Below are 72,089 nucleotides of genomic sequence, written 5' to 3'. Positions count from 1 at the left end.
CCACTCCTACAAGGAGAGGGCTTGCAATAACTTAACTGTATGCAGAAGAGACTGAGAACCATATACATATATCACTGAAATAAAAACTAAATGTATCCCCAACCCAACTGCTGATTAGTCAAATTATAAAAATGCCTAGAGCTACTCAAACACACCCGACACAGCTGGAAGTCCAATGGCGGGGAAAGTGGGGTTAAAAAAATAACACTCTTAGTAATTATGATTAAAATTCTTATTTTGGCAAATTTTACAAACACACACTGACCATGTGAACATATTGTTAGGATTCCTCCTGGAGCCTTGGAAGGAGTTTGTGCAGATGAGTAACTCTGAAACTTAAGCCTCATTAGCTTTGTGGTAAATGCAGCTCACCTAACTGGTCAAGCGATTGTTTATTAGGTGAATTCCACTTTGGGCCATTTTTTTTGGGCAAAGATGTATATTCCAAAAACATGCTATTGCTTACTTGGGCTATTTTTCTTCCTAAGAGAATTCTGGCTTTGGCAGGTAGTGGTGCGTAATGATGACTTGCTTACTTGTCTCCCTGGTGAGACTTTATGATTAGATGTGATAAACCTAATCATAACTTTAATAAGAAACTGCTCTCACTTTATTCTTTGCTCAAGCCGTGTGTGGGATTCTATTGGTTGTAAACTGTGTTTACTAATTCCTCAGGTTCATGAACAAGAGGCCCTGGCCTCTTTGGAAAGCTTTCTGGCCTAGTGGGTTCTGGGCAGACCAACTACTATGTTGATCCAAAGACTCAAAAGGGAGGTGTTAGCTGAGGGACAACACTGAGTGGGGCTTCCCTGGCAAAATTAAGAGACTTGTTGCTTCTCATCAAAGTCAGCCTTATTAATTGTGCCCTAAGAATTTTTCTCCCTACTTCCACCCCACCCCTTCATTTGTTATAATGGGTCCCTTTCTTGCCTTGGGTGAATTAGCCAAGGTCAGAGATGGTGTAATCGAGGACAACTCAGTAAAGGGAGTTTTTGCATAGGCATAGGCAATGTTAAAGGAAACCAACATGGGATGGTAACACTCCTCCTGTTGTAGCAATAACCAGCCACCACATCTGTAAGCTTGAAGAGTCTACAGGAGGGAGCCATAGCTGTAGAGGAAGATCGTCTAGCAGAATCTGTGACATCTAGAAGAACACTGCCAATCTATAGCCTGGCAGCAATGACTCAGTGAAATAAACACCCCCACCTTCTTCTGCTGACCTTTGATGTTCCACATGTAATTCTTATTGGCTGAACCCAACAGGAAATCAAAGGGCAAGAAAACTCATTGATACAATCAATAAAGGTCAGCTTCCTGGGGCACAGGTGTAGAGGAGAGGGTGGAGAGTGTTTTTAGAGGGGCAAAGAGAAAAATACCCAGCACAGAGGCTACTTACTTACATTGGAGTCTTAGCTTTACCTTAGAAGTTAAGCTTGCATTTCTGCCTTTCTGCATCCAGAACTTCTCTTTTTTCAAAGAAGGAGGGAGTGATGATGTCCAATAGTCTCAAGGTGTCAGATCCTTCAGGGTTTGTCTCAGCCGCCAAGAGCTGTTTTTCCCGAGCTCAAGTCATCCTTTCTGGGGTAGGCTTAAGTTGAATAGAATTAAATAGTTCAAAACCCTCTTTGCATATCTATTACAAAGTATGCCCTATTAAATATTGTCTTAACCTTCACCACTTTTCATTACAGGAAAACTTGTTCCAGGAATATGATATTGAACCTTTCTTTTGGATATTTTTACTGGAGCAAGTGTTTCCTCATTTCAGTGGCTATAATAAAATGAATTTTTCAAATGCTGAAATTATCTTTTTCAGTATTTTTGTGAGTGATATTTAAAAAATTTTATATACTCTAGACATTACTTCTTTAGTTCCTTGAGCTGGAAGAAATATGCCAATGTTTATCTTGGTGAGAAATTCTAATGAACAAGTTTGTGTATTCTTAATATTGAAATGTACTGAAATGCTTTCATATCCATTCTTTAATGCTTCCTGTGACTTAGAAAAAATCCAACTTGATCATGGTTTAATCTGGTCACTGAATACTTATTATCAGTCACTTTATGATCTTCAGTGCACACCATCATCTTGTGGCATGGGATTTATAAGCTAATGAGGATTGTTTTGTGTTATCAACTCTTCCATTAGTTTTTAGTATTTTAGCCTTTTTCATCTCCCGTAGGGAATTTATACATTTTCTAATTGATGACTTTTTAAAAAAGTTTTCTGAATGCTTTAAAGTCACACATTTCTCTAGGCCCTGTCATGTACTGATAATGAATCTAAATTTCTTTCATAGTGTTTTTTACTTTTTAAAATGGATTCTTTGAATTTCCATTTTTTTTTTTTTTTTTTTAGCCTAAGCTTTTTCTTTATTCATGCTATTGGTAAATAAACATAGAACTGCCTAGAAAACTGGTAGAACCACTGAAAATATAAAAAATTAACATCTTAATGCAAAGGACACATTTATTATGTTAGAGAAAATTTTGCTGTGTTATATGAAATTAGAGGGACAGTCAGTGAAAATAATTTCTTAAAAAGAGCTCTTTATAAGATTCAAATATTAAGCCAAACAGTAATCATAATAACATTATATAAAATTGTTAAAAGTGCAAGTGATATTCTATTTGACACACATATAAAGATATATGTACAAAATGTAGTAAATGTATAAAGACATACATGGATTATGATAAACATTGAATTCAGAAATAGTTACTTTTAGAATGGGGAGAGTAATAGAATTGTGAATGGATGCACAAAGAGCTTCGGTTGTATTTGTATTTTTCATCTTATTCTGTCAAGCATCAATATGGCTATTTCCTTTTCATGTTTATTCTAGTTTACTAATCCTCTCTATAGCTATGTCTAATTAGCTCTTGAACCTATTTATTGAGTTCTCAGTTTCAGGTGCCCTATTTTCAGTTCTAAGATTTCCATTTTTATGTTTCCAGCTTTTTGCTGAAATTCTCTAGCTGTCTAATTTCTGTTAAGAACTTGGAAGGGTCTAAGATTTTACCCTGTTTGCAAGCTAGCAAAGTAGCATGTCATACTTTCATGGGTCCTGAAAGAAGATACAAGCCTCCTGGGTAAGAGAAATATGACACTATTACACATAGCGCAGCAACATGTGTGTGCTTCATGATTGCATTGGTTTCCCTTGCTCAAGTCCCACTAAGATGATAATGAACATTTTTTTTTTTCTTTTCTTATTTAAATTTTTTTTTACTTTTTCAATTACAATTGATGTACAATATTATATTAGTTGCAGGTGTACAACATAGTGATCAGACACATTTATATAACTTACAAAGTGATCACCCTGAATTATCTTGAACAGTTTAGCTGGATATTGCACATGCAGTGGGTTTATGTCATAGCCAAGGACCTCCAACTTGGGAAACCCATATATTGTATAATGGGCTGTAAGCAAATTTTTCCCCTTTCCCTGGAGGGAGACATTATCTTTAGTATACAGCATAGTAAGCAAACCTTCCTGCAGCTTCAGAGGGAGAACTATTACTCTCCTCCAAGGCAATTTCTACATAAATGTCTTTTAAAAGATAGTTCAGAACAAAATCTGTCAGTACTTTTCTTGAAAGATGGGTAGAAACTCAAGAGACCCATAAAAAACTGTATTCCAACAATTTCTTGAACTAAATCACATAGTTTAAGTATCTGCCTTTTCCATGTCTATCTTTTTATACTTTTCCCCCCCTTGATTATTAGCCCGTACATAGCCAGTCAGCAGTGGTCATAGACTATGATTAAGAAGCACTTTTTTTTTTTTTTTTTTTATCTTTATTGTTGAAGGAAGCACAATTTTTGATGTTTAATATCACTAAGGTTAATTATTATTATTACAGCATAGTCTGGCCTATTCTGACTGATTTGGAATATTATTTTGATTGCTGTTCCTGCACACACTTAGTGAGTTTTTCCAGAAACAAAATGGAAGGATGAATTCTAATAGTGGTGTCCACATGCTTCCCATGAGCAACACTTCTAGCCCTACTCTTTACCTTTCACTTACCCCTTCTCCAGGAAGTTGAGGCATATTTGATTGGTGACATCAGGTAAGTGCTCAATAAACTTTCATCCCAGGTCCCTTCCCTCCTTTCAGAGCATCCTGATTTCAGGACACACGTTTTCCTTTTCTTACGGCCAATAAGTTGCTGAGAGCAAAGGCCTCGTCTGTGACTGGGTAGGTGTGCGTAATTCTAGGAGGAAAACAGTGGGAAGCCTAAATGTGGCAACAGGCTAAATCACATTCTCTAATCCAGTTTACTGGCACCATAATATATTTTGATATTTCATCTGCTTATGCCTCTGTTTTTCAATTGGTTACACATGATGGTGTAAAGTGTGCAATTGTCCAGCCCCCATCCCAACATTGAGGTGCACGAAGGTCCAGATTTGTAAATCTATCATTTGCTTATAGTTCCACCACGTTTGGGAGGGGGCATTTGCATATTGCTTCATGGGCATTAATGCAAACAAAAAAAGGAGCAGAGAATAGTGAAGTCACATGGAGAAGTAGTTACTGATTCAGTCATTAACTGACTCATTTCTGCAAACCCTCCCACCAACCCCCAGCTTTATTCATACTGGGGTTTCAGCAAAGCAACCACCCCAAATCAAAGGCCTTTGGAAGTTGCTTGGGAATGATCAACAATACAAATGTTGAACCCACCAATGCCAAGGGTCATCTGTGTGCGTGTGCTGGCGTGTGTTCGACCGGTGCAGAAATAACATGAGTTTTGTGATCCCCTTAATGTGCTAATTGGAAGTGGGAGGAATTCAGGCTGGCACATGGGGTTTACTCTTTTTTTTTTGCCAGAGGGCATTTCTCTTCAGAGTTTTTCTTTTTCAAGAACCACAGACATTTATTTTATTGCTACTGTATTCTGCTGCACAGCTTTTCCTTGGGCTAAGAATTGGAATTACTAACACTGCTTGTTCCATAGTCTGAAAACTGCAGTCAGGTGTGAATTAAATGTTTTATTTGAAGAGTTGAGCTCCTTCTCATCAGTCACAAAGGGAATTTTTATGGAATAATACTCATTCGTACTGATATGATTCTTTTCATCTTAGACTCTCTAAGTGCTTTGTAAATGTCCTCTTTCTGATATCTACCTTTCAGTGACTCCTATCACCCTCCATCCAGGATCACTGACAAGAAGCTTCATACTAACTCTCTCAACTCTCTCAAAGCTGCTGACATTCAATGTAAGTGGCAAACACTTGAATAATTGTTTCTGAGTCCCTGGAGAAAGGAATGGGACAAGTCTGATGATCTTCTGGCATATTGTAAATTCAGAATTTAGTAGGAGTGGTAAGGGCAACATGTGTCCCCTGGAGCTGATAGGGTGGAGAGAAAAGATAATACTAAAGCAGATTCAAAACAAGGAAGCAACCTACAACCCTCCTCTCTCCAAACCCACCAAAACTTGTCTTGATCTTAAAAAGATTACAACATGGGCCTTTATTCCACATTCCATTTGGGTGTTCAAGTCATAACTATCTTTAAGTCATTTATAGTTATAACGCATTTGCGTTAAAAGGAACGGTAAACACCATTCATAACTATTAACAGTGCAAGTAGATTGTTTTATAGATGAAGCATCTATAAAGATCTCCTGATTTACTCAAGATCAAGCACAGGGCTAATTGGTGCAAAGCTGGCTCCTTGGATTTCTCACTGCTCCTCACTCCTGTAACCTACCTCATACTGACCTCTATGGTCTATACCCTTTCCTTTCTTTTCTCTTTTTCTTCATTTTCTGTCTTCCTCCTAGAATGGGCCATATTTTGAAATAAGAACTTCAGGGAGAATGCTTTCCGAGTATGATTGGAAGCAGCCATGGAACACACACTCATCATGCGTGGTCACCCTCACCTTTTATGCACTTTCAGCCTTTAGCTTCTTAGCTTCAGGCCACCTCTTACAGTTTGTATTAAAAATGCTTTTATTTTTAAAATCATGTGCAAGAAGTAGTATTAGATGTTGGCACCTAAGAAGGCAATAAGCCAAAACAAAACAAAACAAAAACCTGTTGGCTAACATTTTGAAGGAGATCTGGGAAGTATGCTTCTCACTGCTTTTCCTTAGCGGTTCCTTCTCACACCTGTGTGATTTACATCACCCTCAGTTACTGGGTAGCACCTGTCCAATGCAATCATACAGTGTTAGATCCAGCAAGAGACTAAAAGGCCCAAACCCGTCATTTCATTGATGAGATTCAGAAGGGTGAAATGACGAATCCAAGGTCACCTTGTAATTCTTCAATTTGATTTACTTTGGCTATGAAGGTAGACTGTTTCTTTACCTTCTGGAAAGATGGAATTTCAATATAGGAAAGATCTTTACGGCAATTTGGCCCTGGAGTGTTTAAATGAGGCAGGAAATTGCAAATTATGATTCCCACAATCATTTTCACTTGGCCACAGTCGCATGCTCATTTAGGTAGAGTCTTTGAGATGACTACATTAGTGCATTTTTTTCAGCTTTAAAAAATTTTTAAATTGAATTTTATGGTATGTGTATGCTAGGTGGCTGCATTCATTTGGGGAAGAAATTTTCTCTCAACCAAACACACTGCCCTAGGAGAAAACCAGAGAGGGTGAAAGTGAAATTTACCTCTGGAGAGTCAGGGTTGTTTAAACAAAGACCTTCTCTGGATGTGGGATGCCCAGAGTTGAGGCCAGGCAGAGCACCACTGAGCTGCCTTGCTCAGCTCATTAAATTCTCTCTTGACTACCACAATCACCAGCATGTTAAGAGGGTGTTTTGTAGTTCCTATCTCTCTTGGGCATCAGGGTTTTAGGAATTTACCTCTTCTAAAGTGACAGCCTTGTCTGCCAAACTTGTGCTAAAGTTTGGCTTTTTTTTTTTTTTTTTTATGGCTGTATAGCACTCTCAGAGATTGTTGCAAATAGCTCCAGAAGTTTGGCAGAGAGTTAAAGCTTTAAAAGTCCTTATAAAATCAATTTGAACATAGTTAAATGAAAATGTACTGCTTCCCACAACAAAATGATGGCTTAGATTTTTAACTTCCATTCTTTTTCTAAAATCAAGTAAGAGTTCCCTTAGTCATCATTTCTCCCCACCCCCTCAATTTACGCACATGGAAACAGGCGTAGAGGGTAGGCGCCTTGACAAGATCAATCGTTGCTGAGAAAAACAATAGAACTGGAAACCTATAATCTAGCGTCTAACACAATACTTGAAAATGAAATTGATTTGTTGAAGAATGAATGGATTCTCAATTATTTTTCATTACACCATGGTTCCTTGCCCATCAGTTGGCTCATTCCAATCCCTCATCTCCCCCCTGCAGATGACCCTGCGGAAGGTGATTCTGGCTGACCTGCCTTCAGGTTGGGACCCCTGAACCTCCTTCACCGAGGCTGCCCCAAGGTCGGTGTCTTCCCACATGGCTTGAACAGACCAGACGCTTCAATCGGTAAGTCAATCGGGATTGCTGAGAGCACAACTCCCTATCTTCTTGTTTCTTTTGACATGGGCATTTTTAATCAGGCGCCTAATTTGGTCCTGGGGGACCTCACTCTGCTTCAATACTACATGTGACAAAATTTACCTCTTTGCTTTTGAACTTGTTAATTATGGAGTGCATTTCAAATGAGCGATTGCGGCCAAGAAAACATCCCCTTTGGATGCTTACGTATTTTAATGCTGGAAAGAAGTAATAATCAAGGAAGGGTTATGAAACACCTCTCCATATGCACGGTGGTGCTTTGAGGGAAACCAAACAGCGTGGTCATGAAGGCTTTTTGGTGATGGGTTTATATCGAGTTGTGTGTCGGATTGTGTTACAGACTCTACGTAACCCAGAGGGCTTAAACCTGCCTTCAAAGTAGGTGGAAGAAGAGCAGATGTAGGCCAGTGTGGGCCAAGGCATTACACTCCTTAACTAAGGAGAGTCAGTTGCGTCAGGGGAAGACAGGTTTTTTGTGTGCCTTCTACAGGATAGCCAATGGCAGATTGCCCCAGGCTTCTGGTGATCTTTGTGGTATGTTCTCAGTCTCACACGTGTTGTGAATTCTTATGGTCACTAAAGCAATTACTTCTTACTTAATAAATTGGCTGTAGGTTTCAGTGAAATTTGTTACAGGTCCTCCGATCTTCAAACATACACATGCACTTTAAATACCGACGCAGTTAAAGAGATGTGAAGCATCATTTAAATGACTATGCCTTATGAGCAGCAGAACCCAGCCAAACCCTCTGCATGTTAGCCTCACAAGATGGCTTTTAGTGGCTTAGTTCTAGAGCTTCCTCCATTATTTTTCCATTACCTGAAATGATCACTGTGCTTTGCAAATACAAAACTTGGGTGCCATACAATATATTTACTTTAACTTTTTTTGGAACAATGTCCTAGAAAATATGATTGCTCAGAAGTTGAAGATTGGAGTAGGTCTTCATGAGGTGGACGTTTTGTGTAATCTACCCAAAGGCATGCTTAGTCCTATACCAGAAGCAAGATAGAGGACAGAGCTCGGAACAGCTTTCCACTTTGTTTTATGAGAAAAGCCAGGGATTTTGTTCCTTTTTACAAATCAAAGACTGAGCCCAGGCATTACAAAGCCTTTGGGAAACAGCCTGGGTGGACCAGTGCAATAGGATGGTGTCTTTGGACCCATCAGTACCCAACAAGTATGTTAGCTTTTAAACACATGGGTGACGTTCATTTTCCTTCTGGAAACTGACCTAATAAGAGAAATGTTGCCAGTAGAAAGTAGGTATTTTGCCAAGTAATATGGTTGTGATAGAAAAAGAGTGAAATCTGATTATTCTTGGGTTAGACGAGGAAGAGTGAGAGCCCTCGCAGTTTCTCCAAACTGCAGTGACTGTGCGTGGCTCTGTGTGAGGGTGAGTCACTTCACATCTTGGTACCGGTTTCCTCCGTATTAAATAAATGAGAAGTTGGGAGAAGACGATGGCAAAGGGCTCTTCCACTTTGAATCTTTGGATGGTCCCGAGGGTGGGCTGCAGCACAGAATAACAGAGGGGCCGTGGCTCAGGGTCCCAGGAATTTGTTCTCAGGCAAATGTTGGGATGTCCTCCTCAGCCAAAGCGAGCTTTACAGATTTTCACACAACTTTCGAGGAGCCTACAGCAGAGTTGTGTGTTAGACCAGTCATAAAAAAGTCTTATGTTCTTTCCTAGATTTTTTTTTCTACAAAATTGCATAAGACCTTAACTCTGATCTCAAGTAGCTCAGTCGTGCAAGAGGCAAATATACCCATAGTAATTATAAAACAATTTAATTAGCAAGGCAGTAGAGCTAGGATTGAGATTACAGGAATAAAGGGCTCCCAAGCTATCCTGCCTTGGGAGGGGAAGAGCAATCAGAGGCGGTTTCCAGGGACGTGCCAGGTGATTTGCCGAAGGCCACACCACTAATTAGTAGCAGCCCGAGCACTAGAATTCTGCATTGTCTTTCCTGAGTGTCTAAAGTCTTCCCACTTTAAAAAACGGAAATAGAAGAATCTTAGCTGATCCAGTATTCTTTCCTCTATCCTATCTAACCTCCCTAACTATACTTCATAGTTGCCTGCTGGTGGTAGGAGAAGTAGAAATATCTCCAGGACAGTGATTTCTCTGTTCTCCTATTGTCAAATCTTTTCTCTCTTTTGTTAAATTGCTGAATGTTTATTGATTTGGGGTTATCCAGATGTCTTCTTCAGAGCACTGCTATGTCTTAGTCTTAAGGAATATATTATACCTCTTTGTTCTCTCACACTTAATATACTAGGTGTGACAACCTGAAGGGAAAGGGTAAAAGGCAAAGTGTAATTATTTGCTGTTAAAAACAATCACAATCAGAGCACTTTAGCTTATTTTATTACTAGCTCATTCAAAAGCATATTCAGGAAGGTAAGCCGTTTTAATCAAGGCGTTCAAAGTCAAGTAACCAACTTGTTTCCTTTTCACTGTCTAGTCTGAACCATTCTTTTTTCACTCTCAGCATAGACAATCTATCAGGTTCTCAAGGGCAAAGGTAATTTTTTACTCACTTTTTTCACCTCTCCAGAGAACCTGGCATATAAAAGAAACACACTATATTTGTGCTGATTGTATGAATTAGCAAATGAATGAACCAAGAAATAAATTTAGAGTTCACTGTGTTCATGACTTCATTTGGAACTAAGTATAATAGAATCTCCCTTGACTTCCACTTAATAGATTCCCTGGATTAAACACTGCTTTGTCACTCTGTCACACATTGTCGTTATTGGCCCCGATTCTTTCCCTGTTGTAGAATTATACATTTACACTCTGGACATGGCCTCATGATAAATGGAGTGTACTTTCCCAGCCCATGACTTTGGACTTGAACATATGACTTGCTTTGGCCAATGGGATATTGGTAGATATGACATAAGAAGAGACTTGAAATATGTTTGTGTGGTTTAGTTTGGCCCTCTTGTCCTTCCTCTGTCACCACGAGAACAATTCCCAGGTAGGGTCCCAGGTCCCCTTTCAGTCTGGGTTGCAGAGCATGTCTTATCTTAACCTGCAGCCTGGAGCCCAGTTAGGCTGAACCCCAAACGACTCAGAAACTTGTGAGTGAGAAATGTAAATATTTGTTGTGAGACACTATGGTTATTTGTGTATTTGTTATTGAAGCATTATTATGGCAATAGCTAACATATATGAACATGTGACCTCTGCTCTTGTGTACTTAGCATTCCTGAGTTAGCACACTAGTTGCTCCCACCCATTGAGTTATATACTTACCAAGGGGCAGTAGTCTTTGTTTCCATAGGAATATGTCAGTTGTGCCCATTTTTCTAATTGTATAACTTATATCATTTATATTAGCTAATGAATCATATTAGAGAACAAACTTCTTTCTATAAATCAAAGCTGAATGCTTTTGAAAGACTTGATAAAAGCAAATTGTTAAATTGAAGTAAAATTAGGTGTTGGTGAGAGATTTTTAGAGACTGGACAAAAATAAATATCTAGAGCAGTCTTGCATTCAGATTGCTTTTTAATTGCTTAAGTTCTGCTTTTTTCTTTAAAGAAATTAGAACAGGGGATTTTGGATGATGGAATACATGTAGTTTAATGCAAGAAAGGTGAGTTAAAATTTCAATTAGAAACAGCCTCAAAGAAAAGGCCCTGCCCTTCAACAAAATATTGCTAAGCGAATATTTATTTATTTCTGTATTTAATCTATGTTTGTATTAGTTTTTATAATTTTTTAAAAAAATATTTGTTTAACTAAACAAAAATTATCTAAATCCCATTTTCATTAACAATGTCGTAAATTTAATGCCACACTGAAAATCCTCCCTTCCTTCCTTCCTTCCTTCCTTCCTTCCTTCCTTCCTTCCTTCCTTCCTTCCTTCCTTCCTTCCTTCCTTCCTTCCTTCCTTCCTTCCTTCCTTCCTTCCTTCCTTCCTTCTTCTAAAGTTATTAGTATAAACTACAAGTAGCAATGTTAGAACAGCCCTTTCTTCACAATGAATATGTAAAGAGTAAATGTTCTTTTCAGCTGCTGTTCCTCTTTTCCTACTTAGATCCTAGTCTGGTTTAAAGATCTGCAGTTTGGTTAATAACTTCTATAGGAGGACACCCCTTAGTTCAGATCACAGTTTCCCAGTTTTGTTTTGTTTTAATAGCTTCCTTTTTATAGAAATTGTTGAGTTTCAGGAATGCTGGGTACTTCTTGTTATTTGAACATTTTTTGTTCCAACAAAATCATACCCCAGAATCATCTGGATTTGAACAAATCCGTGAAAGGGAAAAGTCAGCCACAGCTTTCTTGTCTTCACCTGACTTTTTGGTTGCAACCAAATGAAATGACCATATACATTATTTACCTGAAAACCTAAATCTTTGCAAAGTATGCATAAAACAGAGTCAATTATGGGAGAAAAAAAATCACCAACATTTTCCTTGCATCTGGACTTGGCTTGAAGTTTGGGAAAACTTGGCTTCATTTCAGAGTTTTAAAGAAAATACTGCATATATTGATTGATGAAACATGCTGCTTTCTGGTAATGGTTTCTGAGATGCTGATGGTCACCCCTTGGAGCAGTTCTGAAATGAATGCTTTGTGGCATATTAGGATCAAAAATCCATCTATAGGTGATGACATTCGGTCACCACTGACAAAGGTTGGAATTGAAAAGAAGAACTCCAATTGGAAAAGCAAGTTTCACACCACATTACCCATAAGCCTATTGCTCAGAGTGCAGGGACCAACTACTTAAAGAAACCCCAGGGCCGCTCGGCACCAGCTCACTCACAGTTTGGAGCACGTGTGAATAGTTTGTAAGGAAAGGGAGTTCTGCTCAGACATTGGGTTATTCCAGTTCCAAGAGTGTCAGTTCTCACCTGGATGGGACAGGTGGACAAGAGGGGCTTGACTTTAGTAAAGTACACAGATTCTAGACCAGTTTTAATATAATCAGGTGATCACAGGCCCATAAACCAGCCTAACCAAAGACACTGAGCCATGGCTCAGTCAGTGGCTTTCAGGGTAACGGAAAATGCTCTTCCACTTTGGAATATTAGTTTTTCATTAGGGTTTCTCCAGATTTTGAGAGAATGGGGGAATTGAACTAATTTGTTTCACGCAGCTATGAAGAAATGCTTTGCTTGATGGTATGAAAAATTCACACGAAATCGAGAGACTGTGGGTACCCTGTATCGGCATTTACAAGCATGCGTGGGCCAATTCAAAAACAGCAGGCAGATCCAGAACCTGGAGGACAATAAACCAATGCCAGAAACTATATCCAGAAGGTAGTTTTAATATTACTGATAGAAGCTATGTGAATGTAGGGAAGGAAAACATTCCTTTTTCCTTGACCCACCTTAGGTTCACTGGCTGGGGCTATGCCAGTCGGACTGACAAAAGGCAGGGCAACGGGAGGAAAACAGTTTATTAATGTGTGTGGCTCACATCACAGGGGAGCAGCCTCAGCGATGAGGAGCTCAGTGAGGTGGTTAGAACTTGGGCTTTTCAGTATCTTAACAAAGAACAATATGTTTGTGAAGAATTAACAAGATAAAGCCAAAAGGCTTTAGGCTTCCAAGGGCAGCAAACTGTGGGAAATGAAATCTATGGGGGCAACTAATGTAAGTTAAGGGCTAATTAGTCAAGTTTATAACGTAGATTCGTCTGGTTCCACGGCTGGGCTGAGAAGGGTCTAGAGTGGTCTCCAACAATTAATTTCTGTCCTTCCTAATAAAAAGGGGAGGTGGGGGCACCTTTACAAATTTATGTCTTGTTTGGCTCATAGATACACAGAACAAGCTGAGGGCTGCCAGATGGGAGGGGCTTAGGGGGCTGGGTGTAAAAGATGAAAGGATTAAGAAATACAGATTAATAATTACAAAATAGTCACAGGCATGTTAAGTACAGCACATGGAATATAATCAATGATACTGTAACAACTACGTCTGAGACCAGGTGGGTACTAGAATTATTGAGGGAATCACTTCATGAGTTATGTAATTGTCTAACCACTATGCTGTACACCTGGAACTAATACACAATGATACTGACTGTCAACTATAATTAAAAAATTAAACAATAAAATAAAATAAATGAAGAAGTTAGAATTAAAAACAATTATATCCTGTTTTAGGCAAGCAGGAGGAAGGCAAAGAACTTTTCTTGTATCTGCTTTTTCCCAGTTGCCTTCAGCTCTAAATAATTCGTATGTGGAAGAGGCAGATTTTGGGGTGGCATAATCTTCCACCCTTCATCAAGCATAACTGTGTAAAGAAGTTCATGTAACAATAAAAACAACCGAGAGGAGGGAGCTCTGGTACAGTGGAAGAGTTGCTGCAATGGGTATGAAAACACTCACGTTGGAGTCCAGGCCCACCTCTTAGTCTTGAGACCTTTGAGAAAATATTTGGGGCACTGTGTTGTTATCTGAAAACTTTTTTTTATATCTTTATTGAGAGAGAGGAAGGGAGAGGGAGAGAGAGAGAAAAACATCAATAATGAACGAGTCATTGATCGGCTGCCTCCTGCACACCCCACGCTGGGGATGGAGCCCGCAACCCGGGCATGTGCTGGGAATCGAGCGGTGATCTCCTGGATCATAAGTTGATGCTCAACCGCTGAGCCACACCCGGCCGGGCTGAAAACTCTTCATGCAATACAGGCTGTCCATGTAACTATCAGTACGAAGCTGTCGATGTAACTCACTGAGTTACTGAGATGCCACGATACAGTGCGCGGAAGCAGTCTGTGTCCTCATAGTACCTTCCATTCGATTAGCACCTTACCGTCAGTTAAATGGTGCAAATGTTGACTTATTGGGATATTCATTTAGCATTTAGACACCTCGGTGTCTCCAGTTGCTTGGCAGAATTATTTGCTTTAATGACAGGGGTGTTCGGTGTCCTGTGGACGGCCCCGAAGCTGTGGCGCTGAACTTCGTGGGGAGGGAGGCCTGTGAAGGAGCCTCACGGAGCTCGGGCCAAGCCACCTGTGCACAGGGCTCGGCGACCCACAGCCCCTGCAGCTGATAAGCACTCTTGGGAAGAAATGGCTTTATTAAGTGCTCTGTTTACAGGCTGCCCTCATGATCTGAGCAGATGGCAGCCACTGGTGTCTTTTCCCTTTCTCTCTCACCGGCTCGATAGTTTTTATGCCTAGGGAAAGCAAAGTGAATAATATATAGCTATTGGTAACGGAAAAATACCAACTCCAGCCTTTTTCGATTTTAATTGGACCCTCGAGCAGGGGAACAGGAAGAGAGTGGCAGCTATAGCACTCAGCTTCGGATGCCTAATGCTTTGTCTTCTGCATATGGAAACAAAGAGCCCTTGACTCGGTTCTCAGCACAGTTCCTTTCCAAACAGGAATGGGTGGGAGCTGTTGGTACAGACAGACTCCATCCTAGCCTGATTTCGTTTCATCACATCACGTTTTCTTTCTTCCACATTAATTCTCCCCTTGGTGTTCGTATCTCAGAAGTGTTTGTAGCTGCTTTCCCTTAACGGATACATTCTCTTAACTGATGATAAGGCAAACTCTACATATTTAATTATTTTTGGTTTTCTCCTTTTAGTATGTTTTAGCTCAGTGGTTTGGCAAAGGCACATTGGATCTGACCGATTAGTTTTCCTCATTTATTTTGGGATGTACTACTTAACATGGGGACATACTTCTCAAGGCTCTGATACCTCAATTGAGGAAATGGGGAAAATCATAGGACTGTTCTCAGAGGAATGTGGGCTCGTTAAATGAGACCGTTCTAACACGATCACGCAGTCCCAGATAATGCACTCAAATGCTCAGGAGAAGTTAAATAAAAATATTTCAATTTCTTATCACTGAAATGCCTAAAATTTCTCAATTTCAGGCAAAATTGTGGCTTCAGTAATTTATATATAGCCATATACAGAAGGAGACATTGACTTTCACACTGATTGATTTCATCAAAGTGGGTAGTCACTCTCAGTCCAAGAGATTGAGAAAATTGTCTTTTTTATTTTTTGCTAGGGAAAATCACAGCTTCTAAATTATAAGAGAAAATAACTAACTGTGGTGGAGTCTTCTCTTAAGGCTGCATCAGAAAAACACGGAGTTAGTGAACTTTCCAGCTCTTACTCCCACAGCTCGAGAAAGTTCTGTGGATGTGCACTCGACGAAGGCGAAGTTTTGAGATGATCTATCTGCTAAAATATGCCTGCGTCATCCCCTAAACCTGTTCCTCGGCGGGGTATCTGCACAATTGATGAGAGAACCAGCAATCTTGCTGATTTTCATTTGGAGTGAAATGCATTTTCTTGGTAAATTCCAGCATTCAGATTTTTGTCTTTTTAAAATAAAGTTGGGTTGAAGCAGAGACGGGAAAGGGTGATGTCAAAAAGGAAAAACAAACAGCCCTGTATCGCGCTCGCTGCGTCTGCTCTCTGCGGCCAACATCAGCGTAAATTCCTGACAGGAAGACAATTTTCCTTTGCCTTGCCAATTCCCTCTTTCTTTTGTGCTCCACCTGCCAGGATGCACTCGGCAGGGGTGCGTAGGCTTATGGGACAATGAGCTGCATTCATCTCTGAGTTTTCAGCATCTCATATTCTACAACCCAAATCGGCCTCTCAATCTGGCGGAGCACCTGGTGGGCCCCAGTGTTCGTGGCTGGAGAGTGAATGGGGCGGAGGCCTGGCTGGTTCTCCTTCATTTAACTCAAAGGTCAGCGTGACTTTTGAAATTAATAATTTCATCAGTCACACAGCCCTGACAGAATATTGAGGAAGCAGCTGGGCGTGAGGAGGGTAGTGGGGTCATTTCACTATTGGGGCAAAGCCAATGTCGGGCTGGCTCTTTAATCCCTTTATTTTCTGTGACGGACCTTCGTACACGATGGGGGAACAGAGTGACTCTCCCCAAGGATTTTTTTTTTTTTTTTTTTGATGGACTGGATTAAAAAAAACAACAACAAAAAAGATGGCCATTTGGGCAGTTTTATAAGCTAAGGCTCTGAAAGCTGTAATTTAAAAACCTACATGGGTGGCAATGTTGTTTAAGAGAAAAAAGAAGAGATAATTATGGGGGGAAAAAACCCGGACACACAAATCAGGAGATGCTAATTACATAAGATGGTTAATTTAAGAAATAATAGCTGAATTGGGGCCAAATCTCATATGACTCAGATCTTAAAGCAGCAGCAAAATAACCCCAGACCATGAGAAAGTCTGGCACATGTTTTGGAGGGATGCAAACGGTAACATTAGTAATAGCTGATATTTACTGAGTGCTTGCTATGCGCCATATATTGTGCTTTTAAAAATGTTTTATCCTATTTATTCATCAAAATGAACCCTTAAGGTAGTAATTGTCATCTTTTCCCCATGTACCAGACAAGATGACTGAGGTATGGAACCGTTATTCAGGTGGCAGGACTGGAACCCAGGTCTTTCCAACCACAAGGCCTCAAACAGGGGTGGGCAAAAGTAGGTTTACAGCTGTTCATATGGAAAAAGACATGCAGGTTATGATTATTACAGTAGCTTTAGGAGCTCGAAAGAATATCACAGTGGCACAGCAAACCTGCCTTTTGGCCACCCCTGTGTGGAGCAAGAGCTCCTTCTCAGAGAGTATCACTAACATCTGCAACTGAGAGGGATTCTCCAGGGAGCCTGGATTCAAAAGCAAAAAAGAGGCAGAAAGGAAACTGTACTGATACTTGCTTTTGGATAATATCTTTAATTTTCGTTCTTAACTATTCTGGGGACTGTTATTACTGTTAACCAACTTATGAACACCTAAAGGTATTCTTTAAAAGCATTATTTAAAAAGCAATAAAGAAGTTACTCCTTAACACACATTTAATGCAGTACCTTTTATGGAGAGAAGAAATTGAGATTAAATCTATCTTTGAGATGCTCAATTTAAAGCAGTGTCCACAAGTAATATGGAAGAAATTTGCCCCAGGAAGAGGGTAAGGACATTAATACCTTGGGTCTCTTTTAGACTCTAACGCCAGTCCCATTCTTACCCGTTTTCCCTCCTCCCCCTTATCTGAAGAAGGTTGGAACTGTAGTGAGAGACGTGGAAACCCTCATCTCTACACCGAGCCTCCTTCCTCATGCTGAGACCAACCCCATTTCGCCTCTTCAAACATGTACTCACAGGTTTCAGCACAATGATTTCATTTTTTTTTTAGTTATCTCAAATATTTATACCAATTTGTCAGCGGCAAATATCAGTGACAAGTGGAGATCAAGTATTATTTATGTTGAGATATCCAATTTTTACTTGTTTGACTGCCTTCTTGAACGATGGTGCTTTGGGAAATAAAATGCAATGTTTGTCATTGTTGGGTGACTATGGGTGGCGGGTTTACTCTCTTCTCTGGAATCCACTTAGTTCACACAGCAGAGTCTAAACCCCCCCCCCCCTTTCTTTTTCAGGTCACATTTATCCAGCCAACCATCCAATTTTTATACAGCTACTTTAGTCTTATGGGAGGGGCTCTCAGATTGTTTCATATGCCACTTCCCTTTTTAAACAACAGATAAAAAACTAAGATACATATATATATTTGAACTGATGTATCTTTACTAATATATTTATATATGGAGATTTCCATATGTATTATGGAGACCGTTCTGGTAGATGACAGATGGGTCTTGTCCTAAAAAACTCAACATATTCTAACAAAAATGGCATTAAAATATTTCAATCTTTAAGGTAATATTAAAAAGGAAGAATAAATAGAAACTGTTTTATGAAGCCTCGTGGTATAGTAGAACATACAGAATTGGAAAAAACCTGATGCCCCAGTGAAAACAGAAATATAGATTGGAATATATTTTAAAACGTGCATATAGTCCCTATATTGAACAGACTTTGAAAATGAACATAGGATCCTGCACAGTCGTTACCCTTTTCAACAGATTCCCCAAGCTTTAAAAAGACATTTACAGTGAATATGTTGGAAGAAGACTTATGAGTATGACATGATTATTTCCCCAAATCCTCTTAATAGTGATGATTATGAGGCTAAGAAAGTAAGTGCTTTGAAATATCACACACTTACACATATCACCTGTTGACGTTCAGGAGCAAGGGGTCCTTTCTCTGTTTCTATTTATCCTCATGTTCTCTCCCAAGAACATACCTTCCAATTTCCCCTGAGTCTTCATATGCGACCAGATCACAAATGTTGCTCACAAAACAAATTATGTGTGTCCAAAGGAAATGAGCGGAGCATAGTCATGTAAAATCTCCACATACATCCCTTCCTTCAGACGTCTCGGCCTTAGAGGGCCATTGCAGCGCCTCTCAGACTGGGTGATAGCTGGGCTGGAACTGGGATATGCTCTGCTCCCCACCTAGACTAGATCGGTGCAGAAGTTCTCTGATTTGGGAGGCTGGCTGTCTGTCCTGGCGACGCCATCTCCCCTCCTTGCCATGGTCTTCCTTGAGGCACAAAAAATAAGCTGCTAATTTCTCAGTGAGGTCATTCTGGGTAGTTCCCCCCCTCATAGCACAGATTCAGAGCTGTTACTGTCAGGCGAAGTCAGCAGCGGTTACGTTACGAGGGGAACAACAGCTGGCCTTCACTGGGAGCTTACACGTGTCAGATATTTTGCACGGAAGTTTATGCGCGTCACTGCATTACACGGTCAGGCCAGCACCCCGGGAAGTGTGCCCTGGGTGAGAGATGAGCAGTGGCACCCTGAAGTGTGACGGCTCCCCATCTTCTGTGTCAGGAGAACGATGTTTGGAGGGGTTGTGTAACTTGCCTGAAGTTCCAGGCGGCTGCTAATTATTGATGAGAAAACAAAGTATTGATGAGTAACAAAATATTGTGTGACTCCCCCTCAGCGGTGGGCTTTGCCAGAGTGGAAATGAATTCAGACGGGTTCAGAATTACTGTGATTGGAGGCAGGAGGGGAGAGTGGTATCTTACGGGTGGAACCCAGAGATTACGGGAGAGGGTTGCTAGTAAATGTTCTTCAGCACAAGTTACATATGGTTCTGTGACTGGCTGTAGAAATTCCTCTCCACACAGGTTTTCTTTCCTAATTAAAAGAATGTTTCCCCCAACCCCCAGCTTTGAGTTCTCTCACCTTTTCAGGGCATCCGGGAGCACTCAGTGCTCCTCCACCACTGGCCAGTAGATGGCAGCAAACGTCCACCCCAGGCCCCTGGAATTTCGCCTCCAGGCTCCTACCTGGAGCAGGCGGCCTTTAAAAACACAGTCATCCAGGCTCCTCACCTTGCACGTTGGAGGGGCTGGTTTTCCAGGTCACACGTCTTATTACTCTGGAAAATAATGTGGAAAGGCTTTCATTGTGCTTGCTACTACATATCTGCACAGTGGTGGCTGTCGAGCCAAAATCAAACTAATAGCACGGAGGGAGAAAAAAAAATGAGGCTGACCCGAGAAGTGCAAATAATTTCCGTTAAGAGTGTTCCTCGGGAGTTTTCAAAAAGACGTCTTCATCGCCCAATCTGATCAGGGAAGCAGCCTTGTTCATAAATTATTTATCAGTGTCCCTTCTCTCTCTCAGGGTTCACACCATCGAAACAGGCAAAATCCATCTGTGGGTGAATTCCCTTTTAAGAAAATCTAGGAACATTTCTTACCACCCCCTCCAGTGTCAGAAGTAAAGCACAACCATTATGCAAACAGCAAACACCAAAAGGAATATTTTTCTTTTAAGTAGAATTTTCTTTTCAGGGGCTGCCACCCTTGGCACGTTTTTGTCTTGGTGTTCCTTTCATTTTCAGCCTGTCCTGGGTTCATTCTCCGGGCCTTACGCTGTGGATTTTGTGGACGGTGGGCTGCGATTGGTCTGAATTCGAAACAAATCGCTTCCCTGACCAGAGAGAGAGAGAGAGACAGAGAGAGGGCCCAGTATAGGCACAATGTTGCTACTGCTTAGCTACTTGGCAAGCAAATAGCACCTCTGAGTTCTGTTTCATTTTCTCTAAAATGAAGATTTTACAGGATCATTGTAAGGATTATATGAAATTAAATGAATCAATGTAATGAAACCCCTAGCTTAGTACGTGTTAAAAATTCACCGTTAGCTGAACGTGAATTGGGAGGTGGAGGCTGGTGGACCCTAAGGTTTCTTCCAGTTTTAAGTGTCTGTGACTCTGATTAGCTTCTTTCCGCTCACCCTCAGCCTCGGAGTTCCAGACAGACCCGTCCTAGGAAGGCGTCACTGGACAGATGCTGGGAGGAGGGCCCAGAGGGTGAGGGGTCCATTCACCAAGGAGGAGGCTGGTCTTATTTTTACTGCTAAGAGGTGGCATAGATTCATCCTCTAACAACGAGAATAAATAGACAAAAGCAGAGAAAAATGATACCCTGAGGAAATGGTGGAAATAAAAAAAACAAGGCTCTGAGGGACCAGAAAGGGTCCCGTCCTCAGCGCCGGCACTTGGTCACCATGGAGAATATGCTCCAGTATCTGAAACCAAAGAAAATGCTGTTTCGAGAGCCCTTCAAGAACTAGGTCATTACAAGTGTGATAATCGAGACTCCCATCCTGGAGTCTCCTGTTTTAATGTTGGCATTTATTTTGGAATTGAGTCCTGCATTGGGAGATGCCCTCATCCCTCGCCAGCCCCCTGGACACCCGCGTGCACGGGCCTGGCGCTCCTCTTGGCGTTCGGGGCAGTGCCGCGTCGCTGCGTCACAGCCCTTCACAAGCGCGATCTCGCTGCGTCTTCGCGTCACTCGGGCGAGCAGGTGTTCCAGCCCCGTTTTGCTGAGGAGCAGAGATGGAGAGATGGAGCCACCAAAGGCTGCCTGCCTCCAGGGTTGGGACGGGGCAGCAGAGACCTGTGAGCTTCCCTTCTCACCTCTGCTGACACGGCTACTAACTCAACGAAGGAACAGTGGCGAGGCATGAGTTTTGTAAAATCTGGCTTTCAGTTACAGTTGGCACACAATATCACATTGGCTACTGGCAGACAACGGTGATGAGACGTTTGTATACCTTAGGAAGGGCCACCCCCGCAAGCCTGGCGTCCACCCGCTGCCACCCCAGTCGTTACAATATTATTGACTCTACGGCCCGAGCCCGAGGCCCCTGACGGTGGAGTGGCTGCTGGGGCCCCGGCCGCGGGCTCTTTCCAGGCTGTTGACTGCGGTTACGCCGCCTGTCGGGGACGATGGACGTCGCTGTGGCCAAGCGTGGCCCTGCTTTTACTGCTTAAAGGTAGTATTTGTTCGTTTTTGTTTATCCAACAATAAGCATTCATTAAAAAATAGAATAAACGACATACCTTGAAGAAGGAAGGAATGGAGTGCTTTGGATAAACAATGGTTTGGAAGGAAACATCATCATTTTGTGCCCTGGGGAAGTACGGAGATAATTGCCCAGGACCTGAGCGTGGAGAGTCAAGACCAGCTTTCAGTCCATTTCTGCCTTAAGTCCTGGCTTCGCAGCAGCCGCACAGGTTGGCCGCCTCTCAGGGCCTCCTCACCTTAAAATTAAAACAGTAACAGCACATCTTTCATAGAGTTATTTTAATATAACTATTGGTTTCCTCCCGCGCACGACCTGACAAGGGCCGGGGATCGAACCTGTGACCCAGGTGCGTGCCCTTGACCAGGAATCGAACCCGCAGCCTTCTCTGTAGGGGCCGACGCTCTAACCACTGAGCACACGGGCCAGGGCCCAGCACCACTGTTTTAAATATATTTGTGAGAACGTGCAGTGCTAGCCAAGGGCTGAAGACTAATTTGGCCTTGAATGTTCAGCTTGTTCATACTTAGTATAATTAATAGCCAAACTTCCAAAATGTCAACAGAGTGCTTTTGCAAAAAATAAAAAAATTAAAAATGAATCCTTCTGTAGCAAGTACAGTGTTACAGCTTTATCTTGGCCCTGAAGTAGAAACACACTCCCGGGACGTGCATACTGTAATTGCCTCTCTGCCAGTTACCGGCTATGAGCTGGACTTCCTGCCCCTAGAGACGGTTGCGATAGTCAAAATAAAGCAATGATGATGCAGAGCTTGACCTATTTTTTTTTTTTTTTGAATGAATACTCCTTAAACCCGAATAATATAATTAATGCTTTTAATCTTGGATGCGGATCTTTGGTGAACCACTGAAACTTTGGGCTCGGTAGGCCCTTATTTGGGAAGTGTGGGGCTGGACTGGTTCCGGCTCTCCTATTTGGAGCGTTTTTCGTGTGCCAGGTCCTGTGGTCAGAGTGTTACGCACCCATCCTCATTAACCTGCCACCAACCTGGTGAGGTACACGCCATTCCTGCTCCCTAGAGGAGAAAGCTGAGGCTCCACATCAAGTTCAAAGCCCCGTGGCCGGTGCACGGCGCAGCGTGTTTGCACCCAGGCCTGTCCATCCCAAGGCTTGTGTCGGTGACACCTGCGCAGACCCAGCGCTGCTCTGCCGTCTCCGCGGCCAACGTCCCCACCCCGCGCTCACGGCGCTCTTTCCTGCAGTGGGGAAAAGTGTTTTGACATATTGCCTTCAGCTTGAGGGGGAACAAGACAATTTAACGAAAATAAACATAGTGGATCAGGTATAAATTTACACATTACCACTCGGGGGCACAGAACTGTAACTTTTTAGTTTTCTATAACTCAACTCCATTTCGTTCTCAACTTCCCTCAAGCTGCTGAGAGCAGACAGCACTTTTTTTTTTTAATTTTTTTTATGGCATTGTGGGCTGTTCAGTTCAATCTGGTTGAATTTGCAGTCAGATTTAGGCGTCCTTTCAGCCACTGCCCCGTTTGAAGCTTCCTAAGCCGGAGGGAAAACTCAGTATCCCAGGCTTGTGCCGTCTCACAGTTTTCCCTGTCCTCTCCTCCTCCGCGGGGTGCCAGGAGGGGAGCGACCTAGCTTCTGGACCGTGCTGGCCGCTGCTGGTCATGGAGCTGCTCCTACGTGTCAGTGGCATGTTCCCGCAGCTGCTACAGGTGGCCAGGCTTCATGAACTCTGCATCTGCTTTGCTCTGACATCCAGTAGAGTTTTAGTTTTTACTTCTCCCTCCCTGGGGTGTGTGGGAGCTACTGCATCTGCTGAGAGCCACGAAAAGTTGGCCAACAGAGAAATGCGAGAACCTCCTCTCTGGGCCTTGCCTTTCCGCATCTCTCGTTCAGCTCCACTGAGGCTGCCCGGCCTGGCTTGCCTCCTTGCTCTGGGCCCAGCACCAGGGGATTTAGAGCTGGGGTGAATGCAGAAGCAGCATTCAACTCCCAAATTGTTCCTTCAAAACCTCTTGGTTCTTCCAGCTGACAGCCTTCCCGTCTCTCAGATTGGGAAGGGTTTGCTTTTACTTATAGGGAGAAACATTCTCTATGTCATATCCTATCTCCTTTCTGCTCTAAATTATTTTACAGTTATGTCTTTTTTTTTTTTTAACAGGAGAAACTGTCCAAAGTCTTATGGATGTACATGCTGGGGAATGTCATAAGATATAAGACCCCAAAACACATTGGGTAGCTAAGGTTCACATGTCATTCTGGACGAAGGAGAAAAGGGGCAGGGATCTGAGATTTCAAAGGAAATAGGCAATTTCTTGACAGTTATGTCCTGATGCTGTGCTTTGTATTAGATAAAAATCCAGCTTTCTGGTTTTCAGGAAACCCCTTTCCCTTACTGGAAGCCTTGCTTTCAGGAATACTGCTTCATCATAAATCTATGGAAATCTACTTTATCAAACAAAATTAAGCAATAGCTTTCTTATTCATGATGGGCCTGCCTATCCCTGGAAGCAACTGAAAACACTTTGGCTATAATTTGTGGAAGGGTACAGATCCTTGGGGCGCTTGGAACCAATTCGGAGTCCCAGGTGGGGCAGACAGCTCTAGCTCCACCAAGATCTGTGCTCATGTTCTCTAGTGCACAGTTTCCACTGAAAAATGGATGGTCACCTGCATCCGTATTTCTCACACCCGCATCTCAGTGTAGCCGTGTGACTGCTTCCAACCAACGAAATGTCAAAGACATGTTGTGTGTTAGTTTTGGGTTGACATGGTTTATACCTGGGTGTACTTTGTGCTCTGTCTTGTGCCCTGTCCACCAGCTGGCTGTCAGCATCAGTGGTGATCTTGAGAGGCTTGTGTTAAGAGCGGCTGATCCTCTGCCGGCTTGGGCTCCTACATGACTGTGTGGAGCAGACAATTCCTGCCCATAGTCCTCTTGCATCAAAACAAATTTGTTGTGAGGGTAGCTACTTGGAGATTTTGGAGTTTATTTCTTGTATCAGCTAGTGATAGCTACTTCAACTAATAAAGCAGGAGTGTAACATATATATATATATACATATATATGTATATGTATATCTAATTTTTGTTCAAAATATTACAGATGTCCCTTTTTCCCCCCAATGACCCATTCCACCCCGCCCCAACCCCTCCCCAATCCCTCTCCACACCATTGTCTACATCCTTGGGTTGTGCATATATACATATAAATTCTTGGTTACTCTCTCCCCGTCCATCCACCCGCCCTCCTCCATCTCTCTGACATTCGTCAGTCTGATCCATGCTTCCATGTCACTGAATCATTTCTGTTCATCAGTTTATTAAGTTCTTTAGATTCCACATATAAGTGAGATAATGTGAGTTTGTCTTTCTCTGCCTGGCTTATTTTACTCAGCATAATACTCTCCAGGTCCTTCCATACTGTCCCAAAGGGTACAAGATTCTTCTTCTTTACAGCTGCGTAGTATTCCATGGTGTGAATGTCCCACAGCTTTTTATCCACTCATCTACTGATGGACACTTGGGCTGTTTCCAGATCTTAACTATTGTAAACTGTGCTGCTATGAACGTAGGGCTGCATATATTCTTTCTGATTAGTGTTTCAGGATTCTTAGGATATATTCCTAGGAGTGGGATCACTGGGTCAAAAGGCAGCTCCATTTCTAATTTTTTGAGGAACCTCCATACTGTTTCCATAGTGGCTGCCCCAGTCTGCATTCCCACCAGCAGTGCACTAGGGCTCCCCTTTCTCCACACCTTCGCCAGCACAAGTTGTTTGTTGACTTGTTGATGGAGCCATTCTGACAGGTGTGAAGCGATACCTCACTGTGGTTTTAATTTGCTTCACCCTGATGATTAGCGATGTTGAGCATTTTTTTATATATCTCTTGGCCATCTGTATGTCCTCTTTGGAGAAGTGTCTATTCAGATCCTTTGCCCATTTTTTAATTGGATTGTTTGTCTTCCTCTTGCTGAGTAGTATGGGTTCTTTGTACACTTTGGAAATTGGTAATATATTTTTTAAAGTTATCCCTGCCACAAGATCCAAATAAAATTTTCCTAAAGGGATATAGGGTTCTTAAAAATAAAAAAATAAAAAAGTCACTTCTTTCCCCCTTTAATTGGACTATTCATACCTGTTATGCTTTGATGTTGGGTACAAGTCAGGGGTTGACAAACTTGAGCCTGCGGTCTGTTTTTGTATGGTCCCTGGGCTAAGCACAGGTTTTGCATTTTTAGATAGTTGTAAAAACCAAGACAAATGAAACATAAAACAAAGAAGAAATATGTGACAGTGATCACACATGGCCCTCAAAGTCTAGGATAGTTACTATCTAGCCCTTAACGGGAAATTTGCCATCCTCTGGTACAAGTGGTGGGAGACCAAGGAGCTTAAACTTCACTGTAGAGAGAAGGCTACTCTGAGCCTAAAGAATTGCCTGTTCTCCCCCGATCTGTGCTGTTACGGGAGAGGCCTTTGAAATGATAGGAGCTCTGCGGAAAGTGTACACTTGCCCTCGCACTGGTCAGTCTTCGTTTCCCGTGTCTGTAGGACTAAAAGCAGTGTGGCTTGTTCACATAACTGACTGATTATTTTTGCAGCCGATAGTCAATTTGGTATTATCCAGACGCAGCCAGAGAGAAGAAACTGTTCTCGTTTGCTTATTTTGGATGGTGGCTCCCTAAACCAAGGCCAGCGGCTCTGAGATTTATAGGGCGGATGAAATTTTTTCAACACTTCAGTAAGGAAAAGAAATCCTCTCGAGACCTGAGTAACTGCAACATAGTAATGTTCTTTTCTCTCTCCATTTATAGCCTCAGAAAAGTCAAGCCCATTTGTCCAGAATAATCTAGATTAACCATCAGGCTCTAAATTTATTATAAATATACAGTTTTCAGTAGGTTTGCAGCCAAATCGACCCATGTTATCCCCTGGGTCACGAATAATAATTCAGAGGCTCTGCTTGTGGTTTCCAAGGGGGACCAAAATCAAGACTGTGTTATGATTAAGCCTCTGCTTCTGACATGTGCCAATGAGCAAGAGTTGTTTAAGTTGGCAGGTTTTAATGCTCGTGTGAAATGTTTTTTATTTTCCTGCCGCTAATTATGTTGTGATTAAGTTACATCCACCGGCGTGTCATTATCTATTGCATAATACTTTTTATTTGTGGCTCCCTAGAAGTTTGCTACTTGGGTAGCGCTGACTGAGGGTTCACCACACCTTCTTAACGATCAAACTTTCCTTCATACAGCTCGATTTATCTCCGTTTCCCTAGGAACGCCTCCAGAATCATTTTAGGAATAAAATCCTAGCCTAGGTGGTTTGTCTTGCCGATGGTGTTTTCCATCGGGCCCTCGTGAATTCTGGGGCGATCATGATGGCCTGCTCGGCGGTGGTGGCGGGAAGCTTCTCCAGGAGATGTCACGGAGAGTTCATTTTAGTTTTAGTTTCCATTTTGAGAGCTTTGAATTTTTCCAAGTCTCAGAACGATGGAGCCCTGACAGACGGTTGATACTTGACAGCACCTCTCTCCTTCATTTTTGCAGTTTATATTCTTCGATGGGTTCAATAGCCAAATAATTCTCTTTGCGTCTGAGACTCTGGAGCTATATATTAGAGTAGTTCACTGGGTGGGGAAAATAATGTTGCCACAAAGCCATCCTGATCTTGGTTCCTCCTCCCCCCCTCCCCCCCCATTCAGTCCAAGCGACATCAGGGCAAAGGCCGTGCCTGTCTTTCCCAGTTTTTGATTCCTGGCACCTGACATTTGTTTCGCTGAAAAAAAAAAAGATGAATGAATGACATTTCTTCCCTGGGGTGGCTTTTGAGCGTCTTCTCAAAAATGGCAATGTAGCTTTCTGGGGTTCATTTTATAATTCTGGAAATTAAGTGGTAATTAGAGCAACTTTTTGTCCTTTTGCTGCTTTCAAATTCTGTGGTTTTAAATATCTACCGTATGATTGATTCATTTCACTCATTCATTCAGTCATTCAGCAAATGCTCATGGTGCACCAACTATGTGCTAAGTAATGTTCAAAGGGTAGTGGTGATCACGGTGGAAAGGTCCCTGATCTCAGGGAGCTTATATTTTTCCTGGGACAGACAGAAAACTAAGTAAATCACAGAAGAATTAGGTAGCGATGAGTGCTGGGAAAAGCATGAAAGCAGAGGACAGTGAATGAGAGTTTCTGGGGGAGACTTTAGATTGAGGCTTCGGAAAAGGCTTCTCTAAAGTGGTAGCACAGCCAGCTATGCAGGGATGAGGCGGGAAAGCATCCTAGGCAGGAGGAGTGAAGGCAAACACCCCCTGGCAGGGCCAAGACCAACACCGTCAAAGAAGCCCCTGGGTTGGAGCGTAGGAACAAATGGACAGCTTAAGCTTGGAGTGGGTTTTAGAGATGGGCGGGTGGGTGTCCAAATGGGGTGGAGACCATCTAACAATAACATTAATGAGTCAACATCAAAACATTAGCAAGAATGGTATTGGACAAGCATTCTTGGGACAAAGGGCAAACACCTGAAAATTAGCCTTTGATCTTAGCCCATCTTCTGCGCTAACGCCCCTGAAAGCTAGACAAACCTTGTACCTAAGCCTGCAGCATTGCAAAACATAGCCTTAAAGAAGAATTGGGAAGAAAGATTCTACGACGTTTAATTCAACAAGGATTCACAGGGGAAGGTCTTTCTTCTTGAAAGCAATTATACTTTACAACGCGTCCTTTCCCCTGGTGTTTCAGCTTCCCACGATGCCCGACTTCATTAAAGCAGGCAGGAAACAGGATTGTGATGTGCTGGTAGAATTATGTTTTCTGAGCTGCAACTAATTGTTTTGATGAAAACAAAAAACCACAATATAGTACTATATGAGAGGAAGATCAATGCTTGCACACTGGGCCAACTCGGGAAGAAAGGAAACAAAGAACAATAACAGAAACACGGCACATTGTTTTATCTGTCACGTTTCGCTTACATGAAACATAAAACTAGAGGAAGGCTCAGCTTAATGGCAGATGAGAGTGCTGTTCGAGAAAACCTCCTCGTAGCTTTGCCTGGATGTTTCTCTCTCTGTGTGTGTGTGTGTGTGTGTGTGTTCTCAAGCACAGCTTTTTCCTTATTTTGTTACTGTCTTGATTTCTTTCATTTTTAAAATGGGGGTAGGTATGTTTATTGCAACCACATCTACAGGAATGCTGACAAGATGTATTTGTAGCAAAAAGAGATGAAATAACTGAGATAACTGAATTGTTATTGCGCCCTGTGTACTCAGCAACCTGAGCACTTCTTTGTAGGTGTCAGGAGAATTGGGCTCTAGTTTGAGCTCAGTTGAGGCCTTGATCCCCTGGACTCTCCTCAGGGAACCCACCTGGGAAACCTAGGATGTGGTCACGTTAACTCTGAAGGCCTTCCCTCTTTTGAGACCTACGATGCTAAATATGTATCCGTTCTTAAGATTTTCTCCATGTCATTTGACCATATAACCACAGGGACCTAGGATTTATTGCCCAATGATACTCTGATCATTGAAACCAAATGGGAATTAGGAAATGACTGTAGAAAAGATAATTTATTTGGAGGCTATTGGCAGAGAACAAAAAGCCTTCCTAGCTATCAAATCCTTCCTATTTCTTGTCAGGACCAAAAGGAAACAAAGCATCATAAGAAATAAAGGGACGACTGGTCTGTTTAAGATCTTTGCTTCTCAAGTGTGTCCGAGGAGCAGTAGCAACAGCACTTGGGATCTTGTTACAAGTGTGGGATCCCAGGCCCTGCCCCAGGCCTACAGGACCGGAATAGTCACCATAACCAGAGCGCCAGGTGAATCATTTGCACATTAATTTTTAAGAAGCTCTGTTTTAGATGAGTGGCCACTAAGGGGGATGATTCAGCAAATGATTCATTCTGACCTCAAAAGCAGAAGAAACGCTCTGTTACAGCAAGAGGCCCAACTGCAGCACAGTGGTTGCTCTTGGCCCACGCCTTGAAGTTTGTCTTTGAGTCATTTAGAAAATATTGTATTGCCCAAGAACCAGCACTCTTCCTTTAGCCTCAGAGCCGAACCAGTGACCCATGTTGCTGTGAGTTGTTACCCTTCAGTCTTGCAAAGTGTACCTCACATTTCTGCCTGCTGAGATGAGCATATTTTGAAGAAATGTTCATGCTGGAAAGATCATCCCTCGACCTGATTTCTGCATCTAAAGGCTATAGAATTGATAAGTAACCTCTCTACCCACTTGTGTTTAAAGTAATATTCAATATCAGTTCCTTTCTCTTGTGCATGCATTGAATACTTAATTTATGGGTGTGTTCATTTGTGTTCATGTGTGTATACATAAGAAAGGAGGCAGGTGGATATCGACCTCTGTTAACTGAAAATATATTTACTGGTCTACACTTAGGGTCACAGTGCAGTGGGCTCAAAAATGATTATCTTGGATGGATATTTCTTTTCCAGGTATTAGGGCCTGAAATTGAATAGGTGATTTTTTGTGCCACAGAGGAGGTGACTTCACCACAGGAGGGTAACATGAGCCACCTAGAATGCTGTGCTGTTGCCCAGGTCAGCTGAGGTGGACTCTGCGGCTCTGGGAGATGGGTTGTACTTTCAGTGTAGTGCTTGGAAGCTTTTCTTAGAGATAATAACTAAAAAGTCTCAAAAGAAGGCATGCAAGCCACGCCCCTGACTTAAGTAGGAGCAGACCAGGGACCACACAGTGCAGAACAGAATGATGTTTGCAAGAAGTGGGAAATCTTCTGAAGTCACGGGGGCAGTATTTGAGTTGGACTGCAGAGGAAGAATTCAGCAGACCTCAGGTTTCAGCTTTAAGAGCCGAGTGTGTCTTGTGTGACACAGGATACACTGTGAGTCCAGAGACCTCGTTTATTATGCCCCAAGCTGTTCTGGTCAGTCTACACGGGGAGGGGGCTCTTCAAGAAATTAGAAAGCACATCAGTAAATCTTTTGAGTTCAAGTCTCTAATAATAACCCAAAATATACATTTCTTTGCCTCTGAATAGTTGACACTTTGGAGAGGAGGGAATGGGTAATCCAGAACAGTGCTTAATTATATGCATATGGCAACGGGCTTGACCTATGTTAGAGCTTCGTAACATGCTAGGTTTCCTGGAAGAAGCCTTGGGGAGATGCCAGTTAATCTCTTTATTTTATAGACTGGTGAATTAAGTCCCAAGGAGCCCACATGACATGCCAAGTTCACACAGTGTGGTAGAATTGGGACTAGAACTCAAAACTCTTGAATTAGAGGGCATTGAACTTTCTGCATTGAGCTTTCTGCAGGGCATTGAACTTTCTGCAGGGCTTTGAAATTTCTACATGGGAACACATAAGAGAACGGTACAGGATGTAGGAGAAAGCGAAGCCGTGAAAATTGAAAGCAGACTCTATATTGCTAGAACTTGGGTCTAATTGTCTCCGACTGCAAATGCCCATCTGCTGGGGAATGAATGTCATGGCATACGGGCTCGGAGCCTTTCCAGCCTGGTGTATGTGTGTGTATAAGGCTTCCATACAAAGGGGCACCCATGGAGGGCTTCATAATGAACCGGCATTAGGGAAATCTGTTCAAGCAATAGATGGGAGTAGTAGTTTGTAGAGGGTGCTTTCATCCCTTTACTGTGAATCCATTTATTCAACAAGCCTGTCTTGACTGTGAACCGGCATCTAAGTTAAGTAGCAGCAATAAGAAATGAACAAAGTACGTGCTGTCTTTAGAAAGTTTATAATCCGGTGGAATAGACAAGACAGTAACTATGCAATTTCTTTATTTAACCTGTTTTTTGAATTCTGTGTCAGGCACTGTGTTTGTCATGAGGGACACAATAAAGAACATGATAGACGTAGTCCCCGAGACCTAGCGGCTCACTGTAAAGCCATAACAGACATTAAAGAAATTCTTGAAAGATTAGTACTGTGATAAAGGTTTACATCTGGATTCTGAGAGCACAGAGTAAGGGCATATGACACAAATGAGGACGGGGGTCAGGGGAACGTCTGAAGTGAGTTTCATCCTGGAGAGCAGTGACGAATTAAGCAACCAAGACCTCGCAGGGCTAACGGTGTGCCTAGATTTTTCTGGGTCTTTTTCATGAGCCGTGGAATGTCCTTGAGAACACGCAGAGTTGAAGATAGACTTATTTCCCTAGCTTGAAGCAACTCCTTCTCACTCGGGCCCTGGGAGTTGAATGAGGCAATCACTTCTTTTGATTTCTTTGGCTAGGAAGAGAGAATTTTTGGCCCTTTCCCTGGAAGGCTGTTTTCCGAATGTATCACTTCATGTGACAGCTTAGACATGTGATTAGCGGGTACTGATTTAAGCAGGAAACATCCTGCTGGATGTAACCGGACTACGGGGCTTATTGTTTGGGGCCGTTTCCATTGGGGATGATGGAGGCCTCAGATGCTTTGTTTTTGTTCACTTTCCCCAAATGCTCCTGTGTGAGGCTTTGAGAATCGGAGTCAGGTTCTCAAGGACTGCTAAAGATTTTTGGAGAGTCTGTCTATGCTGAATAGAGAGGCTTAACTCAGAAGACTGTTTATAGATGAGGGAGCTGAAGGGCAGAGAGGTAAGGAGAAGCTATGCAAGACGAGATGACAAGTTAGTGACTGATCTGCCCGGACTCCTGGCTACTGTGTCTTGCACCCAGCTAGGTTCGTTGCTTTGTAGAGATTGTATGCAGATTCACAGTCACTTCCCAAGCACCCACCTGCCAGCCTTGCTCCTGGAGGTTTAGATAAGACCTATTCTGTGTACCGGTTTTTAGTGCCATTGTTTTAAAGCACAAAACCACATCAATAGTGGGAGGCGGCTATTTTTCATCTTTGTCTCTTTCTGCTTCCAACATAATCTTGGCATGTAATAGGGTTTCAGTGTTATGTTTTTGAATTAAAAACACACACACTGATATACCTTTGGTCAATAGAGTTTGAAATTTTGTTCCATTAATGCCACTATCCAGTTGCATGATATTAGCTCTTCTAAACGTGTTTCCTTTGTAGTAAAATGGCAGCATCCATCCAGATATTTATTCGACAAATGTTTTTTGCTCACTTACTGTATTCCAGGAAATGTAATATGTTCTGGAGAGTCTGTGGAAGGTAATGAAAGAACTTGTCCCCACCCACTGTGACTGCCTGTCTACTGGAGATAAAAGACAGTTAAAAAGCTAATGTAGCCTGTATATCACCCTAGATTAAGTGATGGCAGCTGAGATGGTGGTCCACCTCAGTCTATTGGTTTCCTTTCTCCGATAAATTATGCTTCACTTACAAAAATTCTCGCATTTACTGTAGTTTTTGTGTCCAAAACGTCCCCCTTGTTATAAAAAGAAAGAGCTAATAGAAACAATCTAGTGTTCGCCCAAGATAGTCAAACCTCATGTTGTATTTTGTTTCTTATTAAAGGCAAAGTAAATATAAACTCTAAACATTTTCATGTTTACTTTGTCTATTCTTCCAGTGGCCAAAAGGGTGGGCATGAGTGGTTTCATAAATCATCTATATTAACATTGTTTGACAGGGTAATTAGAAAAATACTACATAGTGATAATAAAAGCAGAGAAAATAACATAGTGATAATGAATGCAGAGAAAGTAACATTTAGTCTGCTCCCAAGGTCAAATTATTTTCCTTAATTTTATATGTGAACTGCAATTTAAAACCTCTGATCTTTCCTAAGATCTTGCTGCTTAATTTATGGATTTAATTGTGCGATGGTACTTCCTTGCATATCGCTGGGCACGAATTCAACTTGGTCACATATGAACCTTCAGTTGCATTTCAGAATTTCACATGCCTGATGTAAAGCAAGGGGATGCTCGTGTTTGAATAATAATGTGTTCTATTGTGTTCTCTAGCCCTGTGAAACCACTTCCCATTCCCCCCACACAAGACTGCTTTATGGCTCTGGTCTGGAGTCTGCTCTTTCCTCTCCCTGTAATGCTCTTCAGCTCCCTTGGCTGTTAAGCCACCACTGGTCCTTTCAGACTGAGCTCAGGTGTCATCTTCATTGTGAAGACTCGCCACTCTCTCCTAGTGATCGGTGCATGTCCCTCTTTCCTATTCTCATAGAATCTTACATATACTTTCTCATTAAAATAATCAAAGCTGTTCATTCAGTAGTTATTGTATTATATTTTCTGTACTTGGTATAGGGATGCCTTAGAATTACCTCATCTATTATATCTCCAGTTCTGAGAACTCCTTGAGGCAAGAGGTTTTTCCCTGACAATGAGCAGATGCTCAGCAAATGTTTGTTAAATGTATAGAGCAGTGATAATAAGTGTGGCTGACCTCTACTGAATTATTTTCATCTAGAATAAGCTCCTTATTTTAATCAACCTGTTTAATGTTCACAGCAATCCTTTGACGTAGGTATCACCGTATTCATTTTACCTTGAAAATATCTAAGACAAACCAAGATTAATTAGTTTGCCCAAAGTCACCCAGCTGCCAAGAGGGGAAGCTAAGATTTAACCCCCAGCTCTGTATTATTCCAAAGGCCATATAATCTGTCTCCCACTGATATGATTTATGTTGAAGTCACAGAAACAGCTGGGTAGGAAAAATTAGAATGGTGATTAATAATAACTCACATCTAAATGGCACTTAACCATTTACACAGTATTACACTATACATTATATCATCCAATTAAAAAGTATTACATTATTATTCACAATACTTTTCCAATTTAGAGGAATTACAAAGAATTAAAAGAAACAATCTCCAAATCTCCAATCTTTACCACCCAGAGAGAACTTTCATCAATGCTTTTCATCGATATTTTGTGTGTATTTTCTTTGTCTCTCCCTCCATGTATGTGCATGTTAGTGTGTATGATGCTATTTACATTGTCCCTTTAATGATATATCAGTAAATAATAACTTCTCTTCAGGTCTACAATAATATTCTATGTATTCCACTTTGAGGCTGTGTCATAAATTATTTTGTTGGCATTTATGTTGACTCACCCACTCTGATCTTTGGGGCTTTTTGTTTCCTTGATATGTTCTAGAGACATTCCCATATTTATACATTTAAAAATTTTTTTAAAATGATTTTTATGAGAGAGGAAGGGAGAGTGAGGGAGAGAGAGAAACATTGATGTGAGAGTAAAACATCTATCGGCCGCCTCCTGCATGTCCCCTACTGGGGACCAAGCCCGAAACCTGAGCATGTGCCCTGACTGGGAATCAAACCTGCGACCTTTGAGTGCATGGGACATTGCCCAACCGACTGAGCCACACCCCTCAGGACGAGAAACTCCTATATTTGAATATATTTATTACGTAAGCAGCTCAGTGCTGATACCAAAGTCCGTGAAGAATAACTCGGCAAAATACAGGGGAATATTTTTGTGACCCGGATGGTGAATAATACTTTAAATACAGGCAATTAACAAAGTTAATGAAAGAAACCAAAATAGATTTTACTATGTAAAAACCCCTCAAAGTTTCTGATTGTAAAAATGATGAAAATAATTTTAAAAAATATTGACCTGTGATTTCAACAACTGTGATTAACAAAATGTTTATATCATGAACATATGTGAAGCTCATACAGATTAATAAGGAAAGCAGTAGAGATTCAATAATCAAATGGGAGAAAACATGGAACAGATCTCAAAAGAGAAAATATAAGTATTTAGTAATTGTGTATAAATGCTTAGTTTCATTTGTTCTTTGAAAATAAATCAGTAACCTGGCCAGTGTGGCTCAGTGGTTGAGCACTGACCAATGAACCAGGAGGTCATGGTTCGATTCCCAGCCAGGGCACATGCCCGGGTTGCGGGCTCCATCCCCAGTACCGCACTTGCAGGAGGCAGCCGGTCAATGACTCTCATCATTGATGTTTCTGTCTCTCTCTCCCTCACCCTTTCTCTCTCTAAAATCAAATAAAAAAATTTAAAAAAGAAAAGAAAGCAATAATAATACTTTCAAATATCAAATTAATAAGATGCAAAATACTCAGTGCTGGTACAGATATGGCAGTTGAGCTCTCTCTTGCCACAGGGAAGAGTGGAAAATTAGTATAACTGTCCTGAGAGCAATGTATTAATTTGTTTCAAAAGCCTCAAGGTTGTACATATTGTTTTACTTAGTAATTCTTCTTCTACTAACCTACTGTAATAAAATAATCAGTGATGCAGACAAAGATTTATGTACAATGATTTTCTTTGAGGCACTGTTTATAATAATAAGGCATTGAAATAACCTAAACATTCATCAAGTGGGAGAATGCTGACTAAATTATGGTGTATCTATAGTATGGAATATCGTGCAGACATTAAAATGGTATTTAAGATGAGTATTTAATGATGTGGAGAAATTCTAAGGTAGGCGAAAACAAGGCTGAATACAGAATTGCTTATAACGTGGGACTAACATGTAAAGGAATTTATTATTAGGAGAAAATGCATGAAGACACTAACAGTGGTTTTCCTGGGGCCCGGGATTGTCCCTGCCATGCAATTGCCTTAATAAAGAGTTAATTGCCTTACTCTGGAGCTTTTATAAAGTTCTACAGATTATACATGTTCTTTCACTTTCCTTTTATTCTTTTTAAATAAGAAAATTAATGTTGGGTCAGTACATTAGCCTGAAATAAACTCAGTCAAAGCAAGTTTTGGACATGATTAGAATTCACTTGAAAAAAAAACCTGGTAAAAATGGGAGCAAAGAAATTGACTTCAGATTTAGTAATTACTCTTGATCAGCTTTACAATTGCCAGAGTAGAATGATATTGTAAACAGTGCACGTGTGTAAAGAACACACAAATAGTGGAATGAGTAGTTTAAACTTAAGAATTTTGTTTGCATTGTGGATGTGTTACTCATGGGAGGAATAAAAAAATAAAAAAATAAAATGTCCTGATTTATGTGAATGGGGGTTTTAGTCTGGGATAAAATATCTCGTGAGCATCACAAACATTTCAAGTATTTTGCCTGAGGCAACACAGAAAATGTAAAGCCGTGTTCCAGGAGTTAGGTGAATTTCAACTGAGTTTAGTTGAAATTATTTCAAGGAATACTAGATATATTTTTTTCTGTGTTCTATATGTGATTTAAATATGCATACATAATTAAATTAAGACACTAACTATCACAGATATACATTTAACCATTTGGTGTATGTAACTGGTGCATAAGTATTTAGCTGGGCTAAAAATAACAGTAACGGCATCAAAACTGATGGATCTTTTTGTTGAATGGAGAATTGCCTAATATCACTATATCTGACATATTCTGTTTTTTTTCTTTTGTATTTTTTTCTGCAAAGAGCACCATGATGAAAGACTTGGACAAGTTTTCAGTTTATAGTTTGAAAGGGAACGTAACATTGCAAATACCTTCGGGGAAAGAAAAATATCCTTAATTCCACCCTAAATTAAGATAAACAGATTTCAAATCCTTCCTACATAGGTGCTTTGGAAGTGTTTCTAAGAGGCATAGAAATTCCAGGAAACCAAAAGTGGTGAAGGAAAGAGAAGAGAGAAATATGCAGAATGGGCTGCTAGGAATACTGGAGAAAAACTTTTCATTTTTTATAATTTTTTAATGACTTGTTGTCTCATTGAAATGTGGTTTGAATTTTTTCCCCCCTTAAACCACAACCTAACACTCAGAACCTCTTCGTGTCTGAGGCTAAGCTTCACAAAGACCTGGAGAGATCTCCGTTCTCCAGAAGGGGTAATGGAGCCTCGCTGGGCACCTTGATCTTGAGATGCAAGTCAGCCCTTGGGTTAGCTGGGGCGGTGTTGGTAGCCTTTGTGTGACCTGCTGCATTCGGTAAAGGAACATGAGGAAACAGAATTCTAGGCCGCTTGCCTCATTCTAGACCCCAGTGCCTAGGCCTGGCCTTATTGAAAATAAAATAGTTACAGTTGGAAGCAGAAAGGATGTTTTCAAACCTTTAAGCCAAAACTTTGGAGTCTAAATCCATTATGATGAAGAAAAACACAGAGTTGCCGAAACAGAAAGTTATATACTATATTCTTTGGTTCATTTCTCATTTTTGTTTCTTCCATGTTTTCCTCTCTGCTGAAAAATAAATGAGGAATGAAAAATTCTTACCTTTAGAAATTAATACTAAAATTGAATATTTCAGAAAAGCCTCGCCAGCCTGAAATTTTTTAAAAAACATGCTCTCCCTAGCCCTTCTCCTCTCCTCTTGCTGTGATTTCCAGTGACTGACAATGTTTGGTTCAAAAACAGATGAAGACTCTGTCAGGCTGATGATCTCTCTCCTTTGGTTATTTATATTTTGAACAGCTCCATGCAGTGGATTAGCCAGCCTACGTTCACTGGGGCTTGAATTTCATCACTCTTATCAAGATGTCATTTCCACAGCCTCTCCATTTATTTGCATTTTCCACAACATTGCATAAGAAAGCCTAGGCCTTACTAACCAGTTATAGAATTTTCCCCCCAATTTTTATTGAAAATAATGGCACTAATAGCTGGTATTTGCCAAAGGATGTGTAGGCCGTGTGTGAAAGAAGGGGTAATTAAGAGCAGAAACTTTCAAAGTCTAGGTAGTCTCTTCAAAATAAATCAATATGCCTGTTAACCCTTTGATGGCCATTCTATATTATCTGTCACATATTTTATTTTAACAAAATAATTTGTTAGGAAGGAAAGATCTAGCAATAGGCCTATAAAACATTTTCCCCCTTTATTGAATGATATTCCAAGTAAGAGAGAATGATTATCTGGTCAAATCCTTTTGTAAACAGGCAAATACCTGGTATTTACTAGCAGGAGAACCCTCATCTACGAAGTCCCTTTAGAAGGATGAACCTAAGATGCCTAGGATTGACTATGATAAATAAACCTGGAATCTATTGATTCATGGAGAAAAGCCCCCTAGAAAATGTCATGGAAGCTCTGTAACAATTTGAATATAAAATGGGAACGTACCATGACCAGACAAGCTCCCTTTTTTGTAAGTTATGCTCTGCGGCATCATTTGGAGACCATATGTTAAACACGAGCTACAGTGTGTCCTTATGGGCATTTGAGGTCCCAGATTTTCCCCTCCTGTGCTTTGTGATTACTTGTATCCTTGAATTATTAATACAGCTTAATATTGGAAAATGCCTCTGATTCTTGTGAGCCGGATTTGACAGACATTCCAGTTCTTTGTGTTATAGTGAATGCAGACCTAATCTAATACAGGTGTAGGGAGAACTTGGCTTGGTCTTGTAAGTGGCATAAGTTATACAGGTTGCTCATTTCACTCAGTCTTTAAAGGTGGGAAGGTATAGTCCACTGCTGAAAAGTCTTACTGTTATATAATCAGGTACGGATCAGGAGTTTCAAGGTTGGCACAAAACAATTCTTTATCTTTAAGTTTGGGTTCTCCCAGAAGCAGGCCCTGAGACACAGTGTGGAGTGTTATTAGTTATTCAAGGGGTGAAAGGAACACCTGTAAGAAGTGGGGAAGCGATACACTAAAGGGGAAGCAGTCAATTAGTGGTGTGTTATTAGGGCAGCTATGACAATGGGTGACTAGGGTTAAATCCTGTGGGGAAGCTCTGGAAAATGATGCCGATCATAGTCACAATGATCTCACCCGAGGAACCAAGGGGCCTGGGTGTTTATACACTGAAACCTGAGGGTCCTTGGTTGAGTACCACTGTCAGGGTGTACTCCTTCTCGGGGTCTACTCTGCTTGGACAGGATGGTCCTATGAGGTTCTGGACAGGCGACTCTTTAGGTCTAGTGATGTGCCTCCGGGCAGTTTGGAAAGCCTGGAACATACAGAAGCCTGAGGGACGAGAGCACCAACAGTGTGTGCTCCACGACTCGGGCCATCTCGTTGACCAGATCTGCTCCATCCAGCTGACTGTAAGGGAATCTCTGCATTCATTCATTCATTCATCAACTATTTATTTATTATGTTGGGGATATGACAGACGTGGTGAGAGAAATAGACAATAAACAAATAAATAATATGCTGTGAGCTAATAAAATGTATTATTAGGAAAAATGAAACAGAATGTTGTAAAATAGCCCCAAAGATTTTAATCCTTAATCCTAGAATTGGTAAATATAAACTCATCTGGCAAAAAGGCCTTTGATGATGTGGTTAAGTTGAGGATCTTGAGATGGGAAGATTATTCTGGATTTTCCGGGTGGGCCCCAAATGTCATCACAAGTGTCCCTCATAAGAGAGAGGCAGAGGGGGATTTCACAGACAGAATAGGAGAAAGTAATGCCAAGGGAGAGAAACTGGAGTGATGTAGACATAGGCCAAGGAATGCCAGCTGCCAGCAGGAGCTGGAAGAGGCAAGGAATGGATTTCCCCCTTCAGCCTCTGGAGGCAGCACAGCTCTGCCGACCCCTCGATTTCAGTCCAGTAAAACTGACTTCAGGTTTCTGGCCTCCAGACCCACGTCTGCTGTTTGAAAGCACAGTATGTAGTAATTTATGGGGGCTGCACTGGGAAACATACACAAGGGAAAAGGGGGAGCCAATGGTTGAATGGTTATCGTTTTAGAAAGAGTGCTGAGGGACCATATCTCTAATGGGTACATCTGAGCAGAAACTTGAATAACAGCAAGAGGATGAGTCATTCAAGAGACGGGCCCTGGGGAGAGGGCAGTAGACGCAGAGAGCCTGAGGTGGGGAAGCTTGGTGTGCGGAGGAGCAGCCGGGCTGTCAGTGCGCCGGGCAGAGGGAGCTGGGCAAGGCGGTGAGGGACCAGATGGGACAGGGAGGGCCCAAATCGTGTCAGTGTCTTTCAGGACTTGGAGTTTTTTCTGGGGTAAAGTGGAAATCACTTGGAAGGTTTTAGAAGAGTGACTGGACCTGACTTTAAAGCCCTCTGTCCATCATAAGGCCCTCTGAAGCTCTGCCAGTCATCAGGCTTCATTTTCTCCTGGGCAGAGTCGGGGGAGGCGCCTCGAGTCCCTTCAAGCACCTGGGGGGAAGGAGGTGAGGACATGTCTCCCTGCTCCCCACGCCCAGGCCTGGTCCTAGCATGAATGACCTATTAGCCAAACACAAATTTCCTCCCGCTGAAATGACTTCCCTTCTTTAGCTTAACCCCTGCGCGTCGTTTACCCTAACATGGGCCCTCCCGCTTTGTCCTGTCTTTCCACATCCACTTTCCACTGCTCTTGTCAGGGCTCAGAAAAGGTGCAGTTGTGAGTCCTGCTCCCAGAGAGATGGAGAGTGACGCTGCGGATGCAAGTGTGGGGGTTAAACAAACCAACCGTCATCCATAACCTCACCCCTCGTTTAACCCTTGGCGCGAGCTGCATATGTGACCAAGCGGCTTCTCTTAAGCACGTCTGGCACCTTACACTCCCCCTAAGGCCAAGGACCCTGCCTCTGTGCATGTTACAGTCCTCAGAGGACAGAAGGCCTTGCCTTCTATAGATGACCGTTCAATACATTTTACTGAACTGTTGTTGAGGGTCACGGTTTCTTGGTTAGAGAAGGAAACAGGACTGCGCTGTGAAGTGGAATGCAAAGCCCCGCTTCCTGTGCCCTCTCTACGCCCACCCACCTTCCCCTCCTGCACCAACAGCCTCGGGACAGAGTTTCTGTGGGTGCCTCTCAGAGGCAGCTGCAGGGGCGGCCTTTCCATTTTGGGTTCCAGAGCTGACTCATCAGCGCTGGAAAACCTTAGAATCATGCCACCCCCCAACATTTTCCCACCCAGAGCCTTTCCAAGGAAGAACATTTAGATCTAGACTGTTATATTTATACGCTATGTTAACACTAAATTCAGTATCCCATTGGATGGATAATTTTAATTCATGCATCCATTATCTGCGTCGTTGCACAAAGGTTTTGAAGCAGCTATATATGTATCTATATAAAGTAAATAGACAAAGCTAGAGAAAAGTTAAAATGCTAGATTGTTTGGTACAGGTTAGAATGTAGTAAGCAGACAAAAAGAATCACGGTGGGATGGACTCGTAAGAAAGCCTTCCCGAAGGCGATGAATCTTTCATGATACTTGTATTCATCCAGGCCCCTGGAGTTATTACTATTTTTTCTTTGGTTTTCTGCAGAGTAGCTCTTAGACTGATGGTGTAATGGGAAGGCACGCCCTTAACTAATATTCAAATTTTTCATCATATTTATTTTCAAAGAGGAAAAAAAGAGAGAAAATGCTCTGAGGATTGGGACAGTCATCATTTGTTTTAGTAAGAAGCCTAGGTATTTAGTATAACACAACATTTTAGGACATTACCATAGAAATAGAGAATAATTGATGGGAGGAGAAACAGTTATCCAGAAGGAGAAGTAGATCAGAAAAACGGGAGAAGCTCCTAGCAAAATGCAAGCTTTTAAAGGCTCCCACTGTGGAAATAAATGACTGTGGTCAAACCAGTTTAAAGCTTTGCTTTTCATTTTGAAGTTTTAGAGCAGGGGGAGATCTTAGAGTTTATTTGGTTCAACGCCTTCATCTTAAAGATGACAAAGCTGGGACCCAGAGAGGTTAAGTGATTTGCCCATGGTCACACAGGGTATGGGGCAGAGCCATAACTGCATTTCAGATGGTCTGACTCCTGGTCCTGGGCTCTCTGTACTACATTTCATTGCTGCCTCCAGCTGATGTCATTTTGGGAAGGAGACAGCCAGGGGCCTCAGCAACATGGACCAACATGGACCAACATGGAAAGGGAGAGTTGTAGGATGCACGGGAGAGCTGGAGATACTAACCTAGTAGGTAGGCTGGAACCAGCAAGAGCCGACAGATAAACTCTACAAAGGGTGTGGCAAATTTTGATACTGTTCTAGCAGAAGCCATACTGGGAATTCACTCCAGTGCACAGGGGAACAGGTGAGCTGCAGGGATAATATTAAATGATGGAGTCTAAGATCTGAGATGATCAGTTTTGTAAGAGCAGATCTCTAGCTGTGGATTGAGGTAACAATCCACAGAGGAAGGCTCTGGAAAGGCCTAAGTAGTATGTCAGAACCTCAGCTGTCTAAGATCACGTCAGGGCCAACTCCAAATCCAGAAGGGAGCTTACACAGATAGTAGGGAAAGCTTCTAAGCCCACATTTTATCCAACAGAGAAAGAATGAGACTTGGAGACAAGATGTGTAATCAGGAATCACCTCTATGGATAACCATGAGTTCAACAGTCTTCCCATGCTGGGCTATAAAGGTGGTTGAACCGGATATAATTTCTTTCTCCCATTGGGGCAGACTATTTAAGAAGAGAGGAGTGTGCAGATTGAAGATCTCTTGAATTTACCTGATAGAGACAGGTGGGTCCCTAGGCATATGTATAGTATATCAACCAGAACGCATATGGCTTCAGGTAGCAGATCTCTGGATTAGGATTGAAATCAGCTCGAACCATATGGGTGCTTACGTTTTACTTGACAAGAATTGTGGAGGGAGGGAGGCAGTCCCAGAGTTGTTTTGGTGAATCAAAATTGCTCAGTTTTGCCACTGTACCGTTCTTCATGTATTAATGATGGCTCCTTTCTTAGTTGCAAGATGGTGGCTGCAGCTCCAAGCATCAAGTCTTTATGTGACGGCATTCTGAACAAAATATAGAAATAGAAAAAAAAAGCCTCTCATCATCAAAGAAAAATATTTCCCAGAGGCTCCTCTTGGGAAGTTTCCCATCCATTTCATTTCCTAGAACTGGATCATGTGACACCTAAACCAATTACTGGCTAATCTGAACAGACTTGCCATGATTGACTAGGTGTGGTTGACTATCGGATTTCTTCCCAATCATTGTGATCCATCTTCCAAAGGTAGATCTATTTTTACTCCACCAGAACTTGTTTCTGTGAGTATGCAATGTTGGGGAGAAAGCCAAGAGCCAGCCACACTTAGTTAACTGATGTACCACTTTTATAAGATTTTGAATCACACTTGACTATAGATAGAGCCTGATGTATGCCAAATTTTGATATTGTTTTACCTAACCACATCCTAACATTAGAAATAAAACACTCAAAGGAGTTTCTTAAAGGCCTGTCTATAAGTTCAGAAGTCTCCCCTTTGATTTAATGTAGTAACAAAACAGTGAATTAAATATGTTCAAAAGTAAAAAAGAAAAACAAAAAACCTGTTGCAGCTTCCTGTGGAGAAATGCCCGGGGCTACCAGAAACAGGAAGAGGCAAGGGAAAACTCTACCCTAGAGGGCTCGGAGGGAGGAAACATGGCCTTTCCAACACTGCTTTTGAACTTCAAGCTTCCAAAATTATAAAAGAACAGAATCCTATTGCTTATGGCCACTAAATGTGTGGCTTTTGTTATGGCCGCCCTGGAATAATACATTGTCCTCCATGCTCTATTTTGTCTCATCAGCTGGCCAAATGCAAAGATCCAGGAGGAACTGGAATAGCAGAGCCACTAGTTGGAACCAGCTTGGGTCACTGAACAACTTTGTGGCCTGACGCGGCCCCCTTACCCTCCTGTGTTGGACAGTGATATGACAGAAGTGAACCGTGTTGTGTTAAGTCCTGACATATTGGGGCTCATCATCACAATTAGCCTTCTTGGTGGAATAGATCACACAGCCTGGACTGGAAAGGTTGTGAAATTAGGTAGAAATCACAATGCGGAAAACTGTAGAGTCTCCAGCTCTGTAGATGCTGCAGATGTAATCAATCAAATAGCCCAAGATGTTGTCTGCCTGTCTAGGAAGCTTTGAATCAATATGGGGGGACTTTTCTGTCTCAGGTCTTACAGTGAGGACTTGTAGAGACCTCACGTCTGCCTCATAAACTGAAGCATGTTGAACAATACAAGGGGTGACTTGGAGGATGTTGGCTTTAATTTGTGAGGTGAAGCTTCTTTTTCTTCTGTAATAAGATTGTGCAAATTTCTGTTGGTACCCTTTTCTGAAATTATAAAAGAAAAAGAGACAGTTGCTTTCTGTATCTGAATGATTAAGTTTGTGTCAACACAGTCCACAAAGGCAGGTAACTCCATAAGGCTTCTCATCACATTTTCTCATCTTTACCGTAGGGTATATATAGGAAAGATTTTCAAATATTTGCTTTAGCATTGTTTGGGCAAAAAAGTAAAATGCTAAAGAAAAACATGCCCGGTTAGCCAGATGTAACCTGCAGGAAATATAATGTAACTTGTGTTCAGCAATGTTGGCATTATACTCTCAGTGAGCATCCACTAGCTGTGTGACCTAGGGGAATCTGGTCAGCCTCTCTGGTCTCCCTTCCTTCACCTGTTGAAGGAGGGATTGGAGAGCTTTTTAAAGGTTTTTGAAGAAGCTAACACTTTCTGGGTGTTTCCTCAGAGGCTAATTTAGGAAGCTTCTACCAGTCACTCTACCTTTATGTGTTTTTTACATTCAGTGTCATGGGAAATCAAGCTAACAGAATGGAAAATGATGCATCCACCGTGGAAAATGGCTTGGCAGTTCTACAAAAAAGGAAACATAGAGTTACCATAAGGCCTAGCAATTCTACTCCTGGGTATATACCCCAAGAGCTGAAAACAGGGCCTCAAACAGATACTTCTATGCCAATGTTGATTGCAGCATTGTTCATAATAACAAAAGTGTAGAGACAACCAAGTGCCCATCAACAGATGAGTGGGTAAAGAAAATGTATACAATACAAGGGAATATTATTCTGACCTAATGAGGAGTGAAATCCTCACACATGCCACAACACGGACAAACCTCGGAAACATTATGCTAAGTGAGAAAGAACAAATACTGTGTGATTCCACTGATATGAAATATACAGAACAGGCAAATTCATAGAGGCAGAGAGTAGATTAGAGATTACCCAGGGCTGAGAGGGAGGGAAGCAAGGAGTTCCTGTTTAATGGGTACATTTGGGGTGTGTGTTTGGGGTGATAAAAATGATTTGCTGATAGTGATGATGATTGTACTGCTAGTTGTGGATATTAATAACAATGTCAATGTTAGTAATGCCAACTGAATTGTACATTTGAAAAGGGTTAAAATAACAAGTTTTGGTATATATATTTTACATAATAAAAATAATTAAAGCTCAAAAGTATTTTTGCAATGGAACAAACAAATTCACAAACAAAAGTCTTTGGGCCAAGGGGCTCTGTGACAACAAGGTTTGCAGACTCCTGTCTGTATCATGCTAAACAACCAACATGACTTTTTTTTCGTTGCAGAATGAATACTTTATCGGATTGCCTAACACTGTCAGAATTAGTCACAGAGATAATTCCACCAAATCAAGTGAACTCCTGCTTCTCAGCAGCCCTGGGTCTCAGGAGCCAGCTGTGTAACGATGACACTTGAGGCAAACGCTGGTTTATGGGTCTCTCCAGCAATGTGCCCGGAGCAAGAAACCCTGTCCCTTGGATCAGTGACAGTTCCCCTGCTGCGTGTTTTAGAGAGAACGCACGCCTTCGGGCTCAGGAAGTCAGGGTGTTGTGCTGTCCCCGAATAAGGGAAGGTCAGTGCAGGAAATGATAGTGGGGGTCGGGGGGCAGGAGACACTTCAGGCTGCTTTTTCTTTCCTTCTATTAAGTACAGGCACTTTCCCCAGGGTTGTGGGCAGAGGGAGTTTTGAGTTTTTAATACAATGATTAATGCTGATAAATATTTTCTTTAAAAAATTACCCTTACCTTCAGCACAGTTCAACACAAGTGATTATAATTTAAAATCTTCAAAGAGGGACGGGCTCTTTTATCTTTTGTTTAGAGTATGGGCAACATGTGTCGCGGTTGCTTGAGACTAAGTGGGCGATCCGGCCTACGCTTCCCCTCCACACCCTTTCTCTGCGCCGTATGCCCGGAATCCGCGCATTGACAGGCCGGTGAAAAATGTGTCTTCTGGGAGGCTGATTGGGAGAGTGAACGGTCAGAAAAACCTTGTATTGTTTTCTTTTGAGCTTTCCGGTATCACAGAATGTTACCATCCACCAAAGACCTCCTCACTGTTTTGTGTCTATGAGGACAGAAACTTTTAGAGGCACGTTTATAGAGCTGCCAAGTGGCTTTCACAGAGCATTACATTCTTATTTTAATTGGGAGCAACAGTTGCATTTTAACGTTTTAGCATTTGCCAGTTAGGAAGCAGCACAGAGCAAACTAGAATGACAGTTCTTCTATTTTCCTTGTATCTTGTGAAACAACATGAATATACCATTATATTAGTATGTGTTTGCTTTATTGGCAATGGGAAAAAATGATTGGCAGCAGAACTCCTTCTCTAAGGCAACATTGACATACACATTTTGGGAAAGAATTGAATAAATCTGAGAGTTTACTGTTCACATTGCACTTTTGTTAAGCGATGCCCCTATCAGGGCGAATGTGATTTTTTCCCCTCACTTTGCTAAGTTCACCATATATAGTTAAAGATTAGACTCTTCTAAGTTCCCAGGAAGTGCTGGGCCTGTTTCTAAAAGACAGGATTCATGTTTCCAAGTTGCCATTATCAAAGAAGTCTATAGGAACACCAGGGCGAATTAGACCGAACTTGGACACGTTTGATTCTTTGTCAGGATAAAAATAGTCTTTCAATGCTCATGTCCTTTCAACACTGCCTCTCTCCTATCCCGGGTGTTGACCCTCAACACTTGCTAGGGGCAGAGCAGATTCAGGAATTAAAGAAGGTGGGATTTTAAGGTACATGTGCATCCCACCTGGATTGTTTCTCCATAAGAAAAATAAAAACCAACACCAAAAGTGAGATTGGTTCTGATTATGATGATGACAATAATAGTAGTTAAAAAATTGCAAGTGCCCATTGTGTAGCAGAAACGTTTTTAGAGTGTTTCCTTTAAACCTCAAAAATGACCCCATAAAGAAAGTACTGTGAAGGAAAATGAACACTACTTTGCATGACTATGTTGGGCAAAAATTATTCTAAATGTTTTCTTATGGGAGAAACATATAAACAAAACGCTGATGCTTATCCACTGGGAGAACAGAGAAAAGGGTGATCCGGGTAGATGGTGAAGATACACGAAAGCCCTGAGGTAGCATATGGTTCAGACCATTCACAAAGCAGAGCAGTGTAGCTGGAGGCTGTGGAGGAGAGGGGCATGGGTCAGATAGGTAAGCGGCAACCAGATCAGGAAGGGTCTCTTTCTCTAGTTTCTAAAAACTAGTTATTTATATTGGTCATTGCATAGATGCCATGTTCTCTACAATATCAATTTGGATAGGACACTCGGTCACTTGAAATTTTTTGTATTAAATTATGATTTTATGTTATTATTTTACATATGTGTTTTTTAAAGCAGACACATATGTAAAAAATCCAAGCATGAAAGCTGAAAAATTCTATAATTCTCCTGCATATTCTATAATTCTCATACATTTATACCCTTAGTAGTTTACACACACAAAGAAGTAAAATACTACATTTGTATGCATTTACTTAGATGACTTAAAACAAAAGAAATGTTAGAATGGGCAATCACGAGTGTTGGAGGAGTTGTGGAGGAAGAGGAGCCCTCATTCACTGCCCGTGGGAATGTCAACCGGTACAGACACTATGGAAAACACCATGGAGGCTCCTCAACAACTGGAGTAGAGTTGCCCCATGACCCAGCGACCCCTCTTCTGGATATCTAGCTGAAAAATTTGAAAGCATTTATTTGCAAAGCTATATGCACCCCCATGTTCACTGTCGCATTATTCATGGCGGCTGAGATACGGAAACAGCTGCAGTGTCCTTTGCTAGATGATCGGTTGAAGAAGACCTGGGACATGTATTCAGTGGGATACTACTCAGCTACGAGAAAAGATGAAATACTGTCATTTGCGACAACGTGGATGGATCTCGAAAATATCACGCTAAGCGAAATAAGTTGGACAGAAAAAGTTAAGAACCATGTGATTTCACTCAGATGTGGGATATAAAACCGAAAGCAACAGATGAACAAACAAGACAAACAAATGAAAGCCCGTAGACGCAGACAACAGTATGGTGGTTTCCAGAGAGAAGGGGGTGAGGGGAAGTAAAACGTAAAGGGGGTCAAATATATGGTGACGGAAGATTTGACTTTGGGTGGTGGGCACGCAATGCCGTGTACAGATGATGTATCATAGAATCGTACACTTGAAATCTATGTAACCTTATTAAACAATGTCACCCCAATAAATTTAATAAGAAAAAAGAAATATAGTCTTTCACAGTTCTGGAGGCTGGAAGCAAGGTGTCAGCAGGGCCGTGCCCCCAAAAAGCCTCTAGAGGAGGGTCCTTCCTTGGCTGGTGGCAGCCCTGCTGCAATCTCCGTGCCCTGTCTTCAAATGGCAGTCTTCTGTCTGTGTGCGTCTGTATCTTCACATGACAGTCACCTCTTTTTATAAGAAAACCAATCCCGTTGGTTAGGCCCTACCCTAATTCAGTATGACCTCATAGTAAATGGATTACATCTGCAAGACCCTATTTCCAAATAAGGTCACATTCACGGGTACTGGGGATCAGGACTTCACTGTCATTTGTGGGTGCACAGTTTAGCCCATAACAGTGGCCTACGAGGTAACCTGCCGTGTGGCCTCTATGACCTTCTCCAGACTCACCTTGTTTATTTTCCTTTCCCTCTTTCTACATGACAGCCACTCCGGCTTCTTTGAGTTTCTTGGACGCACCATACCCTCTCTCATCCCACATATTCTCACAAATAGATTTTTCTCCTTGCCTGCCAGCTTGTCTTTTTTTATTTTAATTTTTTAAAATAAATGTTTTCCTTGACAGCCTGCCCATTCTTCCTACAAAAATACAGACCCTGTTATGTTCCTCCCACACAGCTTTCAAAGGTTTCTTCATGTCATTAATAAGTCCTGCTTAGAACCAGGCTGGACCCATCCCTCAAGCATACATGTCACAAACTTACTAGCAAATTGAGGGAGAGTATTAAGTGTCCCAGGAGGTACTGGTATTCTTTCCTATTTGAATATGTGTAATCACTTTATTCCTTTTCAATTCTGGTAGATGTTGGCTTCTAGGACTTAGGATGACATTGTTCAGAATAACTTTTTTCAGTAATCAAGAAATGTTTTATTAAGTTCACTATTTCTCTAGCTCTACTACTAAACAACCTAATAGTGGATCATGTTACTCCCCTTTGGGTCATAATCTAGCTTCCTACTCTCTTTTGAGGGGTCAAATGGTTAATTACTATTAGTGTTTGTATAGAAAATTGTTAGTAAATTTCTTGGCATCTGTCGTAAAAACACTTCCAGCCAATGAGCTTCTTGGATGCTCAACCTTTGAAGGAGAAAGAGACGGGAACACTGATCTATACCTCACTTTGTCAAACCCGATGGCGCTAGAATCAGATGCAGTCTGTAAAGGATTTGTCGTTAGTAAGATATGCAGAACAAATAAAACTTGAAAAGATCAGGCCAAATATAAATCAGCAGGTAATAAGTATTCACTTCTGACTGACTTGTACCATTGCTCTTGATATCACAGCAGAGCCGAGACACTTCGTTCTCAGCTGTCTCGCCAGAACTTGACAGCTCTGTTCTCATGCCTTAACTCTGAATGGCTTTTCTCCTTTCAACAGCCCTAGGAATATTAACTTTAATGTCTATATCTACCTTACCTGAATTATGAAAACATAAATAAGTTGATGGGAGAACCTTAAATGTTTATCACTTTTTGCTTTTTAAACTATTTATGCAGCAAATGATTAAAAAATGACTCTCTTTTTAATAACACCAAAAAGTCAGTCTAATTTGCTGATCGTACCATGTATTTTCATTAGCAATTTGCTGAGAACAGGCTATATATAAAGCTACTGTTGTATTGTAATTTTTTCCTAGATAAGAAGAGGTTTAAAAACTTCATAGATATAAGTCTCTTAAACCCAAGATAGCTGAATTTATACTCCCAACCTCAAACTTTATATTCCAGTAAGCTATGAATCTTCTGTTACAAAGATTTAGTGCTATCTTGGGAGAAGATCCGCACAGAGACTTTTATTATTTTATTTTTAAAATCTGAATTATTCTTTCTAACTTCAAGCTTTCTTGCCTTAGCGAACTCCTATATATATCTTTCCAATTTCAACTTAGATAATGCTTCTTTCAGAGGCCCTTAGGGATCCAATAATTTATGTTACATGTATTAACCTCCTATGCATTCCTGCTTATTTCTTATACTTTCCTTTATCATAACAAAACATATATAAATTGTGTATGCAAATTTCAGGTTTACATTTTATTTCTAGGATTTCTTCTCATACCAACTGCCTTAAAGGTAATAACTTAAAATCCAGACAAGATACAAGGAAACAATGACCTGAAGGTAGTGGAGAGTGAAAGAAACAGGCATATTCTGGTGGAAGAGTTGAAGCTTTTAAGAAGAGACCAGGGCCAAATGGCTTTGCTGTCTTGATGACTTTTATCCTGAGGACCAGCGCATGTCAGCGCTGTTCAGGGTGGTCAAAATTCAGAAAGAAAATTGGAAGCTTCTCTGACCTGCAGAACAGAGGACAGATTTGGGGAACCCTAGCCATAAAAAAGAGAGGGGACTCCTGGGAGAGAACCAGGGAGGGAGAGATCCATGTTCTATGTGAAAATATCATTCAAGTCTCCGATTGACATCCTGATACTTGCGAGAAGAGAGAAGTTCACAGACTGAAATGAAATTGAGCTGCTGCCACTCAAGAGAGATGGCACATTGGGGACAACCAAGTTAACAGCGTAGACAAACATCAATACTCTTCTGAGGGATATGACAGGATCCAGAGTCTCTATGACACAGTCATTACAATGCCTGGCATGCAGAACAAGATTACTCACTATGTAGAGAACCAGTCTCAAAACAAAAAGAGTTCAATCGAGATCAACTATGAGATGATCCAGACGTTGGAATGAGCAAAGGTTTTAAAGCAGCTATTGTAATTATACTCAACGAAGTCAAGGAAAATGAGCTAATAACAAATGGAAACACAGGGAGTCTCAGTGGAGAAATAGAAATAAATGGAAATCCTAGAACTGAAAAATTATAACAACCAACATTAAAATCCCCTAGAAGGGGTTATTAGCAGAATAAAGATGATAGGGAAAGTCATCAATAGAAGAATAATCTGAGGACTGTGAAAATAAGATAGGAAAACATGAACAGAGCCTTGGGGACCCATGGGCAATAACAGAACAGCAAAAACAAAAGCACTGGCGTAATCGAACTGCTAAAAGCCAAGGATAAAGATGAAGCTGTGAAGCAACTAGAGAATACTGGCATTTTACATGCAGGAGCGTAAGCACGATTAGTCTATGGCCAACAAAATCAGAACAGTGGGGGGCTGGGAGCAGGGACTGCCTGGGGACAGATGTGAGAAAGCTCTGGGGGTTGGTACCATGAGAAGAGATTTGGGTTACATAGGTGTGCACATTTATTATAGTAGCAAATGTACACTTCAGATGAGTATATCTCATTATGTGTAAATTTAAATTTTATTTCAAAGGAATGAAACTAAACAAAAAAAATCATAGTTTACTCTCACTAGCTTTAGATACTCTGAGGACAGAAATTTATTTAATCTCCCTCTTCATGACCCTTGTGTTGAGTAAGGTGCATGGCATTAGGTGCGTTCTCAGTAAATTTTTGTTGAGTTAAATTTAATTCTACACATTCCTTTTTTATTTCTACCCATTTGATACAGATGAATAGACCACAATCAAGGTTCTGAAAAGTAAACAGGGGAATGAAATAAGGAATCTGTGTAATCATGAGCATCGTGGACGGCTGAGAATTTAAATATAATATATAGCATAGGTCATGTAATGACATGTTACCATTTACACTTTATAATTTCTATTGTCTTATATCAAGTGCTGATGTAAGCCGAGAGCTTAACATAGCTTAACATGCCTGATCTCGAAGAATGTAGAATATACATCATCTACAAGAACACTGCAAAGTAAAAACTCTCCCTTTTCTGCAGTTAACCAAACAGAGACTAAAGAAAGGTGAATTGTTGAGATTATATGGCTGAGTAGCTATGCCAGTTAGGATACTGGCAGGAACATGTTCTTCCCAGATGGTTCAAGGAAGAATTTAATGGCACGACTTACACACTGAAGTCTGGGTAGGGCAAAGGGAAGCAAACACGGGTGAGGAGATGCTCAGAAGAAGGCACTTAAGGGAACCACTACAGCCCCTCAGGTATGGGGGGACCAAGGGAGAAAAGAGCATTTCCAGAATCAAGCGAGAAGTGAAAATACGGAGGAGAGGTAGCATGCTGGGAACTCTAGTACTGGAGGTTTACGCTGCCAGAGCTGAGTGAGAGAAGGGAAAATATACCCAACCCCCGTATTGCCTGTTTCCTGCAGGTTCTCCCACTAGTTGATCCCCACTGATGCCAGCAGGCCAGGGAGCTCCCAGAGCCAGCCTCCCAGGGTGCAGAGCAGCTCAGAGAAGAGTAGAGAATGGAATGGGAGGAGGTGATTGGACATTAACCGCTACATATAGCCACACCCAGATTTGGTTCCATGTTCTTACATCTCTCAGGCCCTTGTTCTTTCCTATATGTCAAGTTGACACTCACTCTAGACACACATTTTAGTAGCAACCAGGAATTATTTTTATGGCTAGAAATTTGAGGCACTCTTGGTTTCTCTTCTGTCAGTCAGAAGGTCGTCTCATAGCTTCTGAGTTTCCATGGGGAGTGGAGGGTGGGAATGAACTACCATCACCTAGGTTAGTTCTTGGATCGTTAGCTCAGACACACCCGAGTATCTTCCAAATTCAAGATAAAACTGTTCCCAGGTTAGCAGACTCTTTCAGGACTTTTACATGAATGAAACTGAGTTACCAATTAAATGCCAGAAGGCTAACTGATGGGTGATTACTCTTTAATGTGATATTTGAGAGCACAGAAAAGATGTGGGCTAAGATAATGATTCTCCAAGTAGCTAAATGTAATGCCCCAAAGAAAAAGAACCAGTGTGCCGGGCCTGGCTTCAATTATTTCTAGCCCAGCAGGTCTTTTGGAAATGCCTTTTCAAGCTGCTGGCTCTATCCAGTTTTCTGGGCAGCATGGAACACAGACTTCACATAAAATGTGGTTGAAAATACAGATCGAATTAAATATTCTTTGCTAAGTGTTAAACAAGCTAATTAATCTCACAGAGCCTCAGCTTCTTGTATGCAAAACGGGGATACTAACAATGTGTAACACACATAAAACAATGCTTGGAAAACAATAAGCATTCAATAAATGTTAGCTATTATCATCATTGCTATAATATTACTTTGTTCTGAGCAGTGACCTTTGCCCTCTCTTGGCCCCAATTCTCTTTTTAGGTTGTTTTAAGAGCCCTTCTAAGATTTCTCTCGTTATATATATTTTCACTTTTCTCTTAATTTCAAGTTTGTAGTCTTGGCAGAGACTCCTGCACACTGATATTTCCTACTTGGATTAATTTAAGGCGTCATGAATATGAGTCCTTGCCTGGCACTATCCTGGTGAATAAATCATATATTCGTGGGCTTATTCTGGTACACAGCCCTGCATAAACAGCTTCTAAGCCATAATTCACTTACTTGTGCTGGGTAGAAGCCGAGGGGAGCCACCTAGTTGTCCTCAGATTTATGTAGGTTCAAATCCTAGAAATGCTTATTTGTTGTTTGATTAAATTGAGGGATGAGAATGGGAGACATTTAGTGTAGTTTTCAAAACATGGGTTTCAAAATAAAAAACAAAGTTCAATTTTAGTTCCACCATCAATTGAGTATTTGCCAAGTTCCTTAACCTCGAGTCTTAGTTTACTCATGTATAAAATGGGGTAGGAAAAAAACCTACTCCCCAAGTTGTCCTGTAATTCAAATGCAGTAATGTGTATACATTTAGCAGTGTCTGAAAAGCAGTAAGTGATCCCTGAGTGAGAACGGGCATCATCATCATCAACATCATGCCTCGCTTTGGGAAATGTCCCAGCTCATTGTATGTATTCTGATGAGGCTGTCAATAATAGATTCTTTTATACCCTCTGCTGGAAGGATTGGGCAAGAGACTGAGATTTGGTTGACCAGAAATCCTCAGCAACTGGTCAAAAGGATAGTATATTATTAGTTTCCCTGGGCTGCCATGAAAAAAGTCACCACAAGTCAATAGAAAGAGAAAATTGTTACAGAAATTAATTCTTAAACAACAGAAATTTTTCCTCTCACAGTTCTGGAGGCCAGGAAAACAAAAGTCAAGATATCGGTATGGTTAGTTTTTTTCTGGAGATTCTACAGGGGAATCTGTTTCGCCTCTCCTGTGCCTCTGGTGGTTGCTGGCAATCCTTGGTGTTCCCTGGCTTGTAGACACACCACTCTAATTTCTGCTTTTGTCTTCACTTAGACTTCTCCTCCATGTCTTCTTCCTTTCTCTGTCTCATAAGGACACATGCCATTGGAATCAGGACCCATCCAGTTAAGCTAAGATGATCTTATCTAGAAATCATTAACTTAATTATATCTGCAAAGATTCTTTTTCAAATAAGGTCACACTGACAGATTGTGGGTGGATATGTCTTCTGGGTGTCCCCATTTAACCCTTTACAGATAGGCACCTGATCCAAGCAGAGTTTATCTGCAGTCATCAAGATCATCTAATAGGGAGAACTGGTATAAAAATCAAGACAACATAGAGGAAAGCAAGCTTAAATGATGAAGTGATGAGAAAAGAGAAAAAAGGAGAGTGGGAGAGAGGGAGGGAGAGAGAGAGATGTCAAGGGAACACCTGGATGGCAGTTGAGCTCTAAGTCACTTCTACCTCTCAACTTCTCATTTCCATGAGCCAGTTAGATGTCTGGGAATTTTTTTGCCTAAACTTCTGAAACAACCCTGAATAATACAACTGTTAATGAAAACAGATATTAATTCCTTTCCTTTATTTGCTCTTGGTAAAAAGGGGAGAAGAAATATTAAAAAGGGGCTTTCTGATGGAGATGGCACAGACACTAGCCCTTTTCACACTATATTATAGTTGTCTGCTTACCTGTCTCTCTTTTCCCTAAGGATGCTAATTTCATATGTCTTTTGGCCATCTGTATGTCCTCTTTGGAGAAGTGTCTATTCAGATTCTTTCCCCCTTTTTTAATTGGATTATTTGTTTCTTTGGTGTTGAGTTGTATAAGTTTTTTATAAATTTTGGGTATTAACCTCTTACCAGATGTATCATTGGTGAATATATTCCCCCATTCACTGTTTTGTCTTTTCATTTTGTTGATGGTATCCTTTGATGTGCAAAACCTTTTTCATTTAATGTAGTCTCATTTGCTTATTTTTTCTTTTATTTCCCTTGCCCTAGGAGGTATATCAGAAAAAATATTTCTATAAGAAATGTCTGAGATTTTACTGCCTATGTTTTCTTATAGGTTTCAAGTCTTACATTTAAGTCTTTTATCCATTTTGAGTTAATTCTTGTATATGGTGTAAGAAGGTGGCCTAGTTTCATTTTTTTGCACGTATCTATCCAGTTTTTCCAATACCATTTATTAAATAGACTGTCTTTACCCCATTGTATGTTCTTGCCTCCTTTGTCATTGACCATAAAGGCATGGATTTATTTCTGGAATCTTTCTTCTGTTCCATGAATCAATATGTCTGTTTTTATGCCAGTATGATGCTGTTTTGATTATTATGGCTTTGTAGTATAACTTGATATCAGGTATCATGATCTTCCCACTTTATTCTTCTTTCTCAAGACTGCTGTGGCTATTTGGGTTCTTTACTGGTTCCATATAAAATTTTGGAATATTTTTTCTAGTTCTTTGAAATACGCCATTGGAATCATTAGGAATTGTACTGAATCTATAGATTGGTTTGGGTAGTATGGACATTTTAATAATGATAATTCTTCCTATCCATGAACATTGTATATACTTCCACCTATTTGTATCTTCTTTAATTTCTTTCTCCAGTGTCATAATTTTTTGAGTACAGGTCTTTTACATTCTTGGTTAAATTTATATCTAGGTATTTTACTTTATTTGTTGATGCAATGGGATTGCTCTCTTAGTTTCTGTTTCTGATTGTTCATTATTGGTGTATAAAAATGCAACAGGTTTCTGGATGTTTATTTTGTCTCCTGCTACTTTGCTGAATTCATTTACTAGTTCTAGTAATTTTTTGGTGGAATCTTTGTGGTTCTCTATATACAGTATCATGTCATCTGCAGGATGCTGAGTTCTCGTGAGTTATCATATATTTAGTGCTTTCTATTTTTTAAATACTGGGTAAAATATTTGCATGTATTAAATTTTATAGAAAACCTATGTGATAGAGGATGTTATCCTCATTTATAGACAAGGAAAGTGAAACTCAAAAAGTTGAAATGTTGTCAAATTTCTTACAATTTGCAAAAGGTTGTATCAGGCAGCAAATCTGTTATCTTCACTGTTGTATCTTAAGGATTTATCCCAGATCTTGGCACATAGTGAGCAATGGATCTCAAAGTGAGTTCCCTGAATAAGCAGCAGTAGCATTACCTGCGGTGTTCTTAGGGATGTAAATGACCAGGCTTCTCTCCATGCATACTGAACCTGAAACTCAGGGGGTGGGACCCAGCTCTCCAGGTGTTCTGGTGTTCTAAAATTTGACTATCACTGAGCGAATATTCAGCGAATAGAAAAACAGTTAAAATATTGAAACAAAAGCTGGAAGCCTTAGTTAAATGAAAAGATTTAGCCTAGGGGCTATGATTTTCCAAGAATAATCTGACTTCTAATATCCAAGTGGCAGAGAATATCTGTGGATACCCTAAAATTATTCTTCTCTTTTATGTGATCTCAGCTGACTGCCAAGTTATATCTTGGGGCATAGGTTTTAGAACCACCTGCAGTACACTTGACATAACCACAGACACAAAGAAAGCAGTGACTTCTTGCCTTCCAGAGAGTGGAGGGCTTCCATCTCTCTGCACTCATGGTCCTGAGCTCTGTTCCCTGTGTGTCTCGGTCATTTTTTATTAAGCACAAATTTGCGGAGGGGAAAAAAAAAAGTCTTTTCACACCATTTAGGCCATTGCTTACCTAATGGGACATATAATGTGATGAAATTGCCACCTGGTGGTTGAGATATGGGACAGTTCCCGAGGGTATAATTACACAGGCTGTTATTTAGTATTTTAAGTGTACCTACTCCAAAGGCATGCCTGTGGAGTTAGTTAATGTTATGACAAGCTGTAGATTGGAACTGAGATTTTTGACACTTTTAAAATGGCAGAGCAACAAATGACTAGATCTGGGGGAGAGGAAAAACCCAGCCACTTAATTTTAAAGAAAAGTTTGCCATAGAATAAAACAAGACTGAAGACAAAAAGCAAAGTGTAGCAAATAAAAGCCCGGAGTTTAAAAGTTTGGTACCTAACATTCATTTTTAATTTTCCATTTTATGAATGCAATATCATATGGAGAAATGAAGTAGTATCAATAGAAAATTATTATCTTTACATAAAATGTTAAAATATATATTTCTAGGAAATCCCAGGATGATTTGGATCTTTTTAAATGCTGTCTCTCCCTGTGGAGTATTGAAGTGTTATATTAATTGGGACAGAACAAGCTTTGCTGCAGAAACAAATTAACCTTGAAGTATCAATGGCCTAACAACAATTAATTCCTGTCTCATCCTACGTGTCCAACACAGTTTGGTAGGGAACTCTTTTCCACATAGCTGCTCTAAGACCCAGGCTAGTGGGAAGCTCTCCCACGTTGTGGTTTCATCATCTAAACATGAGTGTCCAGAGCAAAGGAAGAGAGCACACATTGGCTCTTCTGTGCTCTGGCCTTGTGATACACAAGTGATATGTATTCCTCCCACTCATGGCCCATTGGCCAGAACTTATCATATGGCTTCACTTAACTGTGACAAACTTGGAACTCTGGAGGCAGTACATGGACTTTTCATGAGTAGCAATATCTGTGCCCAAAGTACCTATTTAGTCTAATTAACCAGATCTCCTTGTAGGCCACCCTGTACCACGGCTATACATTCTGCTAGCCTGTTGGAACTTCACATAAAAGTCCTCAACTCTCATAATAGAATGTGAATAATTTCTCTGTCTTCTCAGATAGCCACAGCATGCAAATCTACTTTCCACAACTGATATCTAGTTTCTGCCAAAACACTAAGGGAAAAAAAAAAGTAACCTCAAGGACTTGTAAGGAATTTTCTTTCCAATAATTCCTCAGGACTAAGTAAATCTTGGAATCAAGTTAGGTCACCAGAAAGTACCATCCCTGGGCCTCTCATTTAACTTCCATAGAAGTATCTTTAGTGAGTTAAGCTTTAATATAACCCTTCTGTGCTGATCAAGTCATTGGAAGTACACGTGTATAGCACATGCTCTAAATTGAGGTTTAGTCTCACGCTTAAGAGTTTAAATCCTGGAACCAAGCTTAGGTTTGAATCCCAGTTCTACCACTTACTAGTTATGTGGCCATGGGCAAATTACTTAATTAACCTTCTGTGCTTTTATAGGTTTCTTTTTCTGTAAATTAGGGGTTATAACAGTACCTATATCCAAAGTTATTGTAAACATTAAATTGGTTGATGTGTATAAAATCCTTAAAACAATGCCCGACGCAGAATAAATACTATATTGGTTAGTGCTGGCTATTATTATATTAAATTAGGTAATGTTTGTAGAGAACCTTTTGCATAGTAAGTACCTTATAATACAGAAACAGCAAAGAGTTAGTCATTCATGAAGATATTACCTGCTTTATTATCAAATAATGACAGTATAAATCTCTGTACTCTTTTCCTTTTGCATTGGTTCCTAGGAAACTCAGAGCTAGATTTAATGCTCAGCCATAATATCTACACATCCTTATATTGTTGCTTGCATATGTATATTAAATGACATTCTGCTATCATCTTTTGAAGCAGACTGGGTGTAAACAAAATTTTTAATAGTAGAATTTCCTAAGACCTTTGTTTATTATAAGAATATTTTTAGGACTGGAAATAGTTTCATCTTACTGTGTAACCTGTGTCACACAGCTACTGTGCAAATGCTACACATTCTTCTAGGAGGAAGCAGCTAACTGAAATAATACTTAAAAAACACCCACGATTTTAATAACTGAAAGGCTTCCTAAGGTCCCTACAGAATATTGTCAAGTCTAAGGGACCCCATTCTCTTACTAATGCTATTTTCTTCCCATCACACTTTGCATCTGCCACTGATGAGCAAGTGCTTGTGCACCCCGAGCTCTGCTCTCCTTGATAAACTTTGTGACTCACTACCCCACCCCAGCATACACAAGGAAGAAGTAGGACTTGAGGGCTCATTTTAGATGACCTTTGGTTTCGTTGGAACTGGCTGCTTCTTTTGCTTGACACAGAGGCACAGTTCCAGAAAGATATGTGGCTGTTGGAAAGGGGTCAGTGAAATGAAAGAAAACGTGGTCTGTGGCAGGTTGAAAGTATTGAGCTCTTAGGACTGTCGGAGGGCAAGTGTATAATACACTTGAGTAAATGACAAGATGATGGGGAGGAATAAATGCCCCGAGGTCTGCGGTGAGCATAAGGACCGAGGGAGGAGAGGAAACAGAAGAGCGCTTCAGACAGTGGCTGCGAGCAGTTGGAAGAAAGGGCGCTCTCTCTGCCGACCTCCGAGTACTTACTGTTTATACTGGTCTTTTTGGAATTAGTCATTTTTATCACCCAGGATACTTCTTATGTTGTTTTGTATTATTGCCCCACCTTTTACCTGTGGATGTCTTGTTTCGCAATATAATTATAAGTTACTGGATGGCAGGGACCAAGCTATCCCTCGGTCTCCTTGTCAGTGAACGAATCACATGGTTCTGTTCTAAGCTCTGCTATTCACTAGGGGCTCAAACTAGGACAAGACACTTGGCTCCTCTAAGTTTTTATTTCTTCTGCAAGATGGGCCTAAGGATATTTACACTGTAGAGTTTTAGGGAAGTTTAATGATACGTAAAATGTGTGGACGTATTAAGTAAGATATTTGCCAGTTATTGTCTTTCCTTCTTAAGTGGCTGATCCAGTGCCTGACATATGGTAAGTATAATATTGCACTGTTTTATTACAGATTGGTACAATGTGTAGTATATAAATATGGTATAAATATATGGTATACATGTGTACTTTACATATACGAAAATTTATAAATGAAGTAAAAATATATAGCTTATTCACATATTGTAAGCTTTTACAACTTGCTACAACTTTGTAAACTTTATTTTGGCATTTATATATGGACACATTATGCACATATTAGGTATTATATATCTATGTATGTATTTAATATACACCTGGAGACTCAGAACATGGAATGAGCCTGAATATTTTTCATGTTGGGGAGATCCTGAGTAAATTCACCATAACTACCCTCCGACCTCACCTTCCAGGATCTGGCTGGATGTAAAAAGTGCTGTGAGGCTCATCTGACTGTGACCTACAGGTCCCTGGTGTCAGCACAGCACCAGGATGGTCCGAAGCTGAACTGGGCCAAGTTGCACCAACAGACCCCTGGGACCTGGCTCTCTTTAAAGGGGAAGGCTAGGAGGCCCTCCGTGGCTGTGGCCTCATGTGGATTTATGTTCATTTCCAATCACCATTTCTCTGAAATCTCTCCTAATTGATTACAGAATCTGAATTCAAGGAGCACACTCATCCCTCAGTAATTCCTTTGAAGCCCTTTGCAGACCTGAGCACCACTTTTCTGAGTGCTCTCTGTTCTGAGGAAACTGAAGCAGCAGAGAGAGGGGAGGGGAGGCGGCCCTCTGCATGCAGCTGAGCGAGGACGGGCAGATCAATCAGGCTCGCCGTGTCTTCATCAGAGGCCTGCGGTTCACTGTGGCGGCCCAGGGCTACCTCCTGGCCCACGGCATCTTCTGTTTAGAGATGCTATTGATTGCTCCTCTCGCCTTTGCTTCTGGGAGAGTTTCTGGCTGCAAGGCAGTGTCAGAAGGGCAAGGAGAAAGGTTTTTTATTTAGGGCGCATGGGATTTGGAGCCGGGCCTAATGCCCAAAGCAACTGATACAATGCCACTCAGTGCAGCCTTTTTAGAATGGCGATGAGCGGGGATATACGAGATAACAGTGATGTGCCAAGGGTGCTCGTGCAAGGACAGAGGAGTGATTTAGTTAGTGGATAAGCAGTCATTCCGTTTAGGCAAGAAGATGGCAGTGCTCTGAAGGACGTCACGCTGAGCACATTAACCCTGTCTGGAAGAAATCAGAGAGTTGCTGGTTAAAATAAATTTTTTTTTTTCTGGTGAAATATAAAATCTGGAAATCAGGCAGGGACTAAGAACATCATGGATCTATTTGTAGGCTTTGCATTTAAATCAGTATTTCTATGTGGACGTTGGTGGGCATGTGAAAACATCCTTAGAAACTGAAACCCCTCACAGACGAAACTTAAACTATTTGAACATAGATTTGAGGGTGGGAAATATAGAATTTAATTATTGCTGATTCAGAGTTTGCTATAAGGATGAATAACTGAGTAAAACAAGGTCATTTCCCCCCTCAAGTTAGAGAAGTAATGCTGGGGGAGAGTCCCAGGGGGAGGGAGACAAATCAATTTTAGATTAGAAATGGGAGGGTAACAATTTTGTAATTTGCATGGTTACAGAAATCCGCAATAATTCTTTACTGTTGTTAAGCAATGCAGAGGCAGATGTTAAAAATGTGGCCAACTTAAGCTCCAAATACTATAGAGCAGCATACAGCCAGAGAAATAAAAATACTTTTCAAGTCTCAGACAGACATGGATTCAAGTGTTAAGTCAACTACATATTATGTTACTTTGGTTGAATTTCACATTTTTCTGAAACTCGTTTATTTAGAGGTAAAATTGGGATATTATATATGTTATCTATTCTCCCTCTCCTCCTTCCAAGTCTGTATTCATTTTCCATCTTAAAACTTACCCCCAAATACAGAAAGATGTATGCAATGGCCTCCTGAGATGTCGTCAGAGGATGGTATTGACCCGCTGAGTAATGTTCCCCTCCCCCATGTTCAGGTCCTAATATCTACAACCTATGGATGTCACCTTATATGACAAAAGAGATCTGGCAGATGGGAATGGATTAGATTTTGAGATGAGATTATCTTGGATTATCTGAGTGGGACCTACCTGCCATCACAGGTGTCCTCGTAAGACGGAGACAGGGACATTTGGTGTGGAAGAACCGGCAATGTGACCATGAATCAGGGTGCCGCACTGTGGGCTGTGAAGGTGGAGGCAGGCAGGAGTCCACACGTGCAGGGAATGCAGCTCTAGAAGCTGGAAAAGGCAAGGAAAGCGATTCTTCCCTGGAGACTCTGGGTGGGGACTGACTGTAGATGTCTGAACCCTGAGCTGTAAGAGTAAGTATGTGTGGCTTTCAGCCACCAAGTTTGGGGTAATTCATTACAGCAGTCGTAGAAAACGCTTAGTGACTGTACCAAGGTAAGAGGCTTAGCTAACAGGGTTCAGCCTCAAAATGCAGTTTCCAGCTACCACATCCCTTCCAGGGATGCACTCGAGTGAACCACAGTGTGAAACTGATGCACAAAGTCACAATGATGACTCAGATCATTCCCATGAGAATCGAACTCTCCTGTGACTGGAAGACACGTTCAACTGGCCAGTCCATTCTTTCCCTATGCGCAGACAGGCTTGGGGAACCAGCCCACAATCAGGACGCCTGCATACTGAGTTATAATAAAAAAATAAAATTCTGCCACATAGGTGGGAATAGTCAACGTTTCCACCCTCCAGCAGACAAACCTGGAAAGATAAATCATAACTGAAGGTTGTATGTGAGTCATTGACTCTGAACAAGGGCAATTAGATTAATTACTTGCTGAATGGCGACAGGAGAAGACATCCTGAGACATGCCTTTGACACTGAAACACTTGAATTCCTTTGGCTAGAATTTTATTATTCAGCTTCCTTGCAGGGAGGACCTTGTCAGTGGGACCAGGATAGCTGTGCTTGTTCTGTAAGGATCCCTCTCTGCCAGTCCATATCCGAACAGTCACTGCTAAATTAACCCCTGTGATTCTTCTTTGTTATATGGGTGACTATCTTTCCATCTTTTGGGGGGATATGTGGAGCTTTTATTCTAGCCAGAATTAGGCCTTGCTGGCATAGAACAAAGACAATTTCTTTAAAGTGGCATTGCATATCTCATTATAGCAATATGATATTATCATAAAATATCTCATAGTGATATATTCTAATATAATGTTGATATAGTAATAAAATAACCAATCTGATTTTTTTTCTTTTCAAGTTGTAGTTGAGAGATGTGCTTCAATTTTTTCCCCCCAGGAACTGATAATATATCTTGTGACGATCATACAAGGTAATGTATAGGGCAGGGCAAAAGTAGGTTTATAGTTGTGAGTATGCAAAGCAAAGTTTATTCTTGTATTATTACTTATTAATTCTTGTATTATTTTCCATACAATCAACTGTAAACCTACTTTCCCCCCACTCTGTATATATAAAGGGCTTAGCTCTGTTCCATATTGAAGACAATCAATAAACGTCTTCTCCAGCCTGCATTCCTCGATCGTCTGCAGGGCGGAATGGTGCAAGAATATGTCAGGAAGTTAAAATTCAGAATGAGAGCATCAGAACCTGTCATCCCCTGACAACCTTAAGCATCTCAGGGAAGCAGAAAACCCAGCATTTAGAGCTCTGCTTCTTTGTTCTTTTGATGAAACAGAAGTTGTTCCTGAAATAAATCTATTTTTTTCTATTTCACTCTGATCTAACTATAGAGATACTTTCAGGCAGGGGTAAGATTTCATTATTTCACAGTCTTATGAAATTCCCAAAAGGCAAACACATCTTTAAAAGACAACATCTTAATTTTGCATCTTGATATATTTTAGAAAAATAAAATTCAATGATATGTATGTCACTTAACTCAAAGTTTTGTCAATCAAATTTTTGTATAATAGCCATTGTTTTCCCAATTTGTATTATAATTTTGGAAATGTACTCTCATAAAAATGAACACTCGAGAATAAAAATATTCATCCCCAACAACGTAGCCAACTTAAAATTATATAATTGATCAAATACTAATAATTTTATAATAAAATATTCTCATAGACTGTCATTAGCAGTACTGTGCTTAGGACACAATGTAGCAGAAAGAAATGAACTAAGATTTCAGAGACAGACAGATCTGTTTTTACTTTTATTTTATTTTATTTCTTATTTTTCTTGGGAGGTGTGGGGGTGCTGCAGGCAGGGAGGCCTGGCTCAGGGGGCCATGATGCCACCCACCCACCCACACCACCCCCAAGATCTGGTTTTAAATGCTGGTTTGGCATGAAATTCTTCATCTCTAAAATACGGTTGATAAATAAAATTATGTGGGGTAAATAACCTGGATCATAGTTAGGTATTTGTTAACAATAAAGAGAATTACTGTTACATTTTCTTGATGATGATACAGATGAACTCAGTAATATATGGGACCAAAAAACTGGCAATGATTTATGGAAAGAGAAAAAGCTCTTTTATGGAAAAATGCATAACTATTGTTAAAATTCACCAGTTGTAAATAGTCTTTTCCCTATATACCTCACTCTCTTTCCTGCTCTTTCTAGACATGTTCAACTGTAATAGAAATGCTGTGTTTTACCCTGATACCTACAATAAAGAAGCACTTAAAAAAAATTTAAGAGTCAGACAGGGAAGAACATGCATTTTATCTTCATGGCAAACTTCAGGTACTATTCTAAGCACTTATATCAAGTCACCTGGTCATGAGCTCAGTCACTGTTCAGTGCTGCTTGGCTACAGGAAATGAGGGACAATGATTCTAGGAAAAACAGGAGTTTTGTCACCCAATCCCCTAGAATTTCTGGAAGTTCTTCTTTTACCTGAATATGTGTATCTCACATTTTCAAACTGTCTTCCTGTAGCATTTGATGCAATTTCCTCAAAACAGAGTAAAGACAGATGGACCATTATTATAATACCCCTTTCCTTTATAAATTTATTATGTTTTATTTTGTCTTGTAGCTAAGGAAGCAGAAGCTCACTTGGTTAGATAATATTCCAAGTTAATTTAGTTGAACTCTGGATAAGAGTTTCTTTTCATCAGGAAGATTCCTGATGTAATTATTTGTAGAGAGATAAAGCAAGTAGCTCAAGGAGGTAAACATTGGAAGAGAGTATTAGACTGGAGCTTCTAGAACAGGGACCCGTAGGATAGTAGCAAGATAAATGATTAAAGTTTCTTTTACTGCCTAGAAATAGTTTATGTCACAATAAATGTCCCTGCTGCACAAAGAGTTGGGATAATTCAGGCTGCTAAGTAATATTACCATGTGACTGTAGGGATAGTTGGGTCATGATCACTAGGCTCTCCTCTTTTTCACTTAATAGTATTGAAGTGTAGACTCCCCATGGAGTCTGAATTTATTAAAATTGTGGCCATTACTACTAATGGCAACCATTACTGAGGAGGCTTGAAAAAATATAATTCAAAAGTGGATTGAACTCACAGGGTAATATGTTGATTGGAAATGTGCACAAAGCCCTGACTGGGTAGCTCAGTTGATTAGATACACCAAGGTTGTGGGTTCGATCTCCAGTCAGGGTGCTTACAAAAAATGACCAATAAATGCACAAATAAGGGCAACAACAAATCTCTCTCTCTCTCTAAAAATCAATCAATAAAAAATTTTTCTAAAAAGAAAAAAGAAAGAAAATGTGAACAAAAATTAGTTTGCTTTCATTCCATACAACCTAATTATCTTACACATTTACCTAAACTTGCAATTTAGGTTCCTACAGAAAGATTTTTTTATAATCTGCAATGTCCCAAACAGTTCAGTTTCTCCTCTACTGTCCGTTTTTGTCCATCTCCAGTAATCCAGCTCTGAAACTGCAGAGGTGAAGAGCTCAGCTCTGGAATTCAGTAGGCTTGGTTCTGAATTCTAGTGTGGCTATTTCTGAGCTATGTGATCTTGGTGTGTTACTGAGCCTCAGTTTTCTCATCTGTAAATAAACATAATAATAGAACCTACCTCAAGGAGTTGTCGTGGGGAATATTCATTACTGAGTGCAAAAATCTAAGCACCATACCTGGCATATACTAAGCACTCAGTCTGTTGCTATTGTTGCCGATGCAAATGAAAGTTTCCTTTGATAACCATGTGCTTTTAGGTTTAAAACTTTTAGGTCCTCTGCTTTATCAATTCATTCATTCATTTATTCAATCAACCCACATATTGTATAATTATTCTTTTAGAAGGTCCCTTGAGACATCAGGTGACCAATTACCAAAAATTCATCTGCCATGAATTGCATTATATGCTCCTAAAAATATGGGGCAAACAGAAATGTTGCAGTGTGACCTTTATATGAGTTCTTTTTGGTTGATAGGAATTTTTCAGATTCTTCATGACTCTCCATGCCTACACGAATGCAACGCTGTTTCATTTTATTTTTGTCCCAAATCACTTTTATTAGGCCCTGATGATAGAGAGCTTGAGTTTGTGGTTTAACAAGCCAGCATTTGAGTTGGGCCTCATAAGCATGCCTAGCCCTGAGGCATCCATTGAAAACTAAACGAGAAAAGGAGCCTGTTCTCCTGAGTATTTCCCTGAGGAGAGCCCCTGTAAGCTCTGAGATCCCTAAAAGGGACTTAAAATGTGGAAACAAATCTTTTTACTCCACGCCCAAAGGGATATATGCACTTAGAAAATGTCCCTTTTATCAAACTGATTATTTTCAGCCAAACTTTTAAACGAACCCTTTACCATGAGCAAGGCGAAATGACAAGACAACCAACACTCTTACACAATAATTGGAGCTCTGAGCCAGAGTGACCTTTCGTTTCCCCTAATTGCCTTTCTCTTAGTAATCCTGATCTGCCCATTATTGATTGTTATATCATGCTATGCTTCTAACGACTTTGCCTGGGAAGATGAGAAGTTTATTCAGTATTTGGAACGCCCCTTAAAAGAAGAACGTGAGAAAAATAATGTTAATTGAAAGTCGCATTTATCAGGCTTTCCCACCATTCCTTCTACCCAATTCCTAGCCACCTTTTAAAGTATAGCTTAACTTCTACCCCCTCACCAGCTGTTGTGGACTGCGTCAGTCAAATTACTATATTTCTCCTCTTCTTGTTCACTTGACTCAGTTGGAACTCATTACTCCACTCAAATCTATGGGAAATTCTTCGTATGGATTGTCTTAGCTCCTTCACTGAGTTTAAGGCCTTTGAAGGCAGAGGTATGACTTATTCTCAGGGTAATGTCATGGTCCAAGGAGTATTCTCTATGCAACAGTAAATTTTAATTGTGACTGTATTCATAATATTAATATTCATAATATTCATAGGATATTACAAAGTGTTTCCTTCTGCATTATCTCTTTAGATTCTCCCAACTTCCCACTGCGATGTGAATGAAACCTCTATTTCTAATTTTAGAGAGAGAAAATGGAATCAAATGAAAATTTAAATTACTTGTCAGAAGTCATGACATATCATACAATGTATGGATTAGGTGGGGGCATCTTATGGTTGTTAACTCTGGCGTGCCTTTACTGTGGTTGACATATAGATGTAGAAATAGGCTTGCAACACTTCTGCTCCTCCAAAGACCCAAGAAGTGCCAAGGCCGCGGGATGAAAGGGGACAGGCTACGCATGACTTCTTATTTTTGAGTCTCCATCTGCTATTGTCTCTAGTGGGAAGAAAAAAGGGTAGCACTGCCATCGCTTTGATGTGAATTAGAGAAAAGGCATCTCCTCTGGAAAAAATGCAGCACTGGGTTGATGTCTGGAGCCTTTTGCCTCCTTGCCCAGTGCCCTTGGATGTGGTCAGTCTGTTTAACTGTGCACAGTAACCAATACTGGGGGTCCTTTAAAACATGTAGACTACCTACCTCCACCCTAGCAGATTCTGCTTGGTAGGCTTGGAAACAAGCCTGATGTATCTGAATCCTTTCCTTACATATAAGGTGAGAGCAAAGGAAGAAAAATGTCAGCAGATGTGACAAGGCAAGTAGTTAAAGGCAGTTTTTACATTGCCAAACATAAACCAGTGCAGAACTTGTACAAATCAATCAGCTGGCTATTTGAAAAATGCAATTCTGGAGTGGCTTGATCACAAAAATATTACTTTCATTTTGTCCACAAGAGTCATAGAAAATAGATAATGGAAAGCTGTGGGTAGAGGAAACGTTTGCAGAATATTGTGTAGGGAGGAAGGGCCTGCAGGATGCAGCACAGCACCACCTAGGACTACCTGGGAATACAGTCAACCTGGAGGCACAGAAACTTCTAGAAGGTGATGCTGTGTTTTCACTGTGTCAGGTTTTGGACAGTGTGAGTGGTTCAGTAAAAATATTCAGTTCATTTTGGATGGGAAACTAAGTAATGAGTCATGAGAGCATGATCAGTGATAATGAAATCGTAGGCAACATTCTCTGAGGGAATAACATCAAAAAATCTTTTTTAAAAAAGGTTAAAAGATTTGTGATGAGATGTTTTGAAATGTTAAAAATTTTCCTTCATGTATTTTCATTAGAAAAGCAAATTACACCATTTGTAAGAACTGTTTCTTTGCTGCCTTACCCAGAGGAGAGCTTTGGGTACAGAGTATTGGGCTGAATGTTAGAGATAAAAGGGTCCTTTGAGGCAAAATCTCCATCACCAAGTGTTAATTCCTTTCCTTCTTTCCAGTTTAGTACCAATTCCAAAGATTAATTCTAGTTGCAGCTTCAATAGTCATTAATATTACAAATGCAACAAATTTATACATGTTGACAATTCTAGGATGTGGGTACAGGCAATTTTTCCATCAGTAGAAAATTTCTTCTTATAACTTGTTCCTCTTAAATATAATTTGTTGAGAAAAAGCTGTAGAGATGTTTCAGAGCAGAGCTGGGATGAGAAAATTCATGGAACTCATTTACGCACAAACAGGCTTGCGTAGCAGGATATTAAGGGAAATATTCATCCAAAGAGGTAGAATACCTGGATTCTTACACTGTGGTTCTGAGGTGTGTGAATTCTCTTTTCAGAGCCTGTTTTCATAAACCTATACTCGATGGAAATGTGTGTGTGTGTGTGTGTGTGTGTGTGTGTGTGTGAGCGATCACATGTGCAGGGGATGTCGCATCCTGGAAGATCACACTTTTATTCCAAAGGCATTAATTGCACGACTGTTTTATTAAAGTATGATGGCAGACCCTCGAGATCCAGATGTGATCACTCAGGTCTCAAAAAGCATCTGAGGCCAGTTGGGGCAGCGAGATAGTAATTGAAGGAATCATAGGCCAGAGTGGTGGGGGGAAGGAACAGAAGCAACTGCGACACGTAGGGTTCAGTGCGGAGGAGGGATCGAGGACTACATGAGTCTTAAGGATCTTTTAATTCCTTTCCAAGATGCCTCTTTACTTAGGATTTGATGATAGATAGGAAAAGAGTCCAAAAAATATGACAATAAGTTGGAGCCCAAACAGGTGGGAGTAACTGAGAGTCCTTGGAGACACGGCCATCCAACATCTGTCACATTGCTGTGTCTGACCCTCCCTACTCCCTTTACCATTTCATGATGTCTAATTTGTGCACACAGGCCTCATGCAAGTGATTTCTTTGCAGAAATTGAGGGAAAGCAGTCAAGTTCCAAGTCTGAGGTGGCATGAAACAGAGATAAAATAATGTCATAAGACAACATGAGCATTAGGTTTCAACTTAAACAGGATACTGAATCCAGGGGTGACTAGGAGAATTGTTAAGCCAGTGGGAATCCGCAGAAATCTCATGTTGGGCTGCCATTGATTTCTACAGAAAAAATGAGAAGAGTGCTGAAAATTTTTCCATTTTTCCCCCACTAGAATCACTCTTCATGCTTTTTCACCACGCTCTGTGCCCCAGGAAGCTACTCTTTATTGATTTTATCAAAGGGCTCTCTCCTTCTCTGGCTGCTGATTTAGTTTGGACAAAGGACTAGCAGGGGAGTGGGAGGAGGGAAGAAAATGAGATGTTGAATTTAGTTTCCTGATTTCCCTTCTGCACAGTTGCCATGGGTTGGTCGCCTCTCCCCATCAAAGAGCACAGGTCCTGCAGCAGGTCTTGTCCCCCTGTCCCATGGCTTCTCCAGTCCTAAGGATGACAACCTTTTCTGTATAGTGACTGGCCCCAGGCCATGGCACTGCCCCCCATGATTTCCTTACTAATGGCCTCACTTTCAAAATAGCTTGCTTGTTAAACCCTGCTCCAAGTCCCTACTTTAAGTGTGCCAGTTGCTTACTTTTGGAAGCCTGACTAATATAGGTGTTTAAGACATGCACTTACATATACCATCAGTGAGCCCTATCTAAATACTGATGGGCAGTTTGGAAACACAAAATGAAAGAGAGAGATGTTAAAGAGACTTAACAGAAATAAAAATAGTTGGGACTTCAGTATGAAGGTAAAGTGAATAATACTATCATGGGTACTATAGTGAGTTCAACAAAGTTTTTGACAAATGAAATTATAGATCTTTTTGTCACAGGGAGTTTAGTTCAATAACCTTATTTCATAGATGAGAAACTTAGACCTTCCAAGAGACTGCCTTGCCGTTTCTAGTGGTAGAAAGTTAGGGTGACTGAGTGTGTGTGCATGCAAATTCCTTATTTTCTTATTTATCACTGACAATACCTGAGAAGCCCATGGAGATGGCTCCGTGAGCCCACCTCTGCTGCTTCTACCAGGCCGTTCCGCATGTCTACCTTTCCAACTTTCCCAAATGTTTTCTGTTCTTTTGATGCCTATTTTCAAGGGAAGATATTTTTCCCTTCTTGTGGGGAAAGGAGGGGAAGCCACTTTATGAGGATCATTGCAAAAAGAAAACTGAGCAGACAAAAACAAAGTGATCTTGAGATGCCCAACATATTAGCTTATTGGCTTCTCCCGAAACCCAGCTTTGTCTATACTGTGTGTGTTTCAATCTGGGGCCTCTGATGTGTTACATATGACATTCACAATTGACGTTTGATGAAAAAGAGTCTAAACTGAGAATGTTTAGGCCACGGATGCTAAATGTGTAAGTGCCAATCGTGTGTTCCTTAGTGCTCCCCAAAGTCTAGGTCAAGGACTTCCTGCATCACAATCACCTGAGTGTCTTTCAGTAATAATACAAACTTTTCAGCCCCACTCTTAGCTAGCTAGTAGGTAGCCAGCTAGTTAAGGAAGGGTGCAAATGGAATCAAATATTAAGCCTAATAAACCAGGAGGCTGCAGCATTAACAGGCTCCCCAGAGGACCACCATGGCCTCTGGCTGAAATGACACGATCCCCGGGCATTCCCTGAGCAATCCCTGAGTGGGCTGGAAGAATCTCCCCAGGGAACAATCAGTCCATTCCCTGCAGAACCAGAAAAGGGGAAATTCCTCTGCTGGGCTCATGTGCAGTAGGAGCCAAGGTGGTGACCATAAAGGGGAGGTGTCTCGTC

This window comes from Miniopterus natalensis, chromosome 1, assembly GCF_054644295.1.
Source record: "Miniopterus natalensis isolate mMinNat1 chromosome 1, mMinNat1.hap1, whole genome shotgun sequence".
NCBI classification, from domain to species: domain Eukaryota; kingdom Metazoa; phylum Chordata; class Mammalia; order Chiroptera; family Miniopteridae; genus Miniopterus; species Miniopterus natalensis.
This window is presented reverse-complemented; position numbering follows the sequence as displayed.